Below are 68,245 nucleotides of genomic sequence, written 5' to 3'. Positions count from 1 at the left end.
AATATTATCATCCGGTAAGTCCAGACTAGAAGCTTAGAGAGAAATCATATCCAGAACAGTAAACTTCTCAGTGCCTGACATGATCGGTGAGAAGGTGAAGAGCCAAAGGAAAGCTTTATCTAATAACTGTTAGGTAGGGAGAAAAACCACTACGAAGAAAAAATCAGGTGGATAAATTAATGGAACCTTCTCTTTCTGTCCCCATGGAAAAGTATGCAATTTTATCATCACCAAAACAAAAATAAGCAGGACCAAAGTTTCTGCCGCAATATATTTTCTTATCATTGCTAGTATTCAAAATATAACCTTCGAGCTGTCTTGAAAGCTTGTGCCAGAGCAACAGATGTTCTATCAGACACCATAAGATCATGACAGTTATATTCCACCACATGCAAGCCAAGTCGACAAGCAACATATCTAACAACAGTCCTTTTCCCACAACCTGCATAATTACGTTATTTAGGGAAAACAACATGCATGGCCGATGCATTCCAAAACTACCAGTTGACAATTTAAATGAACAAAAATTGAGGATGTCAAATGATGATCCAAAACACAAAATAATTTGAAATATCAATGAGAAAAATACTGATTCCTTACAGAACAAAGCATCGGAACATAGGACATACCTGCCAAACCATACAATAGAACAGACACCCTAAACTTGGAAGAAAGCACTGATGGACAGAAAGTTGGTGTGAGTATCGAAGCCAAGATCTTCACAGTGTCCCCTCGCAAAGGCACCGGTCCTTCAGGTTCACCAATTAACAAATCTGGAGGGAGTGCGGATGGAGAACTCCCTACCAGCACAAGAGCAGTTAAGGTGTTATTGACACGAAAAAACTGTTCATCTGATGGTTCCATACCAACAACCTGAAGACACGAGTTACACTCTAGCAACCAACCTGACATGTTTCTCAAGGTTTAACAAAAGCATGGTAGAGTTCACAGTACCTTGAAACAGATAAGGTTGTCGTTTTGATTCAATGATCTTTGGTTACAAGGAACGCAAATGGGGGAATTGCAATTCCAACTTATGTTAATCCCAAAAACATCTCCCTTGGACAAGTACCTGTCGACTTCAAAGTACTTTTGCAGTGACAAGTCGATCATGTCTTGCCGCTCTTCTGCCTCAAAAGGTGAACTTGCTCTAATAGATTCAAGGATGCCACATTCTGGTATCTTCACAAAAGAAACCCTCAGAAGAGAGGCAAACTTTGGAGGCATAGCAAGTGGTTCCAATTCTACGTTGATGACAGAATCCACATTTATTTTAGCAGTATCCTCATTACCCCTTTTATCTGGAGGTCCGAAATAAGAAGCCAGAGCCTCTTGCCCGTGGCGAAGAATGGATTTTAAGCACGCCACATGCAAGTTAAGGTTAAAGGCTAAAAGAGGCGATACATAGGCTATTTGATCATCTGACACAGAACCATTAAAAGGGAAATGACAAGAAGGAAAAAGAAGCATTATTCGAGGAGGAGAAGAAGAAGAAGGACTAGAAGACTGAGAGTCCGTGTTAGCCGTGGTGCCTGGTGGATCCAAAGCAACAGCCACTGCAATTTTCTGTGTGTTGGTGCCAACATTCTTGACAAGAACCTGATAAAAATTGTAACTTAATAATCTAGAATTGAAAAAAAGGGAAGTTGAGTTAAAGGGGTTTGAATTACCGGTGAGCCTGAAGTGATGGAGAGGGTTTTGAGAAGAGGGGTGGATAGAGCAAGCAGGGAAGAGTGGTCGACAGAGAGATTTGTGAGGTCGGAGAATCGGAGAATTCCGACAGGAAAACGGAAGAAGGAGGGAGAAGAACCATGGTGGAAGAGATTGGCGGTTGGAGCAGTTGAATTGATGACATGTTTGGTGGAACACAGTATCAGAGGCTTTCTTCTTCTTTCCACCATTTTCAATCAAAAACCTTTACTTCTCATTCCTGTCTTTCTTTCTTCTGCTTCCACCAATTCTTTCTTCTCATTCTCTGTTTGTGCACTCACTGATATTACACTGAATTAATTTTAACAAACATAACTTTGAATTATTGAAGATAACCAACATATGTATTTTCACTTATAAAATTACTACTGTAAATATATATTCGCTCATGTGTATCCAGTAAAAGTATTACTAAATTATATAATATTTTTAATTCTTAAAAAAAAAGTATTAATAAAAAATTATAAAAAAGAAATATTTTTTATAATTTTATTATAGATATTATTTTATTGAATTGCAAGATTGAAAAAAGAATCATGAAGTTATGATTTCGTACTCAATTTAATCCTGTAACTAGGTATATCATGGCCTATAGTTATATTACATTATAAGACCTAAGAACAAATATTATATACAAGCATAAATAAAATAAAATACATATAACAAAATTACAGAAACACTAATTTTGTACACACAAGCTTAGGTTAACAAGCTAAAGTGTTGGGCCAATATGACAGTCTACAGACAACAAATGGACTGGGCCTGATTAGGCTCAGCCCAATCTTGATAATTTGGGCTTTATACATTGTATTTATATATACTCACAATGAAAAAACGAAATTAGGGTTTGGTTCTCCCCGTTGCAGCATCAGAGGAGGGGAAACATGGTTTCGCTGAAACTGCAGAAGCGGCTTGCGGCCAGCGTGCTCAAGTGCGGAAGAGGAAAGGTGTGGCTTGACCCCAATGAAGTCAACGAAATCTCCATGGCCAATTCTCGTAATTATGCTCACCCTTTCCCTTTATCACCATATATCTTCGCCTTATTTATCAGTATTATTGTCTTCAGTTATTATTATTATTTATTTTCTTATCTAAGCGTTGAAAATGGAGGACTTATCATTCGATCTGAAGTTTATTGTCGTTTGCAGTATTAGATTTCTCGTAGAGTGTATGCATTTTTCTATATGTAATCGGTATTTGAACTTTTCTTAAGTTAAATAGTGTGCGTAAGGGGTTAAATCGTGTGGGCTGAATCAAGAACATCTGCTATGATTTTTTCAAGATCCTTAAGTTGTTTCATCGTGTGGGCTGAATCAAATGTTTCTAATATGAACACGTATTTTTTTTACTTAATATGGTAGGTTTCACTTTGCAGGGCAAAACATCAGGAAGTTAGTAAAGGATGGGTTTATCATTAGGAAGCCAACCAAGATTCACTCCCGATCACGTGCTCGTAGGATGAAGGAGGCAAAGAGGAAGGGCCGTCATTCTGGATATGGTAATTATTCCCAGTAACTTGCTTAATGTAAAATAAATTACAAACGAGCAAGAATTAACAGCTACATACAGGAGAATAAAACTAGAAGATAAAATGAATGAACTGATTGTTATTAGTTTGTTTTTTTTACGAAAGATGATTTTAATTTATACATTAACTTGGGAAGTACATTTATATACAAGGGTTTATTGAAAACTTTATCTGTAGAAAACGAAATTTCAGGCTGTTGGACATGTTTTATATAGAACGTATGGTTATGGTCTTCTTGTCACTGGTCATCGCCAACTGACAGGATTTTTCTAATTTGGTAATTTGGGGAATGACGAATTTGCTTGTTAATTTGTGAAGGAAGTCAGATATTTATTTTATTCTAATTATTGTTGGGTGGCATAGGAGTTACTCTTCTGTCCTCTGCAGAGGGGGTTGGAAGAGTGTCAGTGGCTTCTTATAATGTTTATGTGAATACTATTAGGTAAGCGTAAGGGTACAAGGGAGGCAAGGCTTCCCACCAAGATACTCTGGATGAGAAGGATGCGTGTGCTCAGACGGTTGCTTCGCAAGTACAGAGAGTCAAAGAAAATTGACAAACACATGTACCATGATATGTACATGCGTGTCAAAGGTAATGTTTTCAAGAACAAGAGGGTTTTGATGGAGAGTATTCACAAATCTAAGGCTGAGAAGGCCAGAGAGAAGACTTTGTCTGATCAGTTTGAGGCTAAGCGTGCAAAGAACAAGGCTAGCAGGGAACGGAAAATTGCACGGAGGGAGGAGCGCTTAGCCCAAGTGAGTTTCAGTGTCTTGGAATATATGTACACTTGTGTTTTTTTATTAAAATAAGCGATTTGCTGCACCATTAGCGTGTTCACTGAAGTTGAAAATGAAGATTTTGACACTTTTTCATTGTTAAATGTCTAGGGTCCCGTTGATAAGGCATCTACAGCACCCAGTGCCCCAGCACCCCAACCTGCACAGTGAGTCTTACTGTTTTTGCTTATTGCCATATATATAGTTTTTAGTTCTTGATGAACTTTGGCTTACTTCTTGTATATCTTTTATGCAGAGCGCCAAAGAAATCCAAGAAGTGAGTATTTTTGATGAATCTTTGACTGTACCCGAAAATTTTTCTCTGCAAAAGTAGTTACGAGGAGTATCTTTCTAAACTTTTTTTTGTAAGTTTTGTTTGTTCGAGAACATTTTATCTTGTATACTTTAAACTATATGTTTTGTCAGTGTTTACTGTTTTTCGTATTAAGATTCACTAGTTTTTGAAGTTCTTGTGTTATTCTTCTACTCGCATCATAACTGCTATATTGTGCTTAAAAATACTTCAAACGACCGAGAAATTAGGATGTGCTTGAATGTTTTAATCAATGAAACTTCAAACCCGTCGTTATTGAGAAATTTTCGAATTTTAAACACTGAATAAGCTTCATTTATTTTATATAAAACTAAGTACTTAAATCACAATTATATTTACATAAAAGTGTTGTGGTTTTTGTTGTTGTTAATGTATCAACAAAGTTTTCGATGAACTACTACACTTAGTAAAATATGACTGATAACAATAAGTTTTCTTGAAGGTATTACATTTCGTAATAATAATTGATTCAAAAGAACAATTCAAAATATGAATACTACTTTTATATTATATTTCAAAATCAACTTTGATTCCTTATTTTCAAATCATTCTTTCTTTGAATAGATAAGAGTAGGATGAAAATAATAATTGGTAGAGTAATAAGTTTTTACTGTGTTTAGAAGAACAAATATTGGAGAATAATTATTTTCAAGAGTTTGAAAAACTTAATAAAAAAGTTTTAGATAAAGAATTTTAAAAAGATTGAAAATTTATACAATAAAGTTATAAAAATTATTTTTATTTATTTTTATAATAATAGAATAATAATTTTATTAGTTATATAAAAAATAACGTGGTAATTAATAAAGTAATTTAATTGTTTAAAATTAGACAATTTCAAAATTTACTTTATAAAATTAAAATTCAAAATACTTCATACTCTTTTCTTTATTAAATTCAAGACTGGAGCTAATATATCATTGACTCAACCTCATTTGATATTTCATTTATTCGACTTTGGTCACAACATTATCTATTTAATCAAACTGAGTAACATTGCAACAATATCAAATTAACATTATTTAATTAATTTTTAGCAGCAAGGATTTCTTTAAAATTAAAATTGATTGTCATTATTTTCAATCTCTAATATAAGCTATTTTTTATATTTGAACATATTTAAAATATTGCCCAAACAAAAGAAAACTTAAATATAAATTATAAACGTTAAAAAAGTAAACGATTTAAAATAAAATCGATTCAAATTTAATATATTTCAAAACTCCAATCCACAAGATTATGCCTTATTTCAAAGCTAAATTCTTGTCATCATGCGGTGTTACTAACAAGAAGGAAGTGTCACATATCACTGTTTACACTCAGATCGGAAAGGTTTTTGAGCTTACTATGACATGACACGAACAAGACATGAAGGATTTAGCCGTAGCACTGTGACTTTATTGTGCCTATATGAGAAGAAAAAAGTACACATATATGGACAGACCCCAGCTTTCGATAATTATTTCAACCCTTATTTACATAAACAAACTTCCATCATTCCATGTCAAATTTGAGCAAAAATTGAGGCCCCTTAACACAGGCAAACGAAAAGGGTTACAACCAATCATGCATCAATCCCTGAACTCAACGGAGAATATTACCTACCTTTATTTGACAGAGAAGTCAGAACCAACTAGTTCTGTATATGAAAAGGGGATCCAAGAGGGAGCTTTCACTGACGATCTTACCCAAATCACAACAACTAGTTTATGTGAACTAAGAGGAAGGTTTTTTGGAGAGTACAGCTTCAAGTGAAGAAGGATCAGTCAAGGGGGGGCTACAGGTGAAGTTTTGGCAAACAAGAGCTATAACCTTGTTGACGTCATAGTTATTTTTTGCCATGAGAGAGACATTGTTGTTATTTACTTCCCAAAATTCCATCTCTTCTTTGTTGCTGGGGTCTATATGAATAACCTGTGATCAACACAAGCACTAATGTTATTGACGACAATCAGAATGAGACGTAAAGATATAAGGAGTAACTGTACTTACTGTTCTGTTGGGGTCATATAATGCATGAGCTGCCGCAAGCATGTTTTCAAATTCTTCAGACGTCCTTCCACCAACCACGACAACTTGTTTCCGAGAAGGTACGCGCAACATGTCTGCTGCACAGCACATTAGAGGCACTGCCATAGCCATATCTTTCAATCTTTTCTCAAAAACTGCCTGCATTGCCATTTCAAGAGAATTCTGGTCAGTTGCAACTGACCCAGTGATCTAGAAACAGACCTCAAATAATCCCATCCCACCATTGTTAGCACATATATGAGAAGAAGCGATTTTTAGGAGGAAAAGGGCGGAAGGGTGTTACGCACCAATAGATGTTCTGCATTTCGCTTATAATTCTCAGCCATACTTCCAGAAACCACGGATGCCAATCTTATAAGGTTTATAGCAGAAACCGAGTTTCCAGATGGTTCTGCCCCATCATGATCTTCCTTCACACGGAGGAGAACTGAAGAATCTTCTCCTGTATTATTGAAATATCCACCTCCAGCCTTATCAAGAAACAAAGAATCCTACAAGCAACAACTATCATTAGCAATTCAATGCTTGGTATACAAGAAATAAAATTTCTATGGTGTCCAGACAATCAATATTACCTGGGTTTCCTGCAATTCAATGGCCCATAGAAGCCAGCTAATTCCACCACCAAACTCATACAGATCCAGCAATCCTGAAATCAGAAAAGCATAGTCATCCAAGAAACCAGGAGCTTTAGATGGAGAACGTCTGAAACTATGGTATAGCCTGCGAGTCTCCACATCATAAAGATGCTTCCTAATAAAAAATGCTGCTTTTTCTGCAATTTTCAAGTACTCCTTTGGCTGAAATATACATAATCAAAAGGAGGAGAAAGTTAAAGACAAAAGGAAAAATCAAGTTGGCTGTGTTCCTCCAACAACTTTACTCACTAGTCCTTCATAACTTAAACAGTCAATGTCCTCTAATTCAGAAACTACTTATTATCCAAAGCCTTAATTGTGATCCACAGTTTAAAATTATATATCTATATGATAATTTACGGATATCTTCCACAGACATCATTTATAAAGTAGGACTTTCTCATCTTTTTAAATATCGGTAGCCATTCATCATCAATGCTATATTAGTAAGAGGGAAACTTACCTCAGTGCCAACAACAGGAAAGTAGAATTTGGACCCTTCCACTTCGCCCTTGAGAATCTTAGAAGACCTGGCAAAAGAAGAGACTGCCAATCCATTCCAAGATACAATAACCTAAGAGCATAGGAACCCTTGAGAGTTCACATAAATGTTGATGTATATATCATAATAGGTGAATCCTAAATTATTCAAGGATATACCTTGTCGTCCAAATGTGGCTTTGGACGCCTTGACCTTGCTTCAAACAACTTACGCCTACATTCTCCAAGAATTTCTTGATACGTCTCAACTGACATGCCATATTTTGATGCCAGTTCTGAAGGTTCCTTTCTCTCAATTAGGACATTCTTTTCTTTGAATTCATTGTGAGGATCACTCATTTCAGACAGATCACAGTTACCAGATTGCTTTATGTAATAGTGCTCCTCAAAAAGAGCAGCATGCTCTCCAAGTATGTCTTGAACCTAGATACAACAAACCAAGACGGAAGTCACCTCCAAAAATAATACACCAACCAATCAGTAATTACAACAATTTGACTAAAAATTGTCACGGACCCGTAGATAGGATGGAGAATTACACGAGGAAATCGGGACACTGATATCTGATACCTAATTATTCTCAGCTAGAAATATTCTATTTTTATTTGGATGTACAATATAGAAATCTACAAGAACAAAAAACAATAAAGAAAACATTATCCCCAGGGTGTGCAATAAATATCAAACCACTCAATGAAAAAAAAAAAGATATTAAATATATGTCAAAATTTAAAGGAATATCGTAACTCACGAGTTTAAGCAAATATTTCCTGAACGACTTTTGTAGTTAGAATGTCCTTAGCAAAGATTAACACATTTTACTATTGAAAAATACAGTTATTAACCCACACGATTGAACTACCAGCTGTGCCTGATGTTTCATAAACATTGAAAGTTTTTTATCCTTTTCCTTATTATGATGAAGAAAACACTACCGACTTGGGACAAATCTTCTTCAACTTGATAGGGAAAACTAGAAATAAAGGAAGTCGTTTTGGCTGTAGTTTTTCTGGGGAAATCTCTTTAGAAATGTCATAAAAGAGAGGAGCTTTATTCAGCATGTGAGGGAAATGCCCCGGGTACCGAAGTTAGCGGATAGAGAGGGCGGCGGGTGGAGGGAGCTTCACTTACCGAGAGGGATGAATTCAAGTAGTTAGAGAAGGATGAAATCCGCTTATCTTAGCAAATTATCAGTGATGATGAACACATTTTGCTCTTGAAAAATACAGTTACTAATTCCCATAACATAAATAAATTATTTAAATTGACTCCTTAAAGATTTCCATCTTACTGTCACATCAGTGGGTTATTGTGTCCTGTGGGCAACTTGAAGGCCATGTCAAGTCCTTTTATGTCAGCCGAGCACAGACAGTTCTGAATGGTTTTGAAAGGCCAGATGCTGGATTTGGACCTAAAGAGGGCGCCATGATTTGGAAGGTTATGAGAGAAAGCAAAAAGTGGGGAACAAAGTTTAGTGTTTGTCAATTTGACAGAACTAGTTATGCATAATATAGATTCCAAGATAGGAAGGGGACATAGGGATGAGTGATGAGAAGATAGTCGGCTATGGTTATTACTCTTTAGACGTGATATTGAACAAACATTTTCTTCTCTGAGGAGCGCATTCCTCTCCTTCTGTCTATTACTTCTCCTTCGCATGGATTTAATTAGTGACTAATACAATCAGTTTTCTGAATACTTGATTCTGGTTCCTAACCTAAATGGACCCAATTAAAATATATAAAGTTTTTAATGAATTGATCGAACAGATTTATTTTTGGGGTACCAAAATAAAGACTTGTATATTTTCAGGAACCTACAAAGTAATTATTCCTAAAGAAATATAAGGAAAGTCAAACAGGACATGGATGAAAGACCTCTTTGCTTTCCCATATGTAAAAGGCTCCTTCCTTTTTTCTTGCAGCTCCTTCAGTCTCTGCACTGTCAGCATCCTCTGCTGAAAAGATTTCACCCTCTGGACCAATCATATCTCTCTTTAAATAGTCAAGGATACCCCGTGATATATATGAATAGAAGTTATCTTTAGTGATAGAAAACGCATCTAGATAAACATTAGCAAGCTGCCCTTGATCATATAGCATCTTCTCAAAATGTGGAACTGCAAAGATATGAACAGCTCAACAATATAATCATAAGATTTCAAATCAAGGGGCATTGGATATATATAACAGAACATCCTAATTAAAATGGCCCAATCAAATTGTACAGGAATAGCTCATAAATACATGTACAATATTTACTCAAAGTCCAAGGTAAACTTACCGTGCCAGCACTCATCCACGCTGTATCTGTGAAAGCCACCTCCAATATGATCATGAATCCCGCCTTTTGCCATGCATTGCAAGCTAAAGAAAACCATTTTCTGACTTCCATTAGCTCCATCCAACTTTCCTGCCTCCTCCAACTTTTTGGAGTGATATAGCATCAAGTTTATCTCAACTGGTCTAGGAAACTTTGGTGCAGATCCAAACCCACCAAACTTTGGATCATAGGACCCAGAGAGCTACAAAGAAACAGTAGATTGAATGATATTTAACATTTGAAACACTCGGCATAAATTAAGGATTTAAAACAAAACATCCAACAAATACATGCGGATAATATCATTCTCACAGTATTAAAAAAACAGAGAAGAATATCTCTGATATTCGTCATTACAATATAAAAATCTTACTATTCTGTCTGCTATCAGCCTCAAAATTCATTCTGTGAGTGAGAAAAGAAGATTGCCATGTTTTTAATAATCTCTCCATTTTCATACAGAAATAGCACAGATGACAACAATACTGTGTATAAGAAAGTTCTATTTTCTTTTCCCATTTTCCTTTTCTCCCCTCTAGACATGTCTAAGAAATGGAGGGGAAGGGGAAGGTTTCCAGATAAAATTGAAATGGTAGACAAAAGCATATGCTCAAAGCCTCACCTGCTCTGAGCACAGACGTAATGCATCAGCCGGAACCCCATCGGGCAGTTTATCAGTATCTGCACTAGCAGACATTGCCTCAGAAAGCTGCTCTATTGCAAATGCTCCACTCTTAATCAGCATATCCCTCTTACTATCCCAAGCCTGTTTTACCTTTCTGGAGAAAGCGAACAGAAGAGAGTATACGAATAAGAGCCTCAAAAACCAGAATACAAATTTTAACAATTGACCTGAAGTTTTATACTCAAATATTTTTTAATGTCATCCGTCAAATTTACTCAGAGAAGTGCCCAAGCAGGTTGAAAATTCTAGTTAACATTTGCAATGTCTCTCACCTTAGTATAGTCTTAAATCCAGGTCGCCCGTACTTATCATCAGGGGGGAAGTAAGTTCCACCCATTAAAGGCTTCAAGTCGGGGGAAAGAAACACACTCAGAGGCCAACCTCCTCCACCGTACAAAGCCTGTACATACGTCATGTATACCTGAAGACAAAAAAATCCTTTAGTAAGCCTTGTTACCTGGTGAAAACCTCAACTTCTCTCCATCAGCGTCTCAAACCATTCAAATTCTAAAGGAATTTTAGAAATTCTTAAACACCATTTTGGATATAATATCCTGGCAGGTACTCGTAGCTGCCATGCTTCCAAATATATAATTAAATGAAAAGCTAACGTATCAATATTCTATACCTTATCAACATCCGGTCGTTCCTCTCGATCCACCTGCAGTATTAAGACATTAAAGAAAGACAAAACAAAACATAACAACCTGTGAAGCAACATAGAGTGAAAACAGAGAGAACCTTTCGAGAAACTAAAATAAAAGGAAAATTTAAACGACCTTAATGCTAACAAACCAATCGTTCAACAACTTGGCAACCGCTGCGTCTTCGAAAGACTCGACCTCCATAACGTGACACCTTACAAATAAAGACTTCAGATTCCGAAAACGTTCAAACATGGGATAAAGAACAGGAATCGTGAGTCACACACAAACGCGCGAGCGCACATACCAGTGACAAGTGCTGTAGCCAACTTCGAACGGAATCGCCGTCAAGAACAGCACAGGCAAAGCTTCGCAATCAATTACGCAAACGAAATTGGCAAAAGGAAAAACAGAATAGACAAAAGGAGAGAATTACTAGATAAGAAGATAGGCACGTCGCGCCTGCGCGCTTCGGCGAAGGCTTCTTCGCCCCACGGATACCAATCAACCTTGAACGGTGAATTACAGATAAATAAGTAAATAATTATAATTATATAATAGTGGAAAGGAAGCAATTGCGTTGGAAAGAAGAGGAGAAGGGTGAAAAGTTACAGGGTTGTGTGCGTGTTGGAGAAGGTAAGGACTCTGTTCGGAAGCGAGTCGGTTTGTGTGGTTGTGGAGGGAATGATAGGAAGCCATGGGGATGAGGTTGAGAGTGAGACGTTTTGGTGAGAGTGGGAAAGGGAATTTGAAATTTGAAGAAAGGAAGGGTTGGTGAGAGAGAAGACGTGGTAGGAGGAGAAGAGAGGGAGAAGAGGAATGGGTCATGCGGTGAAGCATAGAAAGTATTGTGAGAATGAATGCTATGTATGAATGAACCAAAGAACAACAGTAGTAATGTTTTTGCCTATCTGGTGAATGGAAATTGCATATTGTAGAGAGACTTGGAGGTGAGTTGCCATGTGTAGCTCTTCCTTGTCACCGCTTCAACCTGATTTTGTTGGTCCACATGCTTCGCGGTCATAAATTTAAGAAATTATTATTGACTGTAAATAGAGTAGTATTTAAATTTGTAAGATTTAAACAATGATGTAAAAAAATACAACGTTAACAAAATAGAATTGAAATTTGACTTTAATAGGCTGTCTTATAAAAATCAATATCTTACGTGTAATACTTGAATATTTAAGATGTGTTTGTTTTCCTGATTGATGGTTCCCTCTCGTGTTTGTTTTTAATGATGCGAGCAGAAATGGAAGGAAAGAGAAACGTCGATTATTTATTTTGATTCTCCAATGGAATAAGAAAGAAATAAGAGAGTAATGCAGATAAAATATTCTTTTCTACACAGACAAACTACAATAAATATAGTAATATATATAACGTAGTTAATTACAAATAATATAATTAATATGATATAGTAAAATGATAATTATTAAAAATAATTTATCATGTGATAAATATATCATTTTGTAACTTTTTAGATTATTATATTTATCATTTTCAAATTTTTCCTTTCTTTTTCACTTTCTTTTCTATAATACAGAAAAACCTCTCTTTTGATTATCTTCTACTAGTTTTTACGATTTTTCACTTTCTTAAATCGCAGTGTTTTCTTTCCTGAAATAAGTTCTTCATTTTCTACTAACAATAAAAATAAACATATTATTCGAAATAAAATAAAACAAAAACTAATGATTTCTTAGTGATTATCCAAAAAGGCTGTCTAATACTACTCTTTTTTATTTTATTATCAGAAATGGAACCCTAAAAAACCGTGTTGTTTTTCAAAGCTGCTTCAACGTTAACACACACACACACACACATATATATATATATATATATATATATATATATATATATATATATATATATATATATATATTTTACTATTTCCAAGTTTCAACCGTACATTATCAAACAGATCTTTACTCATAACTATAGGATTGAATGTCCGCAAAAACCTACATATAATTAAATGTTACATGTAAAAGTGCTCCCTATTCACTGCACATTGAAGCAATTCGATACGTATACTCCAACTTAGCATGATGGACACATTCAGGGAAACAACAATACGATAGATCGTCCATTGTGAAAAGTACTACAGCAAAATTTTCAAATAACTTGGGCAAGATGATCAGCCAGCCGTAGCTCCTACAGATTCAGCAAGTTCTTCCAGAAGCTCCTTTTGCTCCATTGTAGCGCAAGACTGCAACAAGAAAGGGTTTAAAGAAAGCAGGGCTCTGTTATATGCAAAGCAATTTTATTCACTAAATCACATTAACTCATAAATGGCAAAGTGCGTAGCGTGGTATATCCTTTTAATGTAGTAAACAGTGCAACTTTTTATCAGTATACTGTTTATCCTTCTTTACGGTTTGTCAATTATGTTTTCACTATTTTTCATCTTAATACAAACCTGCGTAATCAAATCATACCAAGAGGAGGAATACTAATAACATACACTTGTCTGTCACACTCTTTTGAATACAGTTTCTACTATAGTTGAAATCTATCGAAAATTACACAATTTTACGGGTCCTACTTTTTATTTAATGACTTCTCCTCTCGTAGTTTTAAATGAATTTTAAGCATTAATAGCAAGTGTGTTGCTATATCTCCCCGGGTACCTAAACAAGTATAAGCCACCTCAACAAAGTGCACATGTACCCCACATACACCACTTTCTAAGCACATTTTCTACACAGCAAGACACTGGGAAACACAAGAAAAAGTCCATTCCATGTGTTAGGCAATATACCTGAACAGCATCTTCTATGTCACCATCAAGAAAAGATGTGAGCTCGTAGTTTGTCTTCAATCTGTGGTCAGTAACCCTGTTGTCCTGATAGGAAAACTTTTAAGTGTCAAAGATTGGCTAGGCAACCTTAGTTTCCTAAAGACAAAATAAAAATTTAACAACACAGCTATATTCTACCTCTATTCTATCAAGAACTGCATCATTCTAGTTCGCTGAATCTTATTCACTTCACTCAATGAATATGATTGATTATAAAAGATCTTCAAAATAACTTATTGTTTATTATGTCACGTTTCTCACATGTCTTCTATTTTTCTAACAAAAAGTATCAGCACTGTTCAACTAACAATTTAAAAAAGGAAAAATTGCCATGAATAAAATTATAAGGAATAGAAATTCATTAAATTTCGGAAGGTGATTGGAGAGACTAATAAGTGAGTATAGCTCTGTTAAAATATATTTAGACCGCAGCATAGAGTACCTTATAATTGTATGTCCGAATTTTTTCTGCTCGGGCACCTGTACCGACCTGTAATCGGAGATAGCAGGCAAAAGAAATTAACTCAACAACAGTTTGCTCACCCGTATAGCAAGTACACCATATAAAATTTAATTCAATCAATATCCCACTAGTATTTCAAATATCAGCACAAGAAGGAGCATACCTGTGATTTCCTTTGGTTTCGTAATGACTCTTGCTGTTCCCTTACCTTGATCTCATATCTGTTAAAGGGTATTGTATCATTTTACAAGTAACATGCCAAAATAAATAGGCTAAAGAGAACACTTTAAAAAATTACACAAGTCAACTCGAGTAGTTGGTCAGTTTTTGGCTTCTTGATAATAATATCCTTTAGTTCCTCAAGAATAATTGAACAGAAAGATTGAGATATTTTATCATGTAAACATGTATATAGGAGGAAAAGGGGAATAAAGGTGGAAGAAATTTCAGATATAAACACGACTCTATTCTAAAACCAGACTTCTGAAGTTGGCAAGAAACCAAAAGGCTAATGACAATGTCGATGCTTACAGTTTTGCTCGGAGCAACTGAAATGCACGATTCTTGTTTTTAAGTTGTGTTCTTTCTTCGGTACAAAAGATGCGGATTCCCGTTGGTTTATGGAAGAGATCAATGGCTGTTTCAACCTTGTTTACGTTCTGACCTGCAACATATATTTGCATGAGAATTCATGGAGGACTTTATTTCTTGCTCCCAGGAATATAAAGATTGATTACTTGACTGAAAAGGTCTCATGGTCCTAGATATTTACCTCCAGCACCCCCAGAACGTGCAGTAGTCAGTTCAATATCTTTGGGGTCAATTACGACTTCAACTTCATCAGCCTAAGTAAATATTCCAGGTCAATAGATGTAGATATTGTTTTTAAATCTTAAAAAAAGAGAAGGCATGCATATGCTTACTGAATTATAATGCTAAAAGTTAAACTGATTAAAGAACATAAGAATTTAGAGAAAAAAAATTCTGTACAGCATCAACCTCTAATTACAAAATTAAAGCTACTTTCAGCAATATAGATAATAAATTCCGACAAACTATATCTATCTCAATATCTATACACACACACACAAACTTTATACTTGATCTCGATACTTGTATGATCAAGATAGACCGCTTTACAGAAGTAGTAACTTTTGGAATAAAATGTCAAATTAGAAATAGTCCAAATGCAAAGGGACTTTAGAAAATGTTTTGATTGCTTTCAAACCTATACGTGAATAATTTATTGCTAAAAGCCATAAATATGTACTCCACCTCTGGCATGATAGCCACTGTTGCAGTAGAAGTATGTACCCGGCCCTGTGCTTCTGTTAGAGGAACACGTTGAACTCGGTGAACGCCAGATTCATATTTCAATTTACTGTAAACACGATTTCCTTTTATCTCCATTACATAAGTTTTGTATCCTCCTTTTTCTGCCTAAAAAATCGCAAAAAAATTAGACAAATTGCATAAGCAATGAGAAAGTGTTTCTGTTTGAGTTTTTATGAGGAATACCGCAGAGCTTGAGACGAGAGAATATTTCCAAGAATTCCTTTCACTATATCTTTCATACATTCGAACCTGATTCAACACAAAACACCATCAAAATATGCTTATAATTGAACTTCACGTTAATGGTTCCTTCATTTGAACCACAATAATAAAAAAAAGTAGCAGTGACAGTTAAACAATTCAGAAATTGTCCAATAATAGATTTGTCATTTGTCCACACTTTAAGCATTCCACATGGATTAAACTCGGAAAGGACAAATGTAACCATGTACCTACAAGATCACCAGCCCAAATTCCAGCCTCGTCACCACCAGTTCCTGCTCGTACTGCAGAAGTGAATGAAGATAAAAAAAATCCTTAAAGCTAGAAAAGTACATGAAGAAACAATGTATTGATATGTTAAGCTTCGCTATCCAGAATTGTGGAGTGCAACTACAGTGTACATGATGGGAGAAGCCAAAATTAGGCACTATGTTACGCATATAAATTAAATAAACGAATAACACTCCTCGTATAGAAAAATTGAAAAACAATAGCAAAAGTAATTGTGTTAATCCAGTTATATATGCACATATGATGACACGGCCTCTCCTTTATCAAGTTAATAAATTTCTTAATAATATTTCTATGTTTCCTATTATTAAAATGCAAACATCATTCAGAAAGATTATAAGTAATCTTTACGTCCTATGGCACAAGTCTCTCCCATGATGCATGAAACACTCAACTAAGCCATAAAGTAAAATCATTGAGCTACAACAATATAAAGAAAGAGAGTTTGTACCTTCAATCATTATGTTTCTAGCATCCAGAGGATCACTGGGAAGCAGTAGCACCTGTCATTATGTAGGACAAAATTAAGAAGTTTCAAAACTCAAGACAGCGGCAAAACTGGTTACAAATAATGAGAAATATTAAGAGGAGATTCCTAGCTGTTTTCAAAAACAAGGAATGAAAACTCACGAGTCACGATACCCAGTAACAAAAGAGAGTACATATTATGGGAGTGATGAAAGAAAGTCACAATTCCTCCAATTGTTTTGAAATTTTAACTGATTCAACGTTTTGGATTGATGATTGTTACTGCATTGGAATTGAACTAGAAGAAGCAAACAAAAACAAACTTTCAAGTGAAAATGTTGTATTTCCCAAGACAATACATTACTAGAAGAAAATTTCACAAATGAACATATAAAACAGACTTAGAATTTAGTAATTCGGATTTTGGACATTAAAACACAAGTCAAAAGCACGACAGAATATGACTTGTAAAAAATTGCAGCTTCCAATGCAATTACAATGTTAAAAACAAACCTTAAGCCGGTCCTCAAGCTCAGCGAGTTGCTTGGACAGCGATTCGATTTCATAAGATATCATCTCCACCATATCCTCATCATTTCCAGCATCCTTCGCTAAAGCTAAACAACAATAGTTCAAAAAGAAAACAAAAATCGATATCATTCAGCCTTCAACTTCAAGTACCTAACCAAAGACAGAAAAGTTCAACAAACCTTTGGTTTCTTCTAGAAGCTTCTCACAGTCCTTAAATTTCCTATAGACGGACACAACCTGCACAACAATTAACATTACACAGTTTCGTCAACACGTAAGGTTTAATTTCCATGCATATGAGAATGGTAATATAAATTGTAGCACCTCGTCAAGCTCTGCCACTGATTGTGCTAGCTTCTGATACTCCTTTGGATCAGACACAATGTCTGGATCAGCAAGCTTGACCTGAAATTTCATCTATGACACCAAATCCATAGTAGAAAATGGAAGCATAATGGCGCGTAGTGTCATACATACCGATAATTCTTTCCAGGTTTTCTCCGCAGAATCTAACTTCGTTATCAGATAAGGTTCCTGCAGTCCAACGGTAATAAGAAAAAAATACATAGTCGATTCGGCAAGTGGTTGTATTTCAATTATTTTAGTGACTTACCGCCATGCAAACGATTCTTGGATGTGTGAGTTTGATGGCGACGCGGCTGAATGTGGAACGGCGTCGCACATGGAGTAGGTCGCGGCGCGTGACGCATATCCGAGCTGTGAAACTCGCCGTTAAGCTATTCATGGCCACAGAGTGACTGGATAGAGAAGGGAAGGGCGCGTACATCAGTGCAGAGTGGTTATTGGCGCTGGTGTTTGGATGAGATGAGACACTGATTCCGTTGGGTTCTTTTTGTTGGGCTCTGTAATGAGGTTACTCCCTACACCACCCACATTTCTTCCTACACCTCCACATTTTCATAAAATTTCAAAATTATCCTTTATATTTAAAAAAAAAATTAATCATTTAAAACATCTTATTTATGTAGGATTTTTTGAATTAGGTCTCATTTTTTAAAATGTCTTAATTAAGTCTTTAAATATGAAAAATTTGCTCAATTAAGGATTTAACGTTAAATTAAGCGTGTGACAAAATAACATTACTGAAATGATAATGAATAGTCATGTATGGTCAACTGAAGTGGATTTATGTGATTTTCAAATTAAATTTTATCCAGATAAAATAAATGAATTTATGTGATTTTCCATTTATCTAACTTAGCTGGTCCTATAAATTAAGCACATGTTACATTTTGTTCAATCATCATTCTACTTGTCCAACCAAAGGCATTAGTACGGTGAATGAATTTTTAGTTGCTTAGCAAAAACTTTGTTTGCATAATGACTAACCACGGGAATATTTGCAAAAATACGTTGAGTGAGAGTTTACTTGCACGATCAAAGTTTTTAAATTTTTTAATTAATTGAATTTCGTCCAACAAGAATTATGTTTGCCTAATGACTTAATTTTTTTTTTAAATATATCAAGTGATTCAAACTAAGTTTTCTCTTCATTTATTATGCGGAATATTTCATTTGAAAATAACAACTACTTGAATAAAAATATAAAAACTTAATTAACTTTCCTTAAGTTTTATCTGTTCTATCTCAAGCTCCCCAATTTACTCCATAGAAAAGCTTAAATGATACTATGATTATGGATTAATAAATATTCATCATCTTTACATTAATAGTATCACATAAAACACTAAACATTTGCATGCAAAACATTCCAACTTAAGCACAGAGTTAACTTAAATTTTTTTATTTTATTGATCAAATATATTTTATTATCCATTAGATTAATATGTCCTCTCATTACAAGAAAATTCATAAATATAATCAATTTTAGTGACTAAAAATAATTAGTAGATATAATAACTAATTTAAATATTAATTTATAAACTAAAAATTATTAATAACTAGAATATTTTCTACTTTAAATAAAAAATTTATAATTAATTTCTAAATTGATAACTAAAGTAATTTTTATTATGATTTGTTATCTAAATTGTTACTAACATTAACTACCAACACTATTAAAAAATTAATTATTGGTCTATGATTAAAAAATTCGTCTCCAAACATATTTGTTTTTTGTCACTAGAATTAATTATTATTTTTAGTGTGTAATCTATAAAATAATCAACGAATTCTCAAAAAAATTAGAAAAATTAAAGAAGGTAAAAAAATGTTTTAGAAAGAATATCTTTTTTGAAATAATTTATGAATAATTATTTTTATAAGTTTTATATTTAAAAGATAAAATATTTATATTTTATTTTTTCTACTTTTAAACAATTAACTGGATTATTACAATAACAGTCACTTAAAAATAAATTACCTTTGTACAATATTTTTCAAGCATAAATGAATCTAATACAATAATATTAGCTTTTGTAGTAGAAATTGTTTTTGAGTAATTTTGGCAAAAGATAGTATACCTTGTTTACAGACTGAAAAACATAAGTGATTATTATTTCATCAAGGGTTGAGTCAAAGACATAAACTCACTTTCAACAAAATCCCATCACCTACCGACAAGTTTAATAATGTTTTTAAATATGTCTCAAATTAAAAGGACATTAGAAGCATCTCGATGAATTTAAATAGATGTTGGCATCTTATACTATATGAATTTGTAGTTTTTTTTTTATAATTAATCTTATTTTGGGATGTTTAAACCCCAAACTTTGGTTAACTTGTTCGATACTAATTATTAGGTTACATTAGTTTTTGTTTGGTTTGCTTTTTTTACGGAATAATGTTTCGTTAATATGTTTCTCCCTTCGTTTTTCAATAATGATAGTGTTTTTATATATTGACTTTAACATTGCCTTTGAAATGACTAAAAAAGGTAGTTTTGTAGTGAAATTGTTATTATTAAAAAATCACTAATACTTTTGAATATAAGATATATAAGTTGATGATGTTTTACTGATTTTGTTGCCATGATTCTCATTATTAAAATAATGAGATTGCAAAAAAAAAAAACAAAAACTAAAGAAACATATATTAACTAGTATTTATTATTCTAATTCAAACGTTATCCTTTTTGAGAATGATGACATTGAGATTCATGATTAAATAAATAATTGATGGAGGATCCGATATGGTAAATTAGTTGAATGTTTAATTAGTCTCGTTGCGCATGCTTATATTACAATAATGATGTCGACTTGTTTATATTTGATTTTAGAAACAAATTATTCTATTCATACTATATTTTGCTATGTAGTTCTATTTAGATTTACTTTAAATTTGTTTTTTTATTTGAGTTTATATTTTAAATAACATTACATAAAGGTGTTAAATAAAAAAACACAGGAAGAAAAAACTTGAAAACATAATTAATGTTCTTTTTTTTCTAGATAAATTATTTAAATTTTAATCTTCTCGTTAATTTGACCTGATAAAATTCCATTTAAGTAAAAGTTATACAGTTATTTATATATTTTTAAACTTAACATGATAAAAAAATTATAAAATACAATAAAACATTAAATAATGATATATAACCTAACTAAACACGTTAAGTAAAAAATCATACAAAATGCAAGTATTGACTATTTGCAAGGTTGAGTATTACCTTTGTTTCATGTATTCTTGACAGAGTGAACTAATAATAATGGAAGGAAAAGGTGAATGGTAGAAGGTGAAGAGTGTGTCCCTAATCCTAAGGGTGGGGTCCAATGCTGCTGCTTCACATCATAATGTCTTCATTTTCTTTCCACACTGCACTGATGTCTAATCATGCACACCCCTCTTTCAATCCGTCAAAATATATTTTTTTGTTTTTTATCACTTTTTCCACTTGTGTCTCTTTATCATCCAGCTCCAACTTCCTATCAATCAGATCATTTTCACAACAGGGGATGCCGCTCCTGTTTTACGGTAGGTAAAAAAATTTTCGGTAGGTGATAAAATGTTTTGGATAAAGTATGAAAGTTTCTTATTCAAAATATCTAAAGTTGTCCGTTTCATCTTTTAAGTTATGTTGTTCTCTTTTTTTTCATTGTCTTAATTACGAAAGAAAATGTCTATAAAAGACATTTTGATACTTAATTTAGTGACTTTGCGTCATAATTTTATAATAAAAATTAGTTAAAAATTAATTATCTGTTGTATATTTATAAATATTATAATGAACTTATTATTATATTTGACTCATTAATTACTAATAAATGAATTTATCTATGTTAATTGTCAATTACTATTATTTTTGTTCATTGTTCATTAATAATTATTATTGGTTAAATAATTTTTAGATGGATCAATCATTATCTCGCTGTCTGTCGGCCATTTTGATGTTGAATATTTTAATGTCATATATATTGTGATTTATATTTTTTACAAAAATCATTTAATTAGTATTTAAAATAATAAATGAGGAAATAAGAGTATATTTATTATTGATTAGTTGAAATATTGATCGTAAAATTCAACCAATTTTGAAATGATAGACGAATTCAACACAATCCGTTTTGATGGACAAAATCGAGTCAGCCTTTGCCACCCTTCCTTATTATTCTCATGTAACACCTGAAATAGTTCCCGTAAAAGGAAGGAAACTGTGCTCTAATATTACAAAACAAATTAATAAAATATCTTAAATTTAATATATTATTTTGTTCTGTTGATTACCACATGGACTGTATTCAGACATTGGACAAAATAAATGGACGGTTTCATGATGACCACCGGATGTACGCATCTAAGATCATGATTCATCCAACAGTTGTCGCGTTCACTAATTCTGAGCTCATATTTTTATTCAAAGAACTTTCCAATAACTCTTCTTTTCATATTTTTTAAACATATTCGACAATAAACCTTTAATAACTTTTATATTTTTATTGTATTAAATGATTTTTCATTCAAGATATAATAAATATTTTAATAAGACCATTTTATTTTTTAGTACGATCTGCAATTTTTATTCCATTTACTAACCTATCTCCAATCATACACGTCTATTCCCGTCAAAATCACTATTCCTTTGCCTCGTAGTTAATATAAATATATCGGACTTTTGATAAATGATTTTTCTTCTACGAATTCTTATAACTTAAAAATTTCTTTTTGTGAATTGTGCACTCATAGTTATAGATAAAGTTGAGCTACTAATTACACACTTTGTTTACGATTCTACTTTCAATTTTGAATCTTATATCAATTTCCAATAAAAATTTTATATCTTTAAAAAAATAATATAAAATATTTTATATAAATTAACAGTAAAATAGTTAGTTTGTTAATAAAGTAGTATTAGATTTCGAAAAAAAAATATATAGATGTTAAGAACATATTTTTAATGTATTTTTTATTAATTTAATTGATTGAAAGTTACTATTCTCATTTTTGTTTTTATTTAGCTATCGGTAAGACAATATTAATTACCGTTTTGTTATTATTTAGTTAATTGTTTATTGTGAAGAACAAATAATAAATAAATAAAATCATACAAGATAAAAAATAATTTCTAATTCTTTTACATAAAACCTTAAAACACGGATAGATTTTGTGTGGATTTCGTTCTTATTTCACGAGTTTCATTTGTTATTTTCTAGTTTAAATAAAATAAATAAATGAAAATAAAAATATATTAAATGAATTGTGTTAAAGATTACATTAGATTGATTAGTGTAGTATAGTTAACTACTACCTGCAGGTATCACGCATTATAACATGCAATCCTACTCGTCCTTTTTAATCCAACTTTAGCAAGCTTTACACATAATATACTTGCTTATTCTATGCAATTCTTTACGTGAATATCTTTAGCTACTATATCATCATGACGATTCATAAAAGCATGCCACCCTTATGGATTCCTGCAATTTTCTTAAGCCAAAAACCATGTAAAGAAATTTTTTTATATTTTTTAAAAAAAGAAAATAAAAAAAATAATATTAAATAAATGTAAAAAATTTGTGTTCGAAAATGTATTTTTTCTTTTTTAAAGAAAAGCAAGAGCACTTATGCTTTCACCGAAAAGTGCAAGCAGACTGCGTTTACCTTCATTTAAGATCATAAAGTATGTTTCAAAGTCACATTCTCCATCCCTTAGGCCTGCATGGCTTCATGTGACTTACACTTCACTTCAACTTTCTGCTCACACAAGATGAAATTAAGAGCCTCATCAAGTGGTCCTGACTCAACAAAGACTCTGTCCAAGCACACACTTTCATTTCCTTTCTTTCGATTCATCTGATATGCTCTTGTAGACTTTTACGTCCACATCACTGTTTGAAGAGTATCCCTCATGGGAGTGGTAACTGTTGCCGAATTGAAGCCTAGCATTTCAGGAAAAAGGACCTTTCGTCCAAGCTCAAGCATAAGACATGCCACCGAATGGTAATCTTTTAATTCATGCTGCATTAGTGTTGATTGCAACCATACATGCTCTAGCATTTAGATTCATCAATGAGGGCCTTCTGCATAATTGAGTGTCTCTTTCATTTCATACTTAGTATGTGGTTTCGAGTTCAACTATCAAAGTAGGCACGGATGGAAAAAGTAGCCGATGCAGGTTTCAACCTTCTAAAATTTTCTTATCTAACGCAGTCACGGGTTTCCAAATTTATGGTAGAAAACAACAACACTTCTTGGATATGATGGTATGGGTTAAAACATTGGCAGATAAAGATGTAACATTGACCATGATGTAGTGTTTCACCCACCTGACAGCGGTATGGCGCTGCATGGTGAATATTCAGATCTCATCTGCTGTCAGCAATGTGAACGACAATTAATTTTGTCTGTCAATTATTCTCGTGCTTTTATTATCTTTAGGCCCTAAGATGATGTAATTGGAGCTCACCGACTATGGAAAAATGAAAACCCTTTTGGCTGCACATAGATCAGGACAGGTGTTAACATCACAAGCCCGTCGCTCCAAAGTTTATTTTCTACTTCTTATCTTAGATGTTCAATGATTTGCATTCATGGGTTCCACTACAGTGACAACCATTTTACTCTTAAATATCAATTTGACTTTAAACTCTTGTAAACATGCTGTGTCTGCAGTGGTGTGTCTATTTATAGTCTTGCACAAATTCTGTATTTATTGAGTTGGGGCCATTCACGCCTAAAACTTTGACACTGGAAGATTAAGTTGTCTCTTGGGTTGTACAGAGCACATGGCTTGAGTTACAATTGTTGCATTAAATTTCAAACAAACATTCTAGTGGAGGATAATTTAACTTTGGTAATGTGTATGCCTGCAGCTGTAGTTTTTGCTTAATGTTGAATTTTTCAGGTTTTATGTTATGTAGTGATTCAGCCAGATTTGCTTTTTGCAGGCCAATATCTGACGTTTCTAGTGATCTCACAATCGAAGTAGGAGCATCAGCCTTCGCACTTCACAAGGTAAAGAAAACTACCTGCCATTCTGATAAGAGGTTTAGTATTCTTCATGGTCTTCTTTGGTTCAGAATCTTAAGAGTTCATGAATATTTCACAATTTTCTGAGTTGATTTTTACTTCTATTTTTATTTTGCTATCAAATATACATAACCAATCTTATGCTTGAATATTTTTAATGCATGCATTGTAAGCATCATGCCCAACCTTAGTCCACTGCTCTAATGGCTGGTAAGTGGTAACAGAACCATGAACATCATGCTGCATGGTATTTTTGGGCTGATATGGTATGGTTTCTTCATTGTCTCTCTGCATGACTCAGTCTAAAAACAGAAAAAGAAAGAAAAACAAGAAAAGTATCATTTTGCTGTACCATGAGAAAGAGAAGAGTTAAAGATTTTTCGTTTCCACTGTGTACTGAGTGTACCAATTTTTGCACTAGTTTCCTCTTGTTTCTCGGAGTGGAAGAATTCGGAAGCTGCTGTTAGAAGCAAAAGATTTGAAAGTTTTACGCATAAGTCTCCCAAATGTGCCAGGTGGAGCAGAGGCATTTGAGCTAGCTGCCAAATTTTGCTATGGGATCAATGTTGAGTTCACTCTCTCAAATATTGCCTTGCTACGGTGCACGGCTCATTTTCTTGAAATGACAGAAGAATTTTCTGAGAAAAACTTAGAATCCAGAGTTGAAGCATACCTTAGGGACACAGTGCTACCTAACATATCAAGCACAGTGTATGTTCTTCACAGTTGTGAGGCCCTCCTTCCAATGTCAGAGGAAATAAACCTAGTCAACAAGCTAATCAATGCAATTGCAAACAACGCGTGCAAAGAGCAGCTTACATCTGGTTTACTAAAACTCGATCACAATTTCCCTTCTAAAACCACACCAACCATGGAGCCAGAAACACCCGCAGATTGGTGGGGGAAGTCTTTCAATGTTCTTAGTCTTGAGTTCTTCCAACGAGTTGTATCTGTTGTGAAGTCAAAGGGACTGAAACAAGACATGATCAGCAAGATATTGATGAACTATGCACATGGTTCACTTCAGGGGATTGGTGTTAGAGATCCCCAAGTGGTGAAAGGAAGTCTTCATGACATGGAATTGCAAAAGAAACAAAGGGTCGTTGTTGAAACCATAGTTGGCTTACTCCCAACTCACTCAAGGAAAAGCCCTGTTCCAATGGGATTCCTCTCAAGTTTGTTGAAAGCTGCAATAGCAGCACCTGCATCAACTCATTGCAAATCTGATTTGGAGAGGCGAATTAGTCTTCAACTAGACCAGGCAATTCTCGAAGACATCTTAATCCCAACAAACTCACCTCAAAACACCCACAATACTATGTATGACACTGACTCAATTCTGAGGATCTTTTCTTTTTATCTAAACATGGACCAAGAGGATGGAGAAGACAGTGATAACTACATTGATGAAAGCCAAATGGTGTATGATTACGACAGCCCTGGATCTCCAAAACAAAGCTCAATTATAAAGGTATCGAAATTGCTGGACAGTTATCTCGCTGAAGTAGCTCTAGACTCAAACTTGTCGCCCTCAAAATTCACAGCACTTGCAGAACTACTTCCAGATCATGCACGTGTTGCAAGTGATGGACTCTATAGAGCAGTTGACATCTTCCTCAAGGTGAAAATAATTATGTTTAAGCTTTCAAAAAAGACTTAAATTTATGCAATATATGATACTTTATTGTTGGTTGTGATTACCAATTTTGTTTGGTTTTCATGTAGGTTCATCCAAACATGAAGGACTCAGAGCGATATCGGTTATGCAAAACCATTGATTGTCAGAAACTGTCTCAAGAAGCATGCAGCCATGCAGCACAGAATGAAAGGCTACCGGTGCAGATGGTGGTTCAAGTGCTTTACTTCGAGCAAATGAGGCTTCGCAATGCCATGAATGGAGGGCACAACCAATTCTTCTTCGGTCAGTTTCCTCACCGTTCAGGAAGCGGTGCAGGGAGTGGAGCCATTTCCCCGAGAGATAACTATGCATCAGTGAGAAGAGAGAACAGAGAACTGAAGCTTGAAGTAGCAAGAATGAGAATGAGGCTCACTGACTTGGAAAAAGACCACGTGTCCATGAAGCAGGAGCTTGTTAAGTCTCACCCTGCCAACAAGTTGTTCAAATCATTCACCAGAAAGCTGAGTAAGCTCAATGCTCTGTTCAGGATAAATAGCATTAAGCCAATTGGTGGCAAGGCTTGTTCAGAAAGTCGCTTCCCTTTTCCAAAGCGAAGACGCCACTCTGTTTCATAACTTTATTCAAACACGTAATATATCATATATGCCATAATTCATGTACAGTATGCGTAAAAACATTCTAGTAATGCGTAATGCATCGCGTGCTTCTGTCTATTTTCCAGTCAACAGTTTTTTCGGTTATGTTGCTGACTATCAACTGTGTTCAGTACTTTCATTACACTTCTGAGAAACTCAATATCAGAATTTTAGTATAAAAAGGCTTTCCCAGAAAAGAAATGTTTCTGGACATCAAATTTTTTTCTGTAGTAACTTGCAGCCTAAAGAATTTGCTAAGGGTAAAGGATTAATAATGTAATGTAAGTGTGATGGCATAGGATACCATAATTATTAGGATGCACAGAGAATGAGAAAAGAGAAGGGAAAGTAAAATGCACCAAACAGACAAAAGAAGATTCATTTTACTGTCGGTATAATTGCTAGAATGAAAAACATGTAAACTGTAATAATAATACTAGTGTTTTGACCGGTTTTTCAAAAGAAGTTGCTGGATATTTATAAAAATATCTTTTGTTATATATAAAAAATAATAAAATTTATGTAACATTTATTTATAATAATAATAATAATAATAATAATTAAAATAATGATTAATAAAATATTATGATAAGTTTTTTGTAATAAATTTCGTTTTAAAATTTTAAAAATATTTATTTTAAATTTTTGTAAAACTATTTTAAAAATTTGTTTGAATTTATAATATTGTTATTTTTAAACTAATTCTAATATTTGTATAAAAATTATTGAATTTTAAATATTTTCAAAAAAGTAAATAAAATTTAATATAAAATAAATTTAAATAAATTTAACGTTGTTAAAAATATTTAGTAAAAATATCAATTTTAATAAAAATATCATTATAATAATTAAAATTTTTATATAAAAGTTAAATTTAATCTTAATTAATAAACGATAAAAGCCTTTTAATCTAAAAAATTAGAATTCAATCAAGATAATATAAATAAAGAAAATAAATTAAAATTTTTTATATGACATTTGTTTCCAGAATGACACGTGCATTGTTACGATGATGTCACATTGTCTCTATTGTGTAGTAAAAGATTTCTTCATTTTACATGAGATAATTTTTTTTTCTAAAAAGTTAAAAAGAATAACAAAAATATTTTTTCAAAAAATTAAAAGAAAATCACAAACATACTAGTGATACATATAGATAATGTATCAAAATTAATTAAATTGCATTTAAAATTTGATAATCTAATTAAGATTCTCAAACAATTAAAGTTTGAATCTAAACGGTTTTAGTTTTTTTTTTTCTTAAATCAATCAAATCCTCTTTTTATGAAAAACCTTTCCAGAAATGTCTTGATGGGATGGAAGGTGAAATCTGTTGGGGGTTGCAGGAAGCTTTACCCTTTTTCTTCTTTAACCGCTAAGCCCATATCCTATTGGGCCATCAATTGAGCTTTGAAAGCCCAATAAGTGTCCGGCCTCTCTGTGCAAAGCCATAGCCGCACCAATCTAAACGGTCTTGGATTTGGATCCTGCACCGTCATCTGGTGCAGTGTGAACGATGACTGTGAAGTTGTCTATGGCAGGGTTTCGAAGCTCGTTGCCTTTTTCGGCGCTAGTACGGTAACTAATCCATCTTCTTCTCCGTTATTCCTCGCTTTCCAGTGATATTAAATATCATCACTTTGCCTTTTTTTCCCTTAAAAAAGTTATTAGGGTTCCTCTCCATTAAAGTCGATTTATTCAATTGTGTTTGTGACAGACAAGTTGAACAAGAAATGGAAACTGTTATTAAGGTGCTGCAGCCTGGACCCTTGGGAATCATAGAGCACAAGTTTTCTGCTGACGAAATTCGCAAGGCTAATACCACGGTTTCAAAAGCAGTGATCAATTGGCGAAAAAATGCAATCCTCGAAGACAATAATCACATTTTGAAAGATTACATTCACAAGTGAAGTAAATTTAATTCCCTTGGTGGCTATTTTTGTTCAGATATGTGATCTTTATTGAGATCTTTGATGTTGTAAATGCTGGTTACTTGGTTATAAATCTGTATGAGATTATTTAATAATATCTGAACTTTTGTATGATCATTAATTATCTTTACGATAATATTCTTTTAATCATTGTGTTTACGATGATATGATGATGTGGAGTGTGGATTGACTTGCATTATTTTGTTGTTGGAGATGCTACACATTGCAACTTTGCAAGTGATTCCATTTCATCTGCGTAGGCGACGAAAATGATTTATCTTGCTTTTTGACAATCTGCTCACGTTGGGTGTCAGCATTGTCTTTCCGTGTCACTTTTTTACATAATCTCTTCTATGAAGATTAAAAATGTGTATATTTTGAGGTACTTTAGTTAGTTATGAAAGCTATGTTTCTTGAATAATAGAGAAATAAATAAATAAGTTGGATTTGATTCATCTGCAATGAGCAAGTGTAAAGTAAGAAACAGTAGCTGATGGGGAGATCAATAATTGATTTTGTTTTATGTTTGACAAGAATGAAGTATTAACAGTTAGTTTTCATATTAATGACTGGAATTATTTTGTTTCTTTTTTAAGTGTGCTGTTCGTTGCTTCGAGAGAAACTAAATACAGGTAAGTTATGTCTCAATATCCCTTTTTCTGGTGATCCCTATCTTTTGCAAATCCATTATTGCATTACTATTTGTTAAGGATAAAGATAAGATGCAAGAAAACGAGAGAAAGTTTTGTTTGTTTGTGTTTTTGGCCCTCATGCTTTTCTCTGTACTCTAACTAACGCTCTCCTCCCTTTTTACCGAATTGATAAGTACTCACCTTTTACACGGAAGGAACTAAGCGTCAATTATGTTTAGGCCTTCAACCTTACTTGGGTTTGATTTTTTGTCAAGTTTTTTACATTTGACTGGAAAGAAGTTCCACTTAGCTGATAGGGCACTAACCAGTCAAGCCTCTGATAAGAAACGGTGTCATAAAACACGTCAAAAGAGCACTAAAATGGCTTAAAGAAGGCGAACTTTTTAGAAAATCTATTATCTTGTGTTATCTTGTTTATCATTTGGATTTTCCCTAGCCCACTTTTGAAACATGCATGCGTCAAGCTTTCAGTGGTTTTGTCAGCTAAAGAAACCATACACTTGCATTGTGAAGAACACTTCTTTTGAACCCCCAGTATTCTGGTTTTTCTTTAGTAACTATCGGAGAAAATGTTGGGACATTATTTAACATTTTTTTTATACTAACATAACTTGTGTCTTTTTGTCCTCTAGAATGCCTATAACACGGAGTGGACTTGTTCAAGAGTACATATCTCAAACCATTTCTTAACACATTTTATTATTGGTGAAAGTTTGAGTTTTCCTAAAAACAAAGTTGTCAGCATTTTTCTTTTGTAACAAATTTGTTTTAAAATATATTGTTCGTGTTGTTGTCTATGATGCTAAAAATCGGTAGTACTACAAAAATAGGTGCATTACTGAGTTTTCTAGATCCTCTAGTATTTTTTTTTTCCTATTTGAGTGTTAAAATACCTTCTACAAAAGCACCTACACCAGTTATTGCATTGTAGTGAGAGAAGAATATATTCTTCAAGGTTTAAAAACAGACATGCAATAAATAAATTGCTTTTCCACAATTGGATGCTACTCAATCAAATCAAGCTAAAGCACTCAATTTTTAGTATTTTCCTTTCGCCACTTTTTTTTCCTTTCATACATGATATATTTTGAAATAAAAGCACACAAATATAAAAATAAAAACTCGATTTTATCCTTTAAAAAGTATATGTATCGTATTAATTTACTCACATAAAACTAGTTTATAGTGTACATGTACATGTCTAATCTATTTCTTCTTAATAAACAATATGCATGTATACCAAAACAAGTTTATATTCTAAATATAAACAACCACAAAGATACTTTAGGGAGCATAATTTTTGAAGTTAAATTATTTGTTGGCATATACTAACCGGTGTAAAACAAAAACAAAAAGGACTTTGGCATATGCGGTTCGAGAACTAGTATAGAACACAAAACCAGTGCAAGGCCAGTTCTTGGCATCGCAGTGGGGACTCTGGATTCCTCGACAACAGCTTCTGCTTCAAAATTGACATGCATTTTTTTATTATTATTTATCTCCCACCCTGTCTCTCATTTTTTAAGGATATCCTGTGCATAAACATGGAATATGTATTTCTAAAAAGTTGTGGCTATATCGTCTCCTCTATGACATCTGTGTACAAACTGCTCGTTAATCTTTCTTCCTGTAATGTAAGTTTAGATATTTTCTTTTTCTTAAGCGCTATATAAAAATTATGAATAATATGAATTACATTTTCTTCCATACATTAAAATCAACTTTTACACTTAAGCTTTATATAAACTTCGTAATTTAACTTCTTCCAAAGCTAATATACTTAATGTGAAGTTATGGGAAGATTGTTAAAAGTATTCCGATTTAAGAAATTTGATGATGAAGTTTCCAATTGAACAATTTAAGCACAAATATAATGTTTTTAATAATCTTTAACTGGTTTTTATTGTTGTTTTCAACATTATATCCCTTGTCGAATTAAGCGATGCTGTGATTTGATGGCGTGAAAGGAGTGTGAACATTTGTTTAGTTCTTAATTCATGTAACTCAAACAATTGTACACTGCTCTGTATATTCACACTCAAAGAATACTTTAATCGAACTGCCGATAAATGTTACATCCTTAATTTATATAGTAATGTTAAAGTTTGTTTGAGTAGCCTTGAACAATGATATCTGAACATTTCATGATGTCTCATACATTAGGAGAAAATCAAAGCTGTTATAAGAAAGGAGAAATAAAAAAACAATGAAGGGAATCAACCCACTGTTTCTGATATTCCACATATCATTACCCGATTAGTGATATTTGTGATGTTTCCGTTATAAATCTCTCACAGCATATCTGAATTTGACATAATATTACATCTAACATTTTTTTGTTTACTAATCTCTCTTGAGAAACCTCTGTCCACAGAACTGAAAATGAGATTATTAACGGGTGAGAATTACACGATGAAATGGCCAAACCATGTGTGGTTAAAGCCTGGTCTGCAATAATATACAAAAGAAGAGTAGTGCTGTTCTGCTCCACAAAAGAACACAAAGGAAAAATGGAGAATACAAGAGTATGGCAAGAAGTAGAAGACTCTCTATACTAAACTGCCTCACAGAGCTAGTTCTCATAGCTTAGAAAAAACTAATTAGAACCTCTTATTTGATCATACGGGGTTCTCGAGTTTGCAACTTCAGAGAAATATGGCTTTAGCCTTGAGCAGCAATTGGGCAAGCTTGTTCTGAACATTTAGTTTGATTACTTCATCAGCACCACCTATGAATTCTTGTCCTATGAACACTGCAGGCACACTGGGGCGGCAACCTAGCTGGAGCAGTGCCCTCTCTACTTGTTGGCCACTTGGCATTTTGTCAACCTCAATAACTGCAAGGTTGGCACCAAAGCTGCGTATCAGAGCCTTCACTGTGTGGCTCATGACACAATTGCTCTTGCCGAAGATCACCACTGGCTTCTCTGCAATCAATGGTTTCAAGTCCATTGCCGTGCTGCAATTGGAATTTTGGTTGGAGGGTTTCTAGAGTGACTGCTAAGTGAGTATGTGAGTTTGTTTGGTTTATCTGCTGCTAAAACTTGAGATTAAGTGGTCTATTTATACCTGGCTTATTCTGGGAGGATAGTTTCATATAGGGAAGAATAAACACCTATCTCATAAAAGAATAATAAACATTAAAGTTGTGGGCGTCATAAATGGATTCCCAAAACCTGCACAGTTAATGCAGCAGGAGTGAAATGCATTTGAATTGATGAGAAAGAATACAGAGATATTATTATGCATCAAATGAAATAATGGGGCAATGACATGTTGGCAAATATGTACATGATAATTTCCCAGGTTCAGAAATTACTTGTTGATTAACATATTTTTTATTATCAGAAGTCTCATGACCTCTCTTTTTCATTATAAAATACACATATTGTTATAAGATTAAACAATTAACACTTTAATCTTTTCTTTCTTCTTATCACACTGTATAACTATACCTATATTTCTTTAGTTTCTATCTGTTTCCCTTTCTCAAATTTTATTAGTATATAGGTGTCCTAAAAAATATTATTCTCCTGCATATGATATATTATTTTAAACAATGGGAAAATGATAACTTTATTCTATTCTATTCCTTTTTACCCCATTCTGGTTCATCCAATTTCACGATCGTTAGATATCTATGCAGGAGGGGATATATAAAGGCCTAGTTTAAATTAACTTTTGACTTATGAAAACATTTTAATTAAATTGGTGTTTAATTGAAGAATTATACATGTTCAGAACATAAGGAGGTTAAATGAAAAAGATTCTAATACATATTTCCTAATTATTATTTTTTTAATTGTCATAAATATTTATTTAAAATCACCCTTCTTTCATATCACAATAAGATATCTAAATTTTTGATAAATTTTTTTAATAAGACATCTTAATTTTTATTAAACTTTATTAATATAAGGTATATTTATCACAACATACAGATCTGAATAGGATACAGAAAAGTTCATTCAAATCAACTCTGATCATTATCGGACACATTTGTCATCAAATTTTAATTTAATCAGTGATCGAATTTGAGTTATGACACGTAGATGCACGAACATAATAACTTGTGAAGATGTGAAACCTTGAGAAACAAAATACTGATTCCAAAATTGCTGTTCCAGAGTGAGAAAGAAAATCATTTACTGTGAGGACAATCTAGAAAAAAAAAAGGATGAAGTTGAGTTTCTATTATTGGTAAAATCTCCCAAATACGTAGAAATTTCTATCATGTATAAAATTTTGTCAAATCATAATGATCAAAGAGGTTAGACGAAACCCTGCATGTTCTGACGCACTTTCTTCTGTGGTGGACATGTTTGAAAGCATGAGAGAGGAAGAAAAGTTAGAGTTTTACATTAAATAAAAATGAGAAAATTGAGTGATATATAAGAAAAATAAGACACATAAACCTTACAGTTTTATGTTAAATAAGATATAAGGTGTTTTTATATAAAGAAGTCATACTTTAAAGATGGTGAATCTTAGAAAAAATTGTTTGAAGAAGAAAAACAGAGCAAGGAACAGAGGATGTATCCAACCCAAGTTCAAGGGTATGTTAAATGTGAGAGGTACCTGGACATGGAATTTAGTTAATAAGTAAGACGTTAAAAAGGTAACATAAGTATATATCATAACTTGACTACCTTCCTCTGCTTTTGACACGACAGAGGAGTGGAGTTTATCCAATCGACAAGTAGTTGTTATGTTTTCACAAGATTCGCACCAAAAACCGAAAGCTGAGTTGAAACTTGAAAGATTAGGAGAGAAATAAGTTTTATTTGTTTATTTATTTTGGGGACTATAGATGGCTCTGGCTGGCCTTTGATTTCATGAAACTCTACAACCCTACAGGAATTGGAGAAAAGAAAACGCACCGAATTCTCCCTTTTTGCAATTTGTAATGCCATAAAAGGGTGAAGGAATATACTAGGAAGATGTTCTCTAATCCTATGCACAAAAGCAATCTTCTCAATATTTTATTCAATTAAATTCTTGTAACATTTCGACACCCCCTTATTCTTACAACATAGGCTTTTTAATTTAGCACCTTACTATTTTTAGTGCTGCATCAAATCTCAGTCAACTCAAAGGTGTCGACATTGTTAGATCAAGTATTATATGTTTTAGTTTGATTTCGTGATGTTACTATTCACGTAGATTCGTAAAGACAGATGTGTAAGGATTTCAACTGTTTTTTTGTGTTGATTGTAGAACAAGTGAGAACCCTCATTTAAAGGATGAGTGAAGTTTAGTATGATTTTATTTTTAATAGATTTTATGAAGATTTAATATCTACGTTGGTTATTCGGTTTGTTAGGTGTGTTAAAGTTGTCTTACATTTTTTTAAAAGTTTAAACATGTTTTATATTTTGTAAAAACAGTTCATGTTAATCCTTTTTACTTACGATTTTAAAAATACTAACGATAACATTGTTTCTCTGGTCAAAATTGAATGAGTTGTACACTTATTCATTACGTGACAACATTATTTTTCTGGCCAAAATTGAATGAGTTGTATACTTATTTATTATATGACAACTGTGACCCAATTGATGTGGCAATGTTAACACCAACACGAGCCAATTGATCCAATTTCAGAATAACTAGGAACCAAGGAGCAACGCCAACACCAACCACCACGCCACTGTGGTGTAGTCGAAGATGTCGACGACACCGTGTTTGACGTCATTGTCGGTGACATTCCTTTCTCGTTCTTCTTCTTTGTGTGAGATTTTCTCCAAATCCCCAAACTTATTTTTTAGAGTTTTCTCCACATTCGTTGCTGGAAAACCTATTTCGGAATCTGGACAGACATAGGTGATTATTTTCTAAGATGCCAAACTTGATTGATTACATTGTTGGTCTTGAACCTATTTATTAGAAGGATTAAAATTTGCAATAGTTAGTTATGTGCTCTCTTAATATGTTCCTTAATGTGATCAAATTTTCATTTACAAATTTTCAAACTAGTATTACTTTAACTTTGATTAAACATTGAACATTAGGAGAATAGTTGTGAAATGAAAATAAGAATAGTTGGTATCTAGTCAAAGGCTAACCGGTCACTAAATTTACATTTGCATATCAGTAGTACGGTTGAAATTGAAAACTCAGTTGTAATCTCCCTCTTCTCTTTACCAATTGTAGTGGCAAATTTTCTACCTCAGTTTACATTCGTTTAACCTTAATTTCTTCTTTCTTCAACCTCAATCACGTAAGCTGTACAAAAAATCATAAAATTCCAAATCAGAAAATTCCTAATCCGCAAAAACCCAAATCATAGCATCACTCCACCGTATTCGTTTTCTATACCTCGAGACAACCTTGTCCTTCATTGTGAGAAGCACCTGTAAATAGGGATTATTCCACCTTACCTCGAACCACCACCATGTGAGGAATGCAAAACTCCTTTACTCCATGTCTTAGAACAAAAGGAACAACTTTGTGAAAAAGTCATTCCTAACCCTAACTTTTTGCTTTTAAATTTAAAAAAAAAAACTTTGTTCACTTAGGAACAAACTTACATGAGCTCTCATCCTTTGCTTTTAACCAATTACTTCAATTTTAACATCATTTTCACGTTATCAAATCGTTTCAACTCTGTATGTAACATAATGAATAAGTGTACACTGCATGAATAAGTGTACACTGCATTCAGTTTTAACTAAAGAATAATGATGCCGTTAGCATTTTTAAGACTGGGAGCAAAAAGAATTAATATAAACTGTTTTTATAAAATACGAGATGTGTGTAAACTTTTGAAAAAAAAAAAAAAAGAAGCAAGTCTGAATACTCCTAACAAACTGAGAAAATATTAATATAACTTAAAGCAGTATAACCTTATTAAATTGTTAGTCTCATACATTAACGGATGTTATCACAACATCTTTAACCAATATTTAATATATTATACTTTATAATCACATTAATTATAATTATTATTATGTACTGTGATGAAATTTATACTTCATGTTAGATAAACTCAAATTTTAAATTATTTTATTAGTTTTGGGTTTAGTAATATTTGGTTTGATTTTATTTGAGATAAAATAGATATAGGTGATTTTGATTTTAAGTAAGTTGATATTTTATATTCAGTTTTTATTATTTGTATTTGGTCCAAAGTCTTATTTGCACCTATTTAAAAGTTGTTAAGGTTTAATGAAAATAATTCATAATAGATTGAAGAGTAAAATAAAATTATTTGTGTGAATCAAGTCATGAGTCTGTATAGTGAAATTTTTCCACCACTTCAAACACTAATAAAGATAATTACATGAATAAAGAGAACAGTGGGAGATTTGTTGTTCATAATCATTTCAGATTATAACAATTACTCCATTCGAAAATAACATTAGAAAAGCAATGAAACCCTAACAACGTTGTTGTGTGATTTTACCATAGTAATGCGTGAAACTTAGGAGGTCATGTAGAGATGTCAGCAAATGTGGTCATTATTTGAGGAACAGTGTGAAGGGGTTGGAAATATTAGGATAGAAAGAAGAGTGATGATTCCTTGGTAATTTGCAGAAAATAAAAAGACGTAAGATGGGTGAATGTGATATCTCGATTGAGCTTTGCATCAATGGGGATCTTACTTTTGTTGAAACTTTATGATGGACAGATAAGAACGAAAGTAAGACTTTGGTATATAGAGATTATTATTCCTAATCTTTAAGCAACAGAATTTTCCACGTGCCTGCAAGTCGTAGAAACAGCTCTTGCTTTCGTTTTTTTCTTACTAAGTATGCTGCATGGTTTTCAATAAACGGCTCAAGGGGAACTCAAAGGGTCACTTGGTTTGTTTTCAAGTACTCACACTATACCTATCTGCATCTCAAATCTCCACAGAACAAAAACCACATATTTGTCAAATCACGGGACTTATCTTTTCTCTTCAATACTATATTTTCCTACTGTTTCTGGGAGACCGATCATGTTTTCACACATTGCCTTCTTCTTCTTAATGACCTATATTATACTATACCTAATTGATCGACTCACTAGGAAGAATTCGAGTTTAAAAAAAATAATCGTCAGAAAAACACTAATCAGAAAGATAAAAATAATTAATGACCAATTAATATATTTAATGATCATATTAATTGTAAATATACTTTATTTATAAGTGATTGACAAGTCATATTGTATAATAATATGATATTAATGAATAATTAACAGGTATTATTGAATTTAATTGTTTGATTTAATGATTAATCAATGTGTTTGGCCGAGCCTTATAAAATACATCATTCATGTTTAGATAAAAGGACCTGGAGCTATCCTAAATAAAATATAGACATCTTTATACAATGAATCTGACTTGAGCGTCAAGATGTCTTTTGCAAGTCAACCACCCATCGGAGAATTGCATTCTCATAAAGAATTAAGTAATCGAAATAGAAGAGAAAAGAAAGAACGACCTATCCTCAGACAAATTTAACCGAAACACACATATGATTCTATGAGATCAAACAGAAAGAATGAAAAAAAATAACAGTTGTTAATTAGTTACATGATTTATTGAATCAATATTTAAATTAAGATAAATATATTTTTAGTCTTTATCACATAATTAAAATCTGTTAAATATTTTAATTTTTGGATATTTGATATATATTTATCGTAAAACTTTAAAAATAAATGAATATAATTTTTTAATCTAATTATGTTAAATTTATTTAAAATATCAAGAAGCAAAAAGTACTAAATAGTGTAAAACTTATTTATTTACATAAAGTGCATTTGACATCTAAAAAAATTATATTAATTCATTTTTAAAGTTTTAAAATCAAGATATATCAAAAAATTTCACAAAAATAAATTTTAATTTTTCATCAAAAGTAGAGAAACTAGCACTTGTATTATCTTTGAATTATTGAGAATGCTTAATTTTAATTATATTTTTGCTTTTTTGGGATACTATTTTTATTATTACACTATTTAAAACTTTTACAAGTGCTTAGCTTAAACAAGCACTTTTTAAGATTTTGTTCTCTGACATTATTGATTAAGCAACAGTAACGAATCCATAGCAATGAATTTATGTTTTGAAAACCTTATAAGAAAAGAACATATAAATATATGCTTGGACTAAAACTCTCACCCTCCCTGTCATCTATAGAGATATAGTATAGTGTAAATAAAATAAAATAAAGAGTTAAGATATGTTGATTCAAGCTTTATGACTCCATTGCACCAGTGATAGCAAGAGTTCTTGTAAAAATCTCTTAAATTAGCAAAATCTGACTCAGATATATATACTGTGAAATCAAACCTACCTCATACAAGTTGTGTTCATGAGTTTAGAATAAGTTAAATGCTTTGATTCTGAACGTGGGACCTAAAGCCCCTCAAAGGTAATATTCTCTAATCCAGAACAATATCTGATTTAAGTTTTCTTATCTTCAGATATTCATTTTCCCATTTATTAATGCAAGCTTTTTAACATTTCTTTGAGTTATAATAACGTATCTTCATATATTTACCTAATCTAAACTCTCGCATAATTATACTACTTTCCTTACTGAAAACTTTATGTGATTTTTTTCTAAATTATCTTGTTCACTACTGTAATTTTGAACATATTTTGTATCTTTAATCGTAGTACATGATTTCTTATGACAGTATAGTATAACTATAGTCTGTATGATTATGCGCAGAAAAACAAAATTACTTCATTTATCTTCTTTATTCTTGTGTTGTCTGTTAACAAAAAGTACAATATGTTACTAAGGAAGTTCCCTACCAAAATAAGTAATCATATTACTGATTTTTCATCGTTCGTATTCATATCAAGAAAAGCTAAGAAATGGAAACAAGTAAACGTTTAGGGCTGATAGTATATATATGTATATATACTACAGTAAAGCAACGTAATTACCACGTACATAATAATGACTACAAAACCGTCTTATTCAGCTCTAAAACGTAATTAACCATTGATCTTGGGCACTTTGGTCTCATGAAATCAAATCCATATAGCTCCAGCATTCTTGAGCAGTGGTATGAGTTCATTGCTGAGATGCAGGCTCATGATTTTCTTAGAGCCACCAATGAATCGTTTTCCTATGAACACAGCAGGAACACTTGGTTGGCACCCCATTTGAAGCAATGCACTTTCAATCTGCTGGCCATTCGCCATCTCATCGAGCTCATGAACAGTAGGGTTTGCTCCAAAGTTACGTATCAATGATGTCATGGAATGGCTCAAGCAACATGTGCTCTTGCTGAATATCACCACAGGCTTTTCAGCTACTAAGCTTGTGATTATTTCCATGCTTCAAAAAACTGAAACTGAACACAATGCAATGTATAGAAAAGAGAGAGAAAAGGAAGTATATATGAGAGAAGAACCAATCGTGAGAATGTAGTTCATTGAAGGGTTTATTTATAAGCTAATTGAATGTAGTGGTGGGCAGTGTTGTTTTTGTCGCTTCATATAGAAGAATAAGATCGTGTAGAAGAGAATTCAGAGGATTCTCCATAACTGTCCTTTAGCACTGTACTGCATATGTGTTGTAGATAACAAGTTGGCTAGCTAGCTGTTAAGGTCATCTAATGAATCCAGAACTTTCTTCGAGAATAAGATTCATGCTCGATCGTGCATGAAGCATATATATTTTTTTTTTTTTTTTAATTTTGTCTACTATTTATTCTGCAACATGAATGAGTGATCATGTTACCATCATTATTTATAGAAAAACTGAACAAAACTCAATTTCATCTTGTTGTATTTGTCTGTTCATTTTGGAGCATCTGCTATAAGCCTAAGGATGAAAGAAAACAATATGAGCAACTTTTTTCATCGCAAGATTCATGACCCTTTCATTTCAGAAAATTTTAAAGGTTTTGGAAATGATTAGGAATACAATTAAATGGTTAAAAGCGCAAGATGCGTAACTTCTATTAACGAGGAAATCAGCATCATACATAGTGTGGCCATGCACTACCGTACAGGATGTTTATGTCGGTCATATGTATAACCATGCACTATACAAATTGCACATCTTTAGCAGTTATGTTATATAGCCTTTATTCAAATCATAGAAGTATCAGAATTAAATATATGCAGAAGGCCTAAATTAATGTTTTCAAGTCACACATTTGGTAAATTTTTGTTTCTGTCATCTCCTTGATTACACTGAAATTTGTGTGTTTAAACAATAACATATAATAATTTCCTGGCACTTGTGTTTATGACTCAGGAACAAGCAATGCAGCTGTAATATACTCGTTTAGGTGATAACCAACTTGCATTATGAACAATCCTACCTTACCTTAAAAATAACTATGGTTAAAAACTGATGGTTATTTAAGTCTGTTAGTGTTTTTTAGATTAATTTCTTGCGCACTTCTTTGTTTTATCGTCGTACAATGTTGAAAGTCTCGTATAAATTAGTAATAAAGTGAATCTATAATGCATAAGTAAATGTAAAATTTGCATTGAAATAGACTTAAAATCGTTATACACTTAAAGAGTTATGCACTTGTAATCTATCATCTTGGTTTTTGAAAAGTTTATCTTCTAGTGTGCTGGCATGGTACTCTTACATAAGATGATCCCTGACTTAAAAACCGGTACTTGTATATCAAAATCTTGCTTCTTGAAATGGGAGGAACAAACAAAGATCACTAATGCTTGAGTCACAAACATCAAATGATATTCTGTTGGTCCATTTAATTTATTAATTGAGAAACCAGAAAGGCTCATAATAATGCATATGATTTTCTCCATGAATATAAACATATTTTTTGTTGAGTTTTGATGGGTTATTCCCGCAACTCAAACCTGACACCTCTATTCAAATATATCCTTTGTACCTCAACCATATTTTATTGTGAGTCTAGATGTGGATGGTTTGATAAGAAGAATATATGGCAAAAGTGGTTGAGAAAGAGAAAAAGAGATAAAAGGAATACGAATATAATAGTTGTGGACGAAGTCGGTTTTCAGCATACAGAGTCATGGATTACAGATTAAGGAACTCAGATATTATCTCTCTCCACTTCTTCTAACCATGATGTGTATGCTTCAACTTTAATCCTTTCCTATATGCCAAGAGCTTATATTCCTTTGGTTAATTGTTTCAACATATTATAAATATGGTGATTATTAGTTCTATATGGCAATCCAAAACTATCTATGATTGGTAAAATCAAAATTTGTATTGATAACAACGGTACAAGGTGCATGTCAACTTCATAGGATTCTGTAAGTGGAATCTTTATCTGAGTACAATCTGCGTTTTGTTTTCTTTCACGTGGTAAACTTCGGTCTAGATAATATTTCACTTAATGCTCTGAAGATTTGTTTCTTATATACACCTATTAATTAACAACATATGCTTCCATTACAGTGTTGACACATCAATGTTTCTTTTAAATTCTTTTGCCACTTCTGCATTTTTACTATAGTACCTACTTCTAATCTAATTCTTCAGTTCCAATCACAGAGAAAACGAAATTCCTTTCAACAGTTTTGATCACAGAGAAGGAAATTCCGTTTGAAATCGTGTAATTTTATTAGATTTATGTTTCAAATTAATGAGAATTAACAGTTAATTCTTCATAACATTAGTTAATTAATAATACTCAAAATCGTGTTCAATTCATTTCATTCAGTGGCAAACAGATTTAGACTCTTCATGTTACCTTTTATATCACATTCTTTATCTCTCATCTCAAACATTACCAAAGCTTCTCCAGAGTAAACAAAACCCAACAACATTTAATATGATTGATTTACAATTTTGACTCAGTTCAATACACAAATCTATGCTAGTCGATCAGCCACTCAGCACTAACAGACGATAACATAATATATACAATGGATTTACCAGACTGTTAATAAAATCTGTTATATAATACAAACTAGATTTCAAACCCACAAGGAAGATTATGTAAAAAAATTCAAGTTTCTAAATTTCTCTCATTATTACTTATTAGTAACCCCGTTCCTAGGTGAATTCATTCAACACAACAGAAGTGCCAGTTCAGACAAGTTCACCATGTTATTAAAATCTTGTAACACTTGAAAATGTTACTAAAACGCTCAAAATTAAGTAGATGCCGCAGAAGATCATTTACATGATCATCAACATAATAATCATCCAGAAAATATGAATTACAGTTGTGAAATGTACAGTTATAGCCATTTCAAAATCACAACTAGGGTTTCAAGAGACCTAAAGCCAAATGCCTGACTGTAAAGAAAAATGATACAAGGTAACATGATAAACAAGCATCTGTATGATTATATTATATGCCCCATTTGATCATGTTGGGACCACAGAATTATAATGCTCTCCTAGCCCAAAAGCATGCTTATGATAAGAAAGCATGATACTCGAATTAGACAAGCCAGTGCCACCATCAGATTTATACTCTTTGCCCATCTCCACATCTGGGAAGGATCCTGAAAATATCATAATATGCTTCTTCAAGCAGTGAGTCAAGGCACCAAGCTCTAGTTGCCCTCCCCATATAGCTGTGGACTCCACTTCTTTACAGTAATTTTCAAACTTCTCAGCAAGCGATTCATTAGAATCATCCTCAATTAAATTCTCTGACAGGAAAAATGGAAGGAAATCAGATGTATGCTTTCTCATGTAAGCAGCCACCATTTCCCGAAGTTCTTGGTATGTGTAAGGTGATCTACCACCAGAGAGGACAGCCAGCTGATCTTCAACAGCTCTATAGAGGCAGTGCCCATCAGGCTTTATTTCACAAACAGTCAAACCCAGAGGCTTCAACTTCTTTTCCAACTTCTCGTTTTCAATCATTCGATCACTTACAATGTCAGTCTGCTCTGCTTGGATTCTCTGTTCCCTTTCTGCTTCTTGTTGAGCTCTTTTGTCACGCCTCTGTTTGGCCTTGCTGACCTTTGTATGTTCGGGTTGACTAGCAACAGATACTCCAGCAATGGCCTTAACCAAAGTGTCCAAATTGCTCTTTTCATTCCCATTACCGCTGCTATAGCCTAATGCAGCCAATTCCTTGGCATGATTCTCCTTCAGCTTAGTAGAAAGTTGAGAAACCTCTTCCTCCACTTGCTTCTTCTTAGCTTTCTGCTCAGCCTTGCTACCTCTAGCTGCAGCCTTTTTCATCTCAACTTCCTTTTTCTGCAGCTGCGATATCTCTTTCCTGATAATAAGCAAGTAATTAGGGAAGAATTCACATTGCACGAGAACCCAACAGAACACAACATAAATAACACGTCCCTTAACATTCAAGTTGTTGCTATATTGAAACATGAATCAATAATAAATAGGAATTTAATGAAAAATAATAACTCGAGAACTTGGAAAACAAAGCACACATAAATGTGACATTCATTATAAAGTAGCTGCTTTCAACCATGCAAAGCAAATATAGCTAGCAGCAGTGATTCCAACTGAGTATAGCCATGATGATACGTTGGTTTCAATTTCAAGCACTTTCTCAACTAATACACCATAAGGTCTTTAACCAAATAACTATATTTACTTCACTAGCTTTTGCCAGTGGAAAGTGACAATTGACACAAGTTTTCGAAAAGCCAAATGCTAACCTGAGTGAATGCAGTGACCCTCGTTCTTTTACTTATGTCTCCAAAGAAAAGGAGAAAAAGAACTTCGAACTACTTGAAACTCTAAAGAACCGGACTAAAACTTTTGACCACTTTGTTTTCTTTTGTTATATAAACAATATACATTTTTTAGCATTTTGCACTAAAGTAACATCGGAAGATGTTTCAAATATCAGTCAGTATAAAATGGTATAACAAGTAACTTGGGAAATCTCTAAGCATTGGCTCAGAGCAGAGACAAAGTACCACAGTAAACTCCAAATCAACGAAGCACACCTTGAATGTTATTATAGAAATACATTTTCATAGGTATGGTACTCTAGGGTTGAGGGTTAAGAAACATGCAAAGGAACGTTTTCTAAAGGGGAAATGCCATGCCAGTGATGTCAGTCGCAATTCTTATGTCCTGCACGGTGAGTCCACTAATCATGCTCGTTTGAAATTCCGAGCACAGACAAACTCGCCCAGGCATGGCAGAGATGAAGAATCGCGCAATTCTTCAAGTTGACTGTGATTTTGAATACCATGACATGATAAAACTCCTTTTATCATGCGAAGAGGAACAGGAATAATATGGAATGACCGAGCCTTAGAGCCAATCTCTATGAGTAAGAGAGCAACTAAGTAAGACTAAATACATTCACAAAAAAAGGTGAGAGCTGAAGATGTTGATCTTATGAAGAGTGAATCACCTATGACGGGAAAGAATTTCATCACGAGTCTCCGGCTTCGTCTCAGATTTTTTGTCTGAAATCACTTCTTCATGAGCCTGCTCCTTAATTTCTTGGATATCCTCCATTGGAGCAGCCCTAAAATAAATAAAATAAAAGTAGAAACATTTTACAGTGATAAGAAATCATAACCAAGTCAATAATCATTAGTTAGATATAAAATAACAAGGATATACAATGACATGAATGAGATCTCGAAAACCCTAATGCATTACTAAAGTCTAGTTTGCCAATATCTAACTATGCAAACATGGATCTTTCGGTGCATGTTATTAAGCCGCAACAACAATTTCCCAAAACTAAAAAAACAAATCATTTATTAACAACTCAAAGTAGATATGAGTTAATTAGTTAAAATAGAGTAATGCATGCATTGTTATCACAGCCTTAAACGAGTATAGACACCAAATACCAACCCAGAATTGTTTATTATAAGACTTCTGATTTTCATGAATCAAACTTCATACCAATAAACGGTAAAGGAGTTTCTATCCTCGAAAAACAAATAACACACAATCAGGATTTCCAACTACAAATGGCGCGGCCACGCTTGGAGAAATCCACCTCAATCAAAAGAATTTTACAATTCCTGGATTGAAGCAGAGCTACATCCACAATTAATGAATCACAATCAATCTCAAAGACCAATCCAAAAAAAAAAGAAGGAAAAATTGAGTTTCACATTCAAGGCTACTATAACTAAAAAATGCAATTAAACCCAAGAGTTTCTTTAAAGAGAGAGAGAGAGATAGGAAGGGGACGTGAAAATACCGAAACCCTTAAAGTTGAAATTAAAATCCAATCACAAAGTAATTCTATACATCCTCAATTCGAAAAGATTAGAACTTCAATAAAATTTTGAAAAAGGGCAGTTCATGGCAGCCTTTGCAAACATTTAGGGGGTACTGTGTAAATTTGCTAACTGATATGAGAAAAAATGTGAAGAAATTTATGAGTGTGGCATGGATTGATAACAGTAATAATATTAATAATTAAATTAATGAAAAAAAGAAAAAGAAAAAAGAGTTATTGAGTGCAGAAGTGTAAGAGAACTAGGTTGGAAGAGAAGATGCTTACCTAGCTAGCGCCTACGGCGGAGACGATGATGTTTGTGTCTCACAAATGCAAACACAACACAAACCAGAAGCGAAGATTGTGGGCTTGGTCCATTTTGCCTCACTTGGACATTTTAGGGTTAGCATGGCCCATCTTTGGATATATAAGACATTATGTTTTTATTATACTTCCTTTTCTTAATTTCGTAAATAGTGATAGCATTGATCAATAATTTTGTAGATAAAATAATATATTTAAATTAAGACAATTTTATAATGCAAAATTATTAGTGTATTCTCGGTCGATTTATAAGATAGTGTGGACAAATTTATTTTAGTGCAACATTTTTATCTTACATATAAATAAATAATATAAAGTAATTACACATTTTTTAATCATTAATAACACTGATTTTTAATATTTTTTAAAATAAAAAACATAAAATAATATTAGAAATTTAAGATTACCTCTACTCCTTATAAGTTACCTATGTCCATTCAAACATATGATAGTCAAATATTATATATGTTTTTAGTATTTTCAATTGCAAAATATTTAGTGCAGCGGGAGAAATCGTGATATAATAATGAAAATAACTTTATTCAATATAGACGTTCAAAAGTTGCAATTGTATGAATTTCAAAATATTAGAAGTTCTATGTCCTAAAATCCATTTCATATTATATTGGTGTTTTTATTCCGGGCTTGTAAAATAATTTTGTAATTTTTTAAAGTTTTATATATATCTTAGAAAAGTAATATTCTTTTCATGTTCATAAGAAAAGTTCATTATCAATCCCTATTAATGGGAGATTTTAGTTAAGCGAACCTTTTCAACTCAAAACTTTTTAGTTTTGAAAACTTTTTTCACCTCTCAACCTACTTAATTAAAACTAAACAAAGTGTGATTTAGAACTAAACATGAACCAAATTAATATATCCAATAACCGAAAAATTAGTTTTTTATTTATCTATACAAAACTCATCTTTTGTCTTTTTCAGTATATATATATATATATTATACCAGTGATGGATAATGATCAATGACTTTGAAGGTCAAAATAATACAATCAAATTAATCAAAATTTTAATATATATAACTTTCATACAAAATTATTATAGTGCACCGTAATATTTTATACATGCATGTGTATTATATCACTTTCTTTACATCATATGTAAATAAAGAAAATAGAATAAATATATCCTTCTTATTTACTAACAACGTAGATTTTGAAAAATGTAAATAAATGATGTAAAACAAATGTATATTTCTTAATCATCAAGAGCTTACTTTCGAAGAGTGTTATTAAAATGGATAATCTGACTCGACTCAGTTTGGTTTACCACAGATTGGTAGATTAAAAGAGTTGATTAATTAGTTCATCTAATTATAATTTGGTTTCAAATCTAAAAAAAAATTACAATTATTTTATAATTTAAATCTAAATAAATTTCATTCTAAATTGGTGTTAAACACAGTTTAAAATAAATAAAAAAAATATTATATAATCCAAATGTAATTTAAAAACAAGCACAAAAAGCAAACAAATAAGCTTCTAAAATTGATCATTTTTGTGTCACTTGTCGATTTATAAATTGAGAGTTGGATAAATCCATATAATATTTTGTTCTTTTGAAACATATTAAATTAGATGAGTTCGTAAACTAATCCGACTTACCACGGATTCAATTCGATGAATTGAGTTGTAAATGGACCAGATCGAAAATTGACCTATATAAAAAAATGTCATTTATTTTTCAAACTTAATCTATTTGTAACCTATTTTGAGAACACTACTCTAAAAACTTTGAAAATTATAAATTTTAAGATGAGTTGCAGACCATCATACCCTTATATTAAGTTTTGTCTCTAACATAATCATACTTTTAATAATGTTTTACAATATTTAATTTTTCTCGACCCATATAAAAATGTATTTTAACGAAAATACAACTACGACACGCTATTCCTATCAGTATTGCCTTTTGTATCTATTATTATTATTATTATTATTATTATTATTATTATTATTATTGTTACAAATACAATGCATAAATTTTATATTTTTTAATATATATAAAATAATTGTCATATTAAATATTATTTACTATGGTAATTTTAGTTATAGTTATCGTATAAAAGACTAAAATAATGCTATAAGAGACATTGGCATCAATATAACGATTATTTTTAGAATAATATTACTTTCATAATTGACACATAAAATGAAAGTTATAAAGTTGGAAAAGCCTTTTAGTAGCAATAGAAGAAGAAGGGAATATATATTCCTTTTGATATAATCCAAAAAATAAAAGTAAAAATAACTGCTTCATTAATTTATTCTTTAATGTTTAACCCTCAAATGAAATATATGTTGTTGCATATTTTCCAACAATTGGAGTAAATGAAAATTCATATTTAATGAAAATTCATGATCGTATCTCTCTTCCAAAGAGGAGGAAACGAACTTCAATTCCCAAAAAAATATTTCCGATCTTTGAACTCTCGTCATGAATTAAATCTACAAAATAAAATATACAAAGAATTAAATCTAAGTCTATTATATTTAATTATATTGGTTTTCAAATAAGAAAACATGTATATATCATAACCATTTCCCCTTTAATTGAATTTCAAGTTGGTACAAGAAAAAAAAAAGTAGTTCCAAGTATCCATTTAAATCAAGACTTTGCTTATTTAAATTAAATTTAAGTTTCTATAAGAAAAAACCAACTCATCATATCAATTAAATTTTTTCTCCAATTATAGTTAAGTTCCCATAAAAAAATAATATAATATTGAATATTTGTTTTTAAATATATTTGCATTTGTACTTTATGTGTAAAGTGACATCACTATTATTTAATATTTTTTTTCACATTTTTAAACTAACAATGTTAATTACTTTAATAATTAAGGTTTATAGTTTAGTTAATTTCGTATAATCACATAACATATCACAACGTAGAATAAATTAAAAAAAATAGAAATCTTACACAACTTATTTCTCAATATTTTTAAACTTTAAGTTTTTTATATTTTAACAATATTTTTAGCCATCACATTCAAATTTTCGAAATTTTCACATAACAAACAATGAATTAAAAAAATTAAAACTTAATCCAAGCTAATATAGCCTCGACCCAGGTAGTAGATAGGGTAAATTATAGCTAGATTATGTCTAAACTTTTTAGTATAAATTGAATTTGCATACAACTTGTTCTCTACACGTGATATTTATTAAATATACTTGTATACCGCAAACTACAATATACGATTTTAAAAATTACTCTTTACTCTTTTAATAGTATTTTTTATTATGTTATTTATTTCCTCGCTAAACATTTCTTCCCCAATTGCTAAATGTTTTCTTCTTTTAATTGTTTCAGGCTTCCTTTTCTTACGTTTTTCTCCACACAAAAATGTAATATTTTCAAAATAAAAAAATTAAAATAACCTCATATCCCATTTAAATTACTAACAAAGAATCTAAAATATAATTTATATATAAAAATACCTTTTTTGAGTGTTTTCTATCTCATACTTCATTTTATTACATAGATTTCTTATTGTGAAAGATATGAATAAAAATATTTATTTTCTCCCTAAAACCATATTCTTGTTTATCGGAAATGATCTAGTCAAGTACACAGCTGATTATTAAATTAATTTCAAATAAATCGTGATCAATTAATTAAAAGTTAAGAATATATTCTCCCTTATTTGTTAATTTTTTTACACAAGTTCACTTTATCTGGGTTTCTATCACAATCTTTTGCGTAATAGTTCATATCGTGTAGAGGCTTCTACACAAATCTTGAGCTACAAGAATCGACTGAGACATTTACCACTATTTGCAAGAAAAAATTTATTAATTCACTTACTATATAAAAAACGTCAAATCATGGCTTCCACAATTATTTATAAAACACATTTAAAATTGTTTTATTTAATTAAACAATTATTCATATAAAATCTTGGAAGGGTTAAATATGGTTTTAGTTCCTATACTTTGGGACGATTTTTGTTTTAGTCCCTCTTTCAAGATACAATTTAGTCCTTCAACTTTAGAAAACTCTGGCTGTAGTCATTTTTATCAAATTTTTTTTAACTTTATTTGTTGTTTCAAATGCGTTTCTCAGTTAACATTAAAGCAAAAATGTGTCAAACAGTGTAAACAATCCAAATGCTATAATGAAAAGTGCTTGAAACAGAAAATAAAGTTAAAAAAATTTGGTAAAAAGGAGTAAAACCAGAATTTTATAAGGTTGAAGGACTAAATTGTACCTTAATTTGAAAGAGGGACTAAAACCAAAATCACTCCAAAATATAGGGACTAAAAACATATTTAACCCATCTTGGAATGAATTTCACTTAATATTTTTTTAAACTGTTTTTTTTTTTTGTCAAACCTTCTTAGAAATATTTATGATGTAATTGATGTATTTTAGGTAATAGAAACAATGTAAATTTTGAAAAACACATGAAAATTGAGTATAATTTAGCTAAATATCTTTGAGTGAATAGTGTCAGAAATAGAATAATTCAGTGTTATGCATAAGAAACAGTTGAAACAGTTAAAGAATATAGGATAACCGATTTGGTCGGTTTTATATTATAGTTACCTAACTACCCAGCATAAGATATATAAATTGAGAGTAATCTTGAAGCCAGCCACTTCACTCTATACCTTATCCTTCTACCAATTCTTACTTTCAAGTTGACATTCTCTCCCTCCTTCACTACTTGATACTAAAATTTTGATGTGCAAGAATCTAAAATTCTTTGGATTTGCTTTCATGGATATGTACACCACCATTTTCCCAAAGTTAACATGATTGCTCCAAGCCACGTAATTTATACAAAGGGAAATCGAATCATATTGAAGAAATCAAATATCAAAATATATCCACATTTCTTAAGAATCCCTTCCCATGCTCAATGCCCAAATACAAATAACATTACACTGTTTCTGCATTGCATGATTCTGATGCCAAGGACCTAACTGAAAAAGTCCAAACCAATTGGATAAACTCTTATCTTGCAGAACTTGGTAAGTGTCCAAGAGATATATATAACAAACACTACATCATAAACATAGTATTTGGTTAAATTACACCCTTTCAATGTTTTTATATACCTTAATAAATAAATACAGATACGCACAAACATGTCATATGCCTATGGCTAACTTAAACCATGCAGATGACAGTTGGAATTGGTTTCCTCTTCTGGGTTCTGACTTTGCATATTACTAATTCTATTTGATTCCGTTCTTTTGGTAGATTTTGTGACAACGCAGCATTGATTTTGTTCATATATTATTAACATTAGAATAATTAACGTGTTCGATTCTGAAGGCTGGGTGTAGAGTTTTCAGGCTTTTATAAACTATACATTGTTCTTATTCCTGCATTGATTGCTCGTACGGTTAGCCACTCTAGATATTTGAATTATCGTTTGCAGTTTGATGCTAAATGCAAGTTGTTCATGGCACTGGCAGCGTCACCATCGCCCAAATGATCAGGGGCACCTCCCTTATCCAAACAAATATCTGAAGGAACTTTCTCTCTTTCTCTTTCCTATCCAATTTAACTATAATTAATTTGCTTCTATGCTTTTCTAGCTTATACAATTCAATCCACTATCCTCACCAGCTACTATAAATAAGAGGTGATTAAATCTCAAGCTTCATCAGGGTACAACAACAAAGCCTTTGCTACACTAGCTTGATTAGTTCCCATACTCATCTATCTTTCAATACTTTTTAGTTTCATATATACTATTCTCCCTAGTTCTTATATTGGATTGTTCATCCCCTTGCAATGGATAGAGTTAAGGACTTGGCATCAAAGAAGGCTGCTGTTATATTCACCAAGAGTTCATGCTGCATGTGTCACAGCATCAAGCAACTTTTCTATGAGCTTGGAGCAAGCCCAGCAGTTCATGAGCTTGACAATGATTCCTATGGGAGGGAAATGGAGTGGGCTTTGAGGGGTATGGGTTGCAATCCTTCAGTCCCAGCAGTGTTCATAGGTGGAAAATTTGTGGGGTCTTCCAAAGATATCATATCCCTCCATGTTGATGGCTCTCTCAAACAATTGCTCATGGATGCAAAGGCCATCTGGTTTTAGCCACACCAAGGAGTTCCTTATTGAGGAGTAGTGTAGAAGGAACTCAGATATGCTATTTCCCGACACTGTTTACTCGGGGACACTCCTGCTTTTTCTTCAGTGTTCTCTTTAAATTGTACCATAAAAAAGTCTGTAAAAAAATAGTTTTCTTTTCTTTTAGTATTTTGTAAAAGGCTAACAAAATCTATGCCTACTAAAGTCGTATGAAACTTCATGCGGGTGAAAGTGACTAAACATGGTTTATGCAAACTGTAATGTTTCTGTGATTCACTTTCAATTTGAAAAGCCTTGTGAAAGAAAAAGGGTGTTTCAATTCAATTACACATTCATCTAATTTCACCTTAAAATGTTCGTCTCGCATACATAGTTAATTAGTCATCAATTTAATCCATGGTGGACAAATTTGCTGTGGAATAATGAAGTCCGCAGACTGTCATCTCATGGCTGTTATTCCAAGTGTTTGATACGAAAAAGTTGTATACAAAAGGATATCATTGACACTAACTGAGAAAAAGATAACAGAAAGATATGATAAGAATTGTATAATTTTTAGTTTAGTGGAAAAAAAAAAAGAGAGAAACTTAAGAAAGTTATGATAAGATATTGTCAAAAATAACATGCCCATAACAGAAAATCAGAAAAAAAAAGATAACTTGTATGATCTGTAATTTTGTGAAATAGAGCATGAGAGAAAGATGAAAAGAAGTAACATAAGTAACAGTTAAATCTTGAATAAAAGGGAATAGTAACTTAGTGTGATTTATGCAACCGATGTTAGTATATTATTCCAAGTGTTGAGACATAAGTAGGAGTTGATTCATGACCGCTGAATTTGGGCACCAGGTGCGAGGGACAATGATAAAGTTGAAACATCACTCAGTGGTATGTTGGTTTTTTGGTTTGGTTGAAGAGATATTCAAAGTTTGAAGGAAGGAACGTGCATGGCGAGCCTTCATACCCTCGAGACAAAAAGGTAATGCAAGCACTTTTTCTGTCTCCTTTATTATTCCTCCCTATCCACAACGCAACATATATTATTTTTCCTCTATGATTTTCATGCGTCTGAAGACTATACGTAAAAGGGCATCATTTAATTTCTAAAATAATTTATCTGTAGGAGCACGACGTGACATTCAAGCAACATGCGCAATCATAAATTACCTGTGTTCTTATTTCTCAGTTTTTTCATTTAGCTAACTCATTCGCCATAACTGTGCCTCGGACACATGGATAAGAAATTGGATGGTTGTTCAGTTATGATGCATAGATTCTTTTGTGGATTGAATGGCTGGTAATTCTTTTCAAAAAAGGAACTGTTTTTTTTCTCTGATTTTGTAAGTTTTCAATGCATTACATTCGTGTGCTCATCGACACACGTGAGACACTATGTTAGTGCTGCATCTACGTAGAGTCTCCCAACTCCCAAAATTGAACCTTTAGTGTCAGAGAGAATCGCACACAAGTTAGTGGGTGCAACACAAAGAATTTTGCAGCCACCGAAAAAGTCATCTAAGTCTCTCATTCTTTTGGCATAAGGATTCAAAGCTGTTGGTTGTGAGAATCAGAAATAAATTGACCACCCTTCAGTGTATTTCCACTTTTATTTACAAGAGAGAACCGTTTTAACGTTCATAAACTCTTTAATAGTTTAGCAAAAGGGTAATAAGCAACACACGTACGTTTGACATAGGCAAATTGCATTATTGCATCAACATAGTCACATGAAGATACTGTTTTCATTTGTTTTTGTTGATGAAAATCTTGGTACTTTATAATTTGGTCTCATAGCTAGTATACCGATAGAAGCATATACGTGTAATATGTCTTCCAACTTGCACAACCGAATAAGATCACACAATAAGTTGGGTATCTAAAAAGCACAACCTCTTTAGAACGTGCTTTGCTCTTGATCAAACAAAGCGGTCCCTAAGCTGTCCCTATAAATAGTCTAGTGTATCAGCTCATTTCAAATAACCTCAAGCTTCATATAATTTTCTATTTCCCAAATCTCCTCCTTAGACTTCCAACCCAATATAGCCACCGGATCGAATTCAGTTTGGATTCGGTCTGATGGTTTGGGAGTTCTGATAAGTCTAAGGTAATCTAAAGACACCTCTTCAAAATTAGACCTTTTATTTGTTTCCTGTGTAACATGATGTCTTTTTTTGCTGTGTCAGGAACAGGATTCTGTACATATTTATTTAGAAGACCAGGTGCTTGATCATTGTATCGGGATGGACAAGGTGAAGAGGTTGACCTCTGAAAATGGTGTGGTGATTTTCACGAAGAGCTCTTGTTGCCTCTGCTATGCAGTCAACATTCTGTTTCAAGAACTCAGGGCGAATCCTCTGGTTTATGAGATTGATCATGACCCTGAAGGCAGAGAAATAGAGAAAGCTTTGTTAAAGCTAGGGTGCAATGCTCCAGTCCCAGCTGTGTTCATCGCAGGGAAGCTAATTGGATCCACCAATGAAATCATGTCCCTCCACCTAAGAGGTTCACTCACTCCAATGCTGAAAGGCCAGCCTTTTTCTTGAAAAGAATCACAAAACACAGTTCCTGATACCTGCTGGAAGAATAAGCTGGATTGAATCATTAGAGTAGTGAGCATAGTATTGATGATATTCTAGTGTTTTATGTCTCAAGTGGTTCCTAGCATTTGATTAACCATAAAGTAATCACATAAATATTCTTAATGAAGTTTGATTTATATACTCGTACTACAGTCCCAGCTATCTGATTAAGATTTTGACAGTCCCTACTCTCCACCACGCACTGTTTCCCATAAAAAAAAGGCAAATTTTGGGTTAATCAAGGCTAATAATCTCACTAGTTAACAAGGGGTATCAGTACTATAGTTTAGTAAAGAACATACCCTGAAAGTTTCTTCCTTAATGCAACTCAGAAAAGGCTTAACCACCTTCCTCTCTCATGTTTTTGTGCCTCTTTCTCCAATTTGTTTCAAACAACCACCAGTAATATTCAATAACCTTCAACTTCAAGTCATCCTAGTAAAATGAAAAGTATCTGCAGTCACTTGCTTTGAATATGTAGTGAGTGTTTCCTTCTGCATCTTGGGAAGAAAATATTCTCTGAAAGATATGTAAGCTGCATGCTAATTGACCAAACACTAACAGCCAAAGAACCCATTATGGTTTTGCCTGTCTCAGTCTGCCCAACCACTACATAGGTCAAACTCAACCTTCCTGTCATATTTTGCCCATCCTTCTCATGATACATGATACTTAACTTCATGTATTCTATAGTGAAGAAGAATAAATAATATAAACAACCATAATGTCATCCAATTACAAATTATCAAATATAGTAACTTTGTTATCTTATATGATGACTACTTTAGTCAAAATAAAATTGATTTCTGATCTGTTAAACATAAAAAACTTTTACCATCAGGGTGTTATGATTGTTACACTCAAGTAAAGAAACATTTGAAACTTTGAAAGTTGTTTTTGAGGGGGGGAATAGAATATTGAGGCAACATGTAGAAAAAGAAAAAATATTGTGCTGGCATTAACTTTTCCATCTCTTGGCGTTGTCCACAAAATTAAAAGTTAACAGGGAAATTCCCGTCTTTTTCTGATCTAGTGCTATGGATTCTTCAACTTTATCCCACAATAAAGAAAGGTATTACATTCCTCACCTTTTATTTATCCTGTGTTTATTTTTATTCCCTTCTTTTTCCCCCCCACAATCATCACTCAATATTTGAATTATGGGAAACCATACTCTATGCTTGATCCTGCATGGTTACCAAAACTTGAACCAAAGTCACAGCAAGAGGTAGTGCCGTGAAAGTAATCCTGCATTTATGCAAAAAATAAGTTCTTCCGTAGGCATACAAACGTAGCTTAGTATCTTGTTGAGGAAACTTATGCTTATCAGTTCCAAATATATTATCAAAGATATCTAGTTCCTGAGTTGAATTGAAGAAGTAACAGAAGTATAAATATAATACAAAAGCTTTGATTATCACAAACTGAATACAAATTATACCAGACTAAAAGTAAATAAAATTTCTGCCTTTTGGAAACAGGAATCAAATCAACTTTCCTAACCATGTCTTGTAATATTGAATTTCCCAACTACACGTGAATTAAGATTGACTGTCAGATTGTGATAGTTGTGCTATGGTTTGAAATGACATCTATGGTTTGAAATGTTTCTATGTTAAAAAAATAACTTTAAATCCGATTCAATATCACAAAATTAATTTTTAAAACGAGGTTTTTACTTATTTATATACTATAAATTGATCCCATTTATTTATAGTAAATGTGAGATTCCAACATTCTCTTCAAAAAAGATATACTAAGATGAAGAAACTCACTTGAATAGAAGATTAGTGAGATTTCAAGTATGAATCTAAATTCTAAATTAGGTAAATATGAGAAATTTCAATGAAAGCTCGTGTTTTTAAGGTTTTGAATATGAAGTTAAGTTGGCGTATTGAAATTATTGGGGTCATGGAGGAAAACCTGGGAATGTTTTGTTCTTGTCCCATGAACTTTGTCTTTGACATCAATTTGGTCTGTAGATCAGTGAGCTCCATGTTCAAAGGTTTTAAGTAAAAGATACATCAATTTCATTCTTCTGTTCCTAGTAAAAGCGGTCTTTCTATATAACCTCTATTACTTATAATGTGGCTTAGATGTTGAAATTGGAATTTTTTTCTAGAAATTTTAAGCATTATATTCTGATGGCATATTCCAATGCAATGATGACTGTAAAGTAGTGCCTAATCATACTAAAAATGTATACACGGCCTACAAGGCATGAATCGAATGCGTAGACAACACAGTACATTTGGCAAGCCCACTTTACTTTCATAATAACAAAACAACAATCCACGACCATTTACTTTTATTGGACAATGATTGTGTTATTATAGAACATAAACAAAGATCTTCTCGTTTGGTTTAGATAAGCATCATAAAGCCCAAATGGCGAGGATAAAGAATTCTTCTTTCATTGATATTTCTATATCTATTACTAACCTGTTATAGATGACTCATTGGAATTGGAAGTCTCACATCGACTAGAGATAATGCCAATTTATAATATATAAGTGAGGTGCAAATTTCACCTTAAAAACTGGTTTTTTGGAATTGAGTTAGGCTTAAAGCTCACTTCCTAACAGAATATCAAAAGTCATAATTAGTTAGGCTTAAAACCCAATTTCTAACAATTGGGACTACAATGTTATAGAAGAAATCATGTTATAAAACCATACTAAAATATTATATGATATAGAGGTACGAAGTTACCTCAACTATTGTTTCAACCACCTTAATGAGCATCCTTTTTCATATCATGCATTTTAATGAACAAAACATGATAACTTTGAAAGAAATTTCTTTGTTGCGATCATTTTCATATTAAGTGATTTAATGTTACAAGATTTAACTTAATATATTATAAATAATGATATTTTATTGAAAGTAAAAATATATAAAATAACATTAATTCAAATATTTAGGTAGAGTGGTTTGATGTTTTTAAATTTTAAAAATTATTTTAATATCTATATATAAATTGTAATTAATATTAATTATTAATTTAGTTTCATTTTAGATATGAACAATATTACTCAATTTTTTAAAAGATTAAAATTAAATTGAGTCAAAATTATAAATACAAGACTAAAAATTACAAATATAAAAAAATGCCATATGATATTGACCCTATAGGAACAAAAATAACAATATTTTTTTAAAACAAAAATTAAAAATAATACAAGCTAACATGTGGCATGTATAAACACGATGTTAATGAAAATTTAACATAAATAACCTAATTGAATAATTTTTAAAAACTATAAAACTTAATTGCATTAGAATTACATGTTTTTTTTTTTTGAAATTTTCAAATAAATTAGCGAACCAAAAAGTGTAATTAAGCTTTGTTTTATTTAAACCATCATAAATTATTTTCTTTATAGGTATTTGACCTTGGTAATTTTATAAAACTAAAATTAAACTGAAAACGATACAGTTGAATAGGTTGACGAGGCAAAACAGATGTGGTGCATAAGCAATGTATCTATAGATTTGGTCGTACAAAATAAAAATAGATGACCTTTCCTTCGTGATTTCTCCGATAATCATTTAGGAATTGTTAATCCTCTTTTAATCACACGACACAAATATCTAATCCTCAAAAAACATGTCCTAAAGAAACAAAACCAAATCAACAAATCTCTCTCCCTTTTAAATACACTATCACTTCTCACTCATCTTTCAATTCTCGTTTCTTCATCTGGTATCGTCAATTCCTTAAACTCTCTTTTTCTTTGAATTGTAATTTCAAGAAACCCAAACTACATCCAAATTAAGTTACTTCCATGTTCATATTCGATTCTTTATCGTTCCTCACTTTAGGGTTTAATTTGTGTTACTTATCATATAATGTCGCACTTAGCCCAAATTTTAGGAAATTAAACAATTATATATGTATGAATCACTCATTTTGTTATATTTCTATCGTTTTGCTTATGAAATTTGACGTGAATCATGAGCGATCTATATGAATTTCATCTCTCTCTTTTTTTGACCTTAAAAGTTCTTATATGGATACAGATGCATATGTCTCTTATACGTTGTCTGGAGAATTAATTGGATCGTATGACGTGTTCACTTGGTTTTATTAGCAAGCTTGCTATAAGAAGAAAATTTTCATCAAAGTTCGCAGGTTGGTTTCAATTTCATTTTGTTTATGTTTTAGAATTTCAATTTTTTTGTCAGTAAAAACTTATGATATACTTGTCTTTCCTTCCAAGTTTAATTTGTGGGTAAAAAAACAGCAAGAGTGACAGAGGTGAAGACAGGTTGTGATGGCTGGTGAAGGAGAAAATATTGAGCTTAAATTTCGTATATATGATGGAACTGATATAGCACAGAATTTCTATTCATCATCAACAACCATTGCTACCCTTAAGCAGAAGCTAATTGCTGAGTGGCCTCAAGGTTTGTCATTTTATATACAAAACATATTTTAACAATGATTTGATCACTTAGAATATTAACATAAAAATGGTTGAAATGTGTACAGGTAAAACAATTACACCAAAGGTAGTAAATGACCTAAAACTCATACATGCCGGTAAGATTTTGGAAAACAACAAAACTCTGGCTGATTCCAGAATAACATTTAGTGACATCCCTGGAGGTTTTGTTACCATGCATGTTGTAGTACAACCTCGAACCACCAAAAAGAAAACAGGTTTGTTTATATAGTTTCATAAGTATATGAGTTATTGATAAAGATGATAATGTTTGTTTTCTATTCATAAGTATGTGATTACCTTTGCAGAAAAGAACCAAGAGGAGAAACAAAAGACAAATTCATGTTCATGCATCATTGTTTAGTTTCCCATGATGAAGTTCCTTTTTACAATTCTTGTGGTTATCTTTATTTACAACATATGTATGGCTTTGTCAAATCCTTCTGGTTTGCTTATTTTCATGGTGGAATCAAATATTAACATTGTAAAACTGTAACCTCGACAACTACAATAAAAGTGTTGTTGTATGAGTCCAAATTAGGTGCCCATGATTATTCCATGAATATGCATAATACAAATGTTACATTATTAATATACATTTACTATTTTCCGTATGTTTGGACTAATTGGTTCAAGTAGTTATTTTACATTGTTTTGAATTAGTTTAACCTACTACAAAGAGAATCACTTTTTTTATCTAATCGATCACTTATGGGTATTTTTGTAATTTTTTTAAAACTCACTCGAATTTACTAAGCATATTTGAGTAATTTTTTATGGAGACATTTTTAAAATTACATTGACACAATTTCACTAAAAAAACTTGTGTTAGGATGGTACAATTTTTTTTAAGTCGAGGTCGTGTAATCTTAATACATTTTAAATTGAAGTTATGAATGAGATTACTTTAGTTAACTTTTAGTGAAAATCATGTTATGATTTTGGTTTAAAATGTTTTAAAGTAAAGTTATTATATTAATACAACTTTAATTCAAAAATGTTTTAACTAGAATTATAATATCTTAACACGATTGTTTTTCTTACTAAAATTATGTTACCATAATACAACATATTAAATATCTTTCAAATTTGTCTGTTTCAGTAATTTTTCTAAAAAAATAGACCAAAATATTTTGCATTACTTATCATAGTAAATGGAACAAATTTAATAACTCTGTTTTATATGTAATTGATTTTACAAATATAAATATTTGTAGAGCTAATTTGTGAACAAAATTACAAATTATTGTTATCTTTTTTTCACTGTTTAATCAATTTTATTATCAAGTTAAGTTTAATTCAATTTAAACAATTTGAATTGATTTATTTCTTTCACTTTATACCAAAGTAGTACATAAATTTATTTTATCCTTCACATATTAGCTTGTTAATGTACAATAAAAACAAAATAACAAAGAACAATAAAAAAAACTCCACTAAATCATGAAAGAAATAGCATTATAACTTTATAAAACCAATCCACGAACCAAGAGACATGTGTTATTTTTTAGAAAATGATATTTTAACACCATTTTTTGACACCATTTTGACATTGCACATGTGTCAAAATGTGGTTGGACGATTTCAAATTAAAAAAACAAACTTTGGTTTTTCTCTTCCAAATATACCCCTGCCTCAACTTTTTTAATTTGAAATCGTTCAACCACATTTTGACACGTGTGCAGTGTCAAAATGATATCAAAAAATGGTGTTAAAATATCATTTTTCTATTTTTTATAAGTAAAATTACATACAATTTTGTTTCAGGTTTGAATAGATGACATTTTAAAATAAAATCTAAAAAGAATTTTTATTTTTCTCTTAATTTGTTATGTTGTTCTATTAAGAATATTACATTTAGCTTTATTGATTTATTTTTAAATGACAGTCATCACTTATTTTGTTTTTAAAACAGGCACTTGTCTCCCTTTAATAACATATATTGTTTCGCTCAAATTGTTAAATAAATATTTACTTTTTTTTTTTTGTATTTTTCATAAATAATACTCAATTCTCTTATATTTTTACATCCTTTTCCTAAACTAGATTATCTATCAAATAAATTAGCAAACATAGTAGTTTAACTCACCTTTCCTAAAAAAATTACCTGTCAAAGAAATTTATCTCATTACTTTCCTGGTACTTTCTTAAGAAATACCCATAATATATATATATATATATATATATATATATATATATATATATTAATTTAAACAATTTTATTTTAAAAAATAAGTTTAGAACAGAAAATAAATCTTAAAATATAATATAAACAAAATTACATAAAAAAATATTAGTCTTTTAAAAATAAGTTTACATAAAACTAATATCCGGAATAACAAATTTAACACCATAAGGCTAAATAAAAAATATAAAATTATATTCTAAATAATTATTCAATTGCTAATATTTTTTATATTGTTTGAATAAACATATTCTTAAAAAATATTTAAATAAAACTTACTGTAAAACAATTTTATAAATCACACATCAACTCACTGATAAATGGATGAGTGAAATACGTGTTTGCTATTACATTATTTTTATTTTTATTTTATACTCAACCTTTACCTATGTTATGTTGGCTCTTGCTGTTCCACGAAAAAACTATGCGAACTCAATAATAATAATCCGATATCAATTTATGACGGATAATGATACTTAAAAGTAATATTTTTTTACAATATATAAACATTATTTATATATTATTACTTGGTTCATGATAATATTTATTATTATTATAATTATTTATAATATAATTTTAAACCAGTATAAATGATATTTAAATACTGTGAAAAAGATATTATCTCCATTTAAGATACATATGAAATTTCTATAAATTTCCTAAAATTTTTTAAAAATAAGTTTTCAAAATGTCGTAAAATGAGTTTGTTCAGGTTAAAATTATAAGAAGATGGATTTTCATAAAAGTAACCATGAAAAGAAAAACATTATGGTAGTTATATGTCACATCAATGAATCTTTTCCAAAATTTGATAATTTCGTTATTACTTGAGTTTATTGAATTTTTAATAATTGTAAAATGAGAGAGTAATTTTTATAAATAACTTTTTTTTAAGAAAAAAGTGAACACAAGTTATAATAAAGATAAATAATTAAATCATAAAACTTAAAAACTTATAATTTTGATCTTATAACCAAAACAAATATATAACTAATGATCATAATTTTTATTTTGCAGAGATGTGAGGTTTGGCATCCCAGAATCCTTTGGAGAAATCGGTTTGTTTTTCTTTACTACTTTGACTTGGTCTGTTCTTTTAACAACTGTTATAGTCAAAATCCAACTTTCAAAATCACTAGATTATATTAATAACAAAGAATCAGTGATGAACTACAGAAAAGATCTTTTACTTTGATATTTAAATTAACACTTTTTGTTAATCATGACCGTCCCTGCTAGAAGTATTGAGAAATTAATACGTATGGGTCCCACTCTCTTTGGCAAATATCTCTATCAAATCAATTTTTAATTAATAAATTAACCATCAACCTCTTTACATGGAAACTGGCAATTAATTATTCTAATAAACACTACAAATCAAACGTTCAACAATGAGTATGACTGGACAACCTGCCTAATTAAATGATTATTATTTAATTTAAGGAGATAACACAAATAGTTTATATGAAATCCAAAAAGACTAGTTTAGTCACAATCACAGAATTTCATTTCAAAAGGACAATTTTTCTTTAAAAAATAAATAATAAAAGTGAATTATCAAGTAGTTCTTGATCTCCAAGAAAACAAACAATGAATATCCATTCATCCATTCAACCATCCTACAAAGGTTTCTCTTTTCTCAAATCTTCCAACACCTAATCCCAAATTCTTCGCTAAACCCTCACTCACAAAACTCATCAGCCTCTCGCAGCCATGACCGCTGAAGCGCCGAAACCAGCGCGACCCTGTGACTACTGTGGTCACTCTATGGCGGTTCTCTACTGCAGAGCCGATTCAGCCAAGCTCTGTTTCTCGTGCGACCGCGAGGTTCACTCTACCAACCAGCTCTTCTCGAAGCACACGCGGACGCTGCTCTGCGACGCATGCGATCATTCCCCTGCTACCATACTATGTTCCACCGACACCTCTGTTCTCTGCCAGAACTGCGACTGGGAGAAGCACAACCCGTCGCTCTCCGATTCCCTTCACCAACGGAGGCCCCTCGAAGGCTTCACCGGTTGCCCTTCGGTCTCCGAACTTTTATCCGTTGTGGGGTTTGGAGATCTCAGCAAAAAATCGCTGCTTTCTTCGCCTCAGGGAAGTGTCGCTGATGGGTTCCTCGGGTGTGAGATTGAAGGGTTTTCGGATTTGTTTGTTTGGGATGCGCCTTCTGTCGTCACGCTTGATGATTTGATTTGTTCTTCCGCTTCTTCTCATAGCTTTCAGGCCATGGAAGTTCCTCCGCTGCCTAAGGTACTTACATGTATGAATTATGGAGGCATAATTGCTGTAAAAAGAGCGACTTTTTTTTAGAGTTTCGATCTCGTCAAGTTCACAGGAATCAAGATCTGCAGCTAGTTTGATAATTGCGTAATAATGGAAAACTCAATAATCGATACTACTACCATTTTAGAGTTTTAGTTTAGAGGGTGAATAGTTTCTGCTAGCCCAACTCACAATAGACTCGACAGATATTATCAACATATTGTCCGATGTCGTCTAAGAATTTGGATTTAAAACTTACCTACACAACATTTTGGACTTGTTACACGTAAATGTGAGATCTTTTGTTCCCTTGTTTGGGTGCTGGAAAAATAGAAAATGCAGTGGAGAGTGAAAAATGTATTTGTTTCGAAAGATGCAGGATCTTGTTTTCTGAACTTGGGATTGGTTGGTGGAAGAGTGAAAAATGTTAAGAACGTTTTTTTTTTTTTTAAATTTAGTTGTGCTTGTCTTATGGGAGAGTGGATGATTCGGATGTCAAAGTAGACATTGAAAAGCTGTGTCTATTGCTACAATTTTTGACTTGTTCAGGGTATTGTTATTGATTCAGAATCGTAAGGCTGCTTGTGGGCGACACAGAGAAGAGATTCTTAGTCAGCTTCGGGAATTGGCCAAATCCGAGCCGTTGGATCTTGAACAATATGTGCAACCAGGAAACCTGTCCTCGGCTTTTGAAAGTGACGTGGAGGTTGATATCTATCCTTATCATGAGATAAAGCTTTTACTTCACTTGTTTTGTACTTGTGTTTTCTAGTGAATGCTGGTGCTTGATACCTCATGACGGGTTATTTGTTTTTTCAAACCGTGTTATGCCTGTATGTATGCTTATGTACAAGGGATGGGCTTTTTGTGTTTCTAGATTAGGTTTGCTTGTTTTTTAGCCCTTTTTATTTTTCATATTGAATTTATATATGAGAATTTTGTGGAGGATATATTTGAATTTGTTAAATAGGAAGTTAACTGTGATTGTTGTGAGTGTTCAATTCGCATAAATTTTTCATGCAAGATTAACCTGTGGGGTAGTACGATATTGGCACTAATAGTCCGTGTTACACGATAATACAGTTGATCCGATGAAAATAGTAGTTATGCTGAATGAAATCTAGATGAATTATTGCTGAAAGGGTTTCATTAGCAGATTCTCCAACTTCTTGTAAGATTTATTGGATGGGAACATGACTGATGGCTTGATTTAGTCAAACATTTGACTGGATCTGGTACGAGGATTTTGCTCTTGTAAAATGAGAATAATAGCGAAATATGACTTTTCGGGTAGTTAGGTTGCATGTGTTGTGATGATGGGTCATGAATCATACTCTGAAAACACTTTAATTTTGACTTTGACTGGAAAAAATCTCACATCATACGTTTTTACTTATTTTGAAATTGAGCTCTGTTTCCCCTAGAGAAATTATTTAAAAATCTGGCATTCTTCTAATTTTGAATTCCGATTTGCTTTTGTGATAAATCTTGCAAAATCAATCGCCAGCAACATATATCTTGCTTTCTTATTTCCTGTGCCTGGCCTTGGTCTCTTGTCTTATGGGCAAGCTAGGTCGTTAGGTTACTCTTCCGTACCATTCAAAGATGCCTTCTTCATTGTGCATGGTGTATGACATACCTCCTGAAATTATTTAACTGAAAAAATGATTGTGCTGCCATATTGACTGTGTATCTCAGTGGCATAGAGAAAGGAGTGAGCCTATGTATCAAGTTGTTCCTCCTGACCCATCATTGAGAACTTATACTGAAGAAGTTCCAGTTAAACAATCCACTTCTGTCGGGGAAACTCACACCTTTGGCGACAAGGGAGGGAATCCATCTATTTCTCTTAACTCTGAAACCCTACCAACTACTCCCAAAGCCGGTGCATGTGAGTTAACTAGCCAAGAAAGAGATTCTGCATTGTTACGGTATAAACAGAAGAAGAAAACAAGAAGGTATTACTATCACAGCATCTTTTGCTTGCTCTCTGTGTGTACGTTAGAGGTATCTATTTCTTAATTTGTAATGCTTGCTGAGCTGCCCAATTTCTCATGTTAAATTCTCACTAGACCTTCTCCCAAGTTTTTACCCATAACATGCATTGTTATATGTTTGTATAAGTTATTTTCATTTCCAGTTTTGCACAATACACGCTTTAAATCCTTATACAAATCTTTTATAACAGTGGACACGAGTAATTGTTGGATATAGCTTGAGAGATATCAAGAATTAGTCATTATTATCTGACCGTTTCCACCAATACGTTGATTTATTGACTGAAAGACTTTTCTGGAATAGTGCTCATATTATTTGTTAGATTATTAAATTGACATACTTTTTATGGAAAACAACAGATATGACAAGCACATAAGGTATGAATCACGAAAAGTTCGAGCAGAAAGCAGGGTGAGAGTCAAGGGTCGATTTGCTAAGATGGAGCGGGAACACTAAAATCATGGTAGGCTGGTATGACACCATAACTATAATTCCCAGCTCAAATCACATACATTATGTAACACGTCTCTTGTATGTTGCAAGTGATGCATCCTTGGATCCAGAGCTAGGATATTATATGCAGACATTCTCTTGCAATATAGTTGGCACTAGTCTTTTTACTATTCCCTTTGCACCATAATGATTGCACCTGAGGTAGACGAATAGGTGCAGTCTGCTGTAAACCAAAATCTAATTCACTGGGGTTTTTGGCCTTGAATCGTGTTTGGAGAGTCTCTTGTGGACTTCGATTTTTGTCATGTTGATTATTAAATAATTGATGAAAAAATTTAAGGTAAATTGCGGACTCCTTAAATTGGTATGAACAGGTGTTGAACATTACATGGGAGCAAGTGAAAGCAAGTTATACTTTTCTTAATGTTTGGATATTCTGAGAATGTGAAAGCTGAGGTATAACACAGCTGACAAAGTGCTACCTAAGGATTTGTAACAAGAACACCTTGTATCTTCTGCAATTTCATTGTTCCTTGTTTTGCCAAGGGGGATATGTTACTGTATCTGAACTCAGCTCAGTCTGCAAGTGTTTTCCCACTTTTAAATTTCTCTTAACGGAATGTACTTTCAAGTAGTTCTAGAACAATAAGTACTGATTCAGCAAAAAGTGTGCAAATAGAAGTGTTAAGTGTACATGCAAAGGACTCAAACTGTCTAATTTATCAGACTAATTGTCTGGTATATACTGAAGTATGTGTTGCTGAACAGCATTTAGCTCTAATAATCTAGGTAAGCGATAGAATCTGTTCTGTCTTCATGCATATTGCCAGGTTATGTATGCAACTTTCAGTCATAATTTAGTCCATTGGCAATTTGATTGAATGCAAAGTTCTTGTCTTCAGGGAAACCTCGCAATATTAAAAAAATTTTGTATGTTTTGATCTCATCTTATAAATCTGATAATGTACTATCGTCTCTTCATTTCCATATCATGTCTACTTAAAGCATTGATATCGTGTTGGACAGATAGCTTTAGCATTTGAAGTATATACGGAGCAGAAAAGATACATGGAGGAGTTATTTTGCGGGCTAACGCCTCTTCTGTGGTTTTAGAAACACAGTAGCTTGGATGATGTTAACTTTCCAGCAAAATGTAAGCTTGTACTAATGTTTTTCCTTGTTACTCTTTAGAGAAATGCTAAAAACACATTCTCTGACGCATTGTTTGTCCTTGTAGAGGTGTGTTTCTAGCACTTTTCTAACTCTATGAATGCTAAAATGATATAGGATGTAGAATGTTAATTGTTGACATTTCTCAGATATTTACGAAAGTGTGAGGTGTATATACCAAAATAAAATAAATAAAAATTGCGTGAATACTACACATCAGTGAATAATACCTTGGAATATATGCCGGAATGATATTGCTTGGACGATCTATTGTTTGTTTGTTTTTCATTTCCTTTGACAAAAAATAAAATAAAATCTTGGTATGTTTTCACTGATATGGTCATCTCACATCTAATCCATCTTGGTACTGTTTATGTTTATGCCTAAAAAAGGTGAAAGGAAAGTCCGAAGCTTGAGCATCATTGAAGAAAGAGGTGATACTATTGTGCTATATTGGTTTTAAATCTTTGAACTAGCTAGCTAAGCATAACAAAGAAAAAAAGGAATATATCAAGTTGTCTCAGGAGCTGCCACTAACTGCTATCTAACAATTTGTACGCACTAACAAACAGGTAATTGTAGAATGTGTCTTGCAACAAGGCTCTTGATTAATGGAAATTCCGAAGTTATTAGCATGCAGAGCAGATAGATCAGACAGTGTAAAAATAAAAAAAAATAAAAATAATAAGGAACATAAATAATGCTGATATTAGTTGCAGATGATGGATTGGTTGAGTTATGATTGCATTCATGCATGAACTGTGAATGGTCGTGGTGGTCCCTGCACGCTTTGGTCCCCTTGGCAACTTCTTCATCTATGAAATATCATACGGAATTAGCAGCCAGTTAGGTCACTTTCTGACGCTTCTGGAATATCTCAATGGTTTATTTTCACCTAAAAAATCACATTCACTAATGACATGAAAAAGAAAGCAAAGGAAACATAGGATCAGTGCTTCATATGGGCGTTGAAGTTAGATTCTTCAACTTTACCTGTAATACCAAATTTAAATCGCATTTAAAGTTTAAAATTTAACCAAAGAATGAGTTTCATTACTCAACTACGTAAAATGAATGTTCTTTTTTTCTTCTAAAACAAGATTTCTCTTTTTGTCGAAGGTGTTGTT

General features: G+C 32.2%; 13 protein-coding genes across 25 annotated transcripts in view; 7 read left to right on the top strand and 6 right to left on the bottom strand.

The window, feature by feature from the left end:
- LOC106757877 (peroxisome biogenesis protein 6) overlaps positions 1–2,005 on the bottom strand; it is a 6,883-nt gene extending 4,878 nt beyond the window's left edge. For 2 of the 3 annotated variants that reach the window (XR_002667368.1, XM_014640714.2), the window contains exons 1-4: positions 1,671–2,005; positions 955–1,599; positions 630–873; positions 307–442 (exon numbers count right to left, since the gene is read on the bottom strand). Coding sequence is in view for 2 of the 3 variants with exons in the window: in XM_014640714.2 (XP_014496200.1) it covers positions 307–442; positions 630–873; positions 955–1,599; positions 1,671–1,901 (1,256 nt within the window). In the remaining variant the exon portion in view is untranslated. The remainder of the gene's footprint in view (positions 1–306; positions 443–629; positions 874–954; positions 1,600–1,670) is intronic. The other variant, XM_014640713.2, reaches the window with a different exon arrangement.
- Positions 2,006–2,536: 531 nt separating this feature from the next.
- On the top strand, positions 2,537–4,481 carry LOC106757076 (60S ribosomal protein L19-1). Of its 2 annotated transcripts, none has more exons than XM_022779321.1 (5): positions 2,537–2,706; positions 3,086–3,208; positions 3,681–3,994; positions 4,127–4,186; positions 4,228–4,481. In XM_022779321.1, the coding sequence occupies exons 1-4, from the start codon at positions 2,595–2,597 to the stop codon at positions 4,184–4,186; spliced, it is 609 nt and encodes a 202-aa protein (XP_022635042.1). In that variant the 5' UTR covers positions 2,537–2,594; the 3' UTR covers positions 4,228–4,481. The 2 variants fall into 2 exon arrangements, with proteins under 2 accessions (XP_022635042.1, XP_014495147.1); XM_014639661.2 differs by having other exon boundaries at positions 2,538–2,706; positions 4,127–4,182; positions 4,272–4,481.
- A 1,065-nt stretch (positions 4,482–5,546) lies between these two features.
- On the bottom strand, positions 5,547–12,125 carry LOC106757751 (spermatogenesis-associated protein 20). 2 transcript variants are annotated; one of them, XM_014640531.2, is made up of 15 exons: positions 11,783–12,125; positions 11,607–11,679; positions 11,478–11,538; positions 11,306–11,384; positions 11,155–11,187; positions 10,799–10,947; positions 10,464–10,620; positions 9,803–10,043; positions 9,397–9,638; positions 7,679–7,942; positions 7,482–7,592; positions 6,956–7,180; positions 6,668–6,871; positions 6,342–6,518; positions 5,547–6,263 (listed from the first exon to the last, which is right to left on the bottom strand). In XM_014640531.2, the coding sequence occupies exons 1-15, from the start codon at positions 12,008–12,010 to the stop codon at positions 6,066–6,068; spliced, it is 2,442 nt and encodes an 813-aa protein (XP_014496017.1). In that variant the 5' UTR covers positions 12,011–12,125; the 3' UTR covers positions 5,547–6,065. The 2 variants fall into 2 exon arrangements, with proteins under 2 accessions (XP_014496017.1, XP_014496018.1); XM_014640532.2 differs by having other exon boundaries at positions 11,478–11,499.
- A 954-nt stretch (positions 12,126–13,079) lies between these two features.
- LOC106756780 (peptide chain release factor APG3, chloroplastic) lies at positions 13,080–18,114 on the bottom strand. The gene is made up of 15 exons (XM_014639359.2): positions 17,897–18,114; positions 17,761–17,817; positions 17,608–17,688; positions 17,463–17,520; positions 17,266–17,369; positions 16,736–16,787; positions 16,228–16,277; positions 15,955–16,020; positions 15,712–15,876; positions 15,209–15,281; positions 14,968–15,100; positions 14,600–14,657; positions 14,416–14,463; positions 13,935–14,018; positions 13,080–13,382 (listed from the first exon to the last, which is right to left on the bottom strand). Exons 1-15 carry the CDS (start codon positions 18,068–18,070, stop codon positions 13,311–13,313), a joined length of 1,275 nt encoding a protein of 424 aa, XP_014494845.1. The 5' UTR covers positions 18,071–18,114; the 3' UTR covers positions 13,080–13,310.
- A 5,229-nt stretch (positions 18,115–23,343) lies between these two features.
- Positions 23,344–27,150, top strand: LOC106756750 (BTB/POZ domain-containing protein At1g03010). Its single transcript, XM_014639310.2, has 4 exons — positions 23,344–23,640; positions 24,588–24,654; positions 25,091–26,290; positions 26,395–27,150. The coding sequence occupies exons 1-4, from the start codon at positions 23,549–23,551 to the stop codon at positions 26,920–26,922; spliced, it is 1,887 nt and encodes a 628-aa protein (XP_014494796.1). The 5' UTR covers positions 23,344–23,548; the 3' UTR covers positions 26,923–27,150.
- A 1,219-nt stretch (positions 27,151–28,369) lies between these two features.
- LOC106757476 lies at positions 28,370–29,021 on the top strand. Its single transcript, XM_014640148.2, has 2 exons — positions 28,370–28,521; positions 28,661–29,021. Exons 1-2 carry the CDS (start codon positions 28,460–28,462, stop codon positions 28,851–28,853), a joined length of 255 nt encoding a protein of 84 aa, XP_014495634.1. The 5' UTR covers positions 28,370–28,459; the 3' UTR covers positions 28,854–29,021.
- Positions 29,022–31,892: 2,871 nt separating this feature from the next.
- On the bottom strand, positions 31,893–32,478 carry LOC106757349 (monothiol glutaredoxin-S6). Its single transcript, XM_014640000.2, has one exon. It carries the CDS (start codon positions 32,476–32,478, stop codon positions 32,173–32,175), a length of 306 nt encoding a protein of 101 aa, XP_014495486.1. The 3' UTR covers positions 31,893–32,172.
- A 6,807-nt stretch (positions 32,479–39,285) lies between these two features.
- On the bottom strand, positions 39,286–39,915 carry LOC106757440 (monothiol glutaredoxin-S6). Its single transcript, XM_014640111.2, has one exon. It carries the CDS (start codon positions 39,809–39,811, stop codon positions 39,503–39,505), a length of 309 nt encoding a protein of 102 aa, XP_014495597.1. The 5' UTR covers positions 39,812–39,915; the 3' UTR covers positions 39,286–39,502.
- A 2,630-nt stretch (positions 39,916–42,545) lies between these two features.
- Positions 42,546–46,033, bottom strand: LOC106757996 (OTU domain-containing protein 6B). Of its 2 annotated transcripts, none has more exons than XM_014640878.2 (3): positions 45,910–46,033; positions 44,794–44,910; positions 42,546–43,677 (listed from the first exon to the last, which is right to left on the bottom strand). In XM_014640878.2, exons 2-3 carry the CDS (start codon positions 44,898–44,900, stop codon positions 42,810–42,812), a joined length of 975 nt encoding a protein of 324 aa, XP_014496364.1. In that variant the 5' UTR covers positions 44,901–44,910; positions 45,910–46,033; the 3' UTR covers positions 42,546–42,809. The 2 variants fall into 2 exon arrangements, with proteins under 2 accessions (XP_014496364.1, XP_014496365.1); XM_014640879.2 differs by lacking the exon at positions 45,910–46,033 and adding an exon at positions 45,300–45,437.
- A 5,123-nt stretch (positions 46,034–51,156) lies between these two features.
- On the top strand, positions 51,157–52,275 carry LOC106757456 (glutaredoxin-C11). The gene has a single exon (XM_014640129.2). It carries the CDS (start codon positions 51,718–51,720, stop codon positions 52,024–52,026), a length of 309 nt encoding a protein of 102 aa, XP_014495615.1. The 5' UTR covers positions 51,157–51,717; the 3' UTR covers positions 52,027–52,275.
- A 1,692-nt stretch (positions 52,276–53,967) lies between these two features.
- LOC106757373 (glutaredoxin-C13) lies at positions 53,968–54,746 on the top strand. 2 transcript variants are annotated; one of them, XM_014640033.2, is made up of 2 exons: positions 53,968–54,124; positions 54,204–54,746. In XM_014640033.2, the coding sequence occupies exon 2, from the start codon at positions 54,261–54,263 to the stop codon at positions 54,561–54,563; it is 303 nt and encodes a 100-aa protein (XP_014495519.1). In that variant the 5' UTR covers positions 53,968–54,124; positions 54,204–54,260; the 3' UTR covers positions 54,564–54,746. The 2 variants fall into 2 exon arrangements, with proteins under 2 accessions (XP_014495519.1, XP_014495520.1); XM_014640034.2 differs by having other exon boundaries at positions 53,979–54,124; positions 54,210–54,746.
- A 4,061-nt stretch (positions 54,747–58,807) lies between these two features.
- LOC106757541 (membrane-anchored ubiquitin-fold protein 6-like) lies at positions 58,808–59,589 on the top strand. Its single transcript, XM_014640210.2, has 3 exons — positions 58,808–59,009; positions 59,095–59,265; positions 59,356–59,589. The coding sequence occupies exons 1-3, from the start codon at positions 58,877–58,879 to the stop codon at positions 59,409–59,411; spliced, it is 360 nt and encodes a 119-aa protein (XP_014495696.1). The 5' UTR covers positions 58,808–58,876; the 3' UTR covers positions 59,412–59,589.
- Positions 59,590–62,821: 3,232 nt separating this feature from the next.
- On the top strand, positions 62,822–67,648 carry LOC106757827 (zinc finger protein CONSTANS-LIKE 13). 7 transcript variants are annotated; one of them, XR_002667367.1, is made up of 6 exons: positions 62,822–63,485; positions 64,066–64,203; positions 65,196–65,455; positions 65,855–65,966; positions 66,975–67,101; positions 67,511–67,648. XR_002667367.1 is itself a non-coding variant. In XM_014640649.2 (5 exons), the coding sequence occupies exons 1-4, from the start codon at positions 62,946–62,948 to the stop codon at positions 65,949–65,951; spliced, it is 1,035 nt and encodes a 344-aa protein (XP_014496135.1). In that variant the 5' UTR covers positions 62,822–62,945; the 3' UTR covers positions 65,952–65,958; positions 66,979–67,357. The 7 variants fall into 7 exon arrangements, 6 of the variants coding, with proteins under 6 accessions (XP_014496135.1, XP_014496131.1, XP_014496133.1 ...); XM_014640649.2 differs by lacking the exon at positions 67,511–67,648 and having other exon boundaries at positions 65,855–65,958; positions 66,979–67,357; XM_014640645.2 differs by lacking the exon at positions 67,511–67,648 and having other exon boundaries at positions 65,855–65,958; positions 66,975–67,357.
- The last annotated feature ends 597 nt before the right edge of the window (positions 67,649–68,245 follow it).

The sequence above is a fragment of the Vigna radiata genome, chromosome 3 (genome assembly GCF_000741045.1).
Source record: "Vigna radiata var. radiata cultivar VC1973A chromosome 3, Vradiata_ver6, whole genome shotgun sequence".
Taxonomy (NCBI): Eukaryota; Viridiplantae; Streptophyta; class Magnoliopsida; order Fabales; family Fabaceae; genus Vigna; species Vigna radiata.
The sequence above is the reverse complement of the archived record's forward strand: the minus strand, read 5'-3'. Positions and strand labels throughout refer to the sequence as shown.

Excerpts from the sequence above, each read along its gene's own strand:
- LOC106757541 (XM_014640210.2), top strand. The coding sequence starts at position 58,877 with ATGGCTGGTGAAGGAGAAAATATTGAGCTTAAATTTCGTATATATGAT. Across the intron at positions 59,010-59,094 it reads AATTGCTGAGTGGCCTCAAG|GTAAAACAATTACACCAAAG; the intron begins GTTTGTCATTTT and ends AAATGTGTACAG. Across the intron at positions 59,266-59,355 it reads AACCACCAAAAAGAAAACAG|AAAAGAACCAAGAGGAGAAA; the intron begins GTTTGTTTATAT and ends TTACCTTTGCAG.
- LOC106757476 (XM_014640148.2), top strand. The coding sequence starts at position 28,460 with ATGACTGTGAAGTTGTCTATGGCAGGGTTTCGAAGCTCGTTGCCTTTT. Across the intron at positions 28,522-28,660 it reads CCTTTTTCGGCGCTAGTACG|ACAAGTTGAACAAGAAATGG; the intron begins GTAACTAATCCA and ends TGTTTGTGACAG.
- LOC106757440 (XM_014640111.2), bottom strand. The coding sequence starts at position 39,811 with ATGGAAATAATCACAAGCTTAGTAGCTGAAAAGCCTGTGGTGATATTC.
- LOC106757456 (XM_014640129.2), top strand. The coding sequence starts at position 51,718 with ATGGATAGAGTTAAGGACTTGGCATCAAAGAAGGCTGCTGTTATATTC.
- LOC106757996 (XM_014640878.2), bottom strand. The coding sequence starts at position 44,900 with ATGGAGGATATCCAAGAAATTAAGGAGCAGGCTCATGAAGAAGTGATT. Across the intron at positions 43,678-44,793 it reads GAAATTCTTTCCCGTCATAG|GAAAGAGATATCGCAGCTGC; the intron begins GTGATTCACTCT and ends GCTTATTATCAG.
- LOC106756780 (XM_014639359.2), bottom strand. The coding sequence starts at position 18,070 with ATGTACGCGCCCTTCCCTTCTCTATCCAGTCACTCTGTGGCCATGAAT. Across the intron at positions 17,521-17,607 it reads CAGTGGCAGAGCTTGACGAG|GTTGTGTCCGTCTATAGGAA; the intron begins GTGCTACAATTT and ends ATTGTTGTGCAG. Across the intron at positions 15,282-15,711 it reads CAGTGGCTATCATGCCAGAG|GCTGATGAAGTTGAAGTCGT; the intron begins GTGGAGTACATA and ends ATATTTACTTAG.
- LOC106757349 (XM_014640000.2), bottom strand. The coding sequence starts at position 32,478 with ATGGACTTGAAACCATTGATTGCAGAGAAGCCAGTGGTGATCTTCGGC.
- LOC106757373 (XM_014640033.2), top strand. The coding sequence starts at position 54,261 with ATGGACAAGGTGAAGAGGTTGACCTCTGAAAATGGTGTGGTGATTTTC.
- LOC106757751 (XM_014640531.2), bottom strand. The coding sequence starts at position 12,010 with ATGCTTCACCGCATGACCCATTCCTCTTCTCCCTCTCTTCTCCTCCTA. Across the intron at positions 11,680-11,782 it reads TCCAACACGCACACAACCCT|GTTGATTGGTATCCGTGGGG; the intron begins GTAACTTTTCAC and ends TCACCGTTCAAG. Across the intron at positions 6,264-6,341 it reads TATATGACCCCAACAGAACA|GTTATTCATATAGACCCCAG; the intron begins GTAAGTACAGTT and ends TGTTGATCACAG.
- LOC106757076 (XM_014639661.2), top strand. The coding sequence starts at position 2,595 with ATGGTTTCGCTGAAACTGCAGAAGCGGCTTGCGGCCAGCGTGCTCAAG. Across the intron at positions 2,707-3,085 it reads AATCTCCATGGCCAATTCTC|GGCAAAACATCAGGAAGTTA; the intron begins GTAATTATGCTC and ends TTCACTTTGCAG. Across the intron at positions 3,995-4,126 it reads GGGAGGAGCGCTTAGCCCAA|GGTCCCGTTGATAAGGCATC; the intron begins GTGAGTTTCAGT and ends TTAAATGTCTAG.
- LOC106756750 (XM_014639310.2), top strand. The coding sequence starts at position 23,549 with ATGGGAGTGGTAACTGTTGCCGAATTGAAGCCTAGCATTTCAGGAAAA. Across the intron at positions 23,641-24,587 it reads ATAAGACATGCCACCGAATG|GCCAATATCTGACGTTTCTA; the intron begins GTAATCTTTTAA and ends TGCTTTTTGCAG. Across the intron at positions 24,655-25,090 it reads CAGCCTTCGCACTTCACAAG|TTTCCTCTTGTTTCTCGGAG; the intron begins GTAAAGAAAACT and ends TTTTTGCACTAG.
- LOC106757827 (XM_014640649.2), top strand. The coding sequence starts at position 62,946 with ATGACCGCTGAAGCGCCGAAACCAGCGCGACCCTGTGACTACTGTGGT. Across the intron at positions 63,486-64,065 it reads AAGTTCCTCCGCTGCCTAAG|AATCGTAAGGCTGCTTGTGG; the intron begins GTACTTACATGT and ends TTATTGATTCAG. Across the intron at positions 64,204-65,195 it reads CTTTTGAAAGTGACGTGGAG|TGGCATAGAGAAAGGAGTGA; the intron begins GTTGATATCTAT and ends TGTGTATCTCAG.